Genomic DNA, 63,563 nt, shown 5'->3' with positions numbered 1-63,563 from the left:
CGGGATAATTTTGCGGGAAATTAGCCGTCGCAAAATTTCGCGGGGAAATTAGCCGCCGGAAAACCGCCGGAAAGCCGCCAGAATGCCGCCGAAAATTTTAAGCCGTCAAAAACCGCCGGAACGCCGCCGGAAAGCCGCCGGAAATTTGACCGCCGGAAAGCCGCCGGAAAATTCCGCCGGTAATAAGTGATTTTCCTGTAGTGAACGAAATGAGTTTCTCAATCTTCAATAATAAATCTGTCTCTTCTTGGGCTTTAAAATTTTTGACCTCAAAATAGGATTAGTAAAATCTTCAAGTGTTGGGGATTTCCTATTTTCCTTGAGATCTTTCACTTTTAACTTAAGAAATGTGTTCACATCATCTAACACATTAATATCATATTTCAGATAGTGCTTTCTTTTCTCAGATTCATCCTTCAAATTTTTAAATATTTTTCCAATTCAGTGTAGAGTGATTTTAAAAGATCATTCTTATTATTCAAATTATCGAATTCATCAAGTAAGCTCATGTGGTTGTTATCTATCAGTGCGTGATCTTTCCTAAGGATCTCATGCACTTTTTGCAACTCTTACAATTCTAGGTTCATTCTAGCATGCATTTTCTTAAGTTTTCATTATGCATCATGTATTCTTTTAGAAACTTCTAGCAATTCATCATAAGTTAAGTTGCATACCTCTTCTTGATCTGACTGATTAAAATTATTGGCCATTAAACATAGGTTGGTGACTTCTTCCTCCTTTTCTATTTTTGACAAATTTGAAGTCGAGTCACCTAAAAGGATCTTTGAAATCTCTTCTTTCCCTTCTTCACATTTGCTTTCTCCTCTACCTTCTCCTTTCTAGGAGTGGCTTTTAGATTTGGGCTGTCTGATTTTATATGTCAAGGTTTACTGCATTTGTAGCAAATCACAACATTATAAACCTTTACATTTTTGTTGAACTTACCTTTGTTTCATTGCTGGCGTCTCCTCTATTTCCTTTTAAGAAAACTTCTAAATTGTCTTATCATCAAGGCAATGTCATCCTCATCCTCAGGTAAAGAATGATCACTCTTTGTATCATCTGCCTTCAGTTCTATGTTATTCTCCTTTCTCTGTTCTCATACATCAACCTTCCTTTGACTCACTCCTTGCTTGTAAGCAATTAATGATCCAAGAAGATTATCAATAGAGTAAACATTTAAATTCTTAAACTTTGTAATCATAGTTATTTTAGCATCATAAGAAGCAAGCAAACAATAAAGAATTGTATCAACCATTTTAACATTCGTTAAATCTCTACCTAATACATGCAAAGAAGTGTCTATTTGAGTAAATTTTGTGTACATTTCAAAAATATATTCATTGGGTTTCATACGAAACAATTCATAGTCATGTAACAAGATATTTAATCTAGATTGATTTTCTTTATTAGTCCCTTCATAAGTAATATAAAGCCTATCCCAAATGTTCTTTCCACTTTTACAAGTGGAAACCCGCATGCAATCTTCTAACTTAAGAGCACAAAAGAAACTATTTAAACATTTTGCATTTAATTTTGCTTAATCACATTCTTCTACAATCCAGCCAACAAAAGATGTTTCAACTCAAATGCCATCAACTAATCTTGTTGGCCTAGTATACCCTTCTTGAACTAAAATCCACATGCGTAATTAAGTGATTGTAGAAATATAGACATGCATGTTTTCTAAAAATTGAATAGGATATTGTCAAATAACGAAGGTCTAGTGATCGAATATCCTTCAGGTGTGTTTCAGTTTCCAAAAGTAGTCATTCTCATTTTTCAAAAAGTGGTCTAAACTTATAGTTTTGAAATAAAGCTCTGATACCACTTATTGATTCTATATAGATTGTTAAACCTAAGCTATTGTCCCATGGCTAACCAAGAGGGGGTGAATAGGTAATTTAAAAAACATTCTCTTGGATTTTTAAATAAAAAAGAATTTTTAATCTCGTAGCAAGTTAATTTAAGTTTTAAAATAAACTTTTCAACCACAGTAAATAACTTGTAGTAAATAAATACATAAATTAAAATACACAAAGATTTATAATGGTTCAGTCAAACACAATCTACATCCACTCTCTGAAGACTCTCTCTTCAGGTATTGTAATATTACCAAAGTGACTCTCCTTTTGTCCCATCAGTAAGGTGGAGAAGTCTTTACAAAAACTATTTTCCATCAATCCCAAATGCGACAGAGAACCATCATCCTTTCAGACCCTCCAAGTGTCGGTAGATTACTGTCATCCTTTCACACTATCCAAGTGTTCGCAGAGTACCGTCATCTATTTATACCCTCCCTCCAAGTGTCAGCAGAGTACTATCGTTTGTTCACACCCTCCAAGTGTCGATAGAGTATTATCATCCTTTCACATCCTCTAAGTGTCAGCAGAGTACCATCATATGTTTACACCCTCCAAGTGTCGATAGAGTACCATCGTCTATTCACACCCTCTAAGTGTCGGCAAAGTACCAAATCTTCTTCAAAGATCTTCTCACGAGCAACTAGAAAAATAAAAAGAAGAGTAATCACCAAAAACACAAAGAGATCCTTACCTCTGAGTAACCTTATGAACCTTTAACACTCCACTTATAAGAAATCTCTCTCAAACATTCTCCCACACTCTCTCTTCCACTTTCATTTGAAAATTCATGAAGATAATACTTTTTCACATCAATTTTAAAAGACCTTTTATATCAATGGCACGAAAAACTATCTAGAAAATTAAAATTTTCCATTTTAAGCGTACAAGATTGTACAATACGATCGTATATTCGTACGTATGAACGGTTCAAACACTATTACATAAGAACCATATGTGAATGGGTATGAAATAATTTCATACACGATAATCATCCACTACAAACCCAGTTCATTACGTACAACCCCAATTCATACTATACGAATAGTTAGAAATTTTTTCATATTCTTCGGACGAAGAGGGACCCCACAATTTCGTACCCTTGATGGAATACATACGATGATGACATCATACGGTACGATAAATTACAAAAAATTTTAAGATCATCTGGACAAAATGGGAACTGTCCAATTCGTACCCTAGACGGTGTACATATGATGATGACATCGTACGGTATGAACCATTTAGAAATTTTTTCAAGTCATCTATACAAAATGGGACTCATCTAATTTGTACCCTGGACGGCATACATATGATGATGACATCATACGATATGAACTATTTAGAAAAACTTTGAATTCGTTGGGATGAATAGTGACCCATCCAATTCATGCCCTAGATAACGTAGGTATGAATAGTATATTGTATAGTATGATTCATACTTAGAGAAATTTTCTACTTTCTATTTGTTTGACTGCTAGTAGGGGAAAATAACTGAATAAATCATCCCATACAAAAAGACTTCATATAGTACGATCAATTTAAAAATTATAGATTTTAAACTCTCCCCTCGGTGTATGTGTGTGTGTGAATAGTTACTCAATTATAATCACACTCTCTCAGACTCAATAAACTAAAAATTTAAACTTTATTTACAATAAACCCTAAACTGATCTGATTTGAAGTATTCAATAATTTGTAGTATGATTTCCGTGAAATGTTAGTACACACAAACAAAAAAATAATGCATCTAAAATATGTTAGGAGAAATAATTATCAAAGTAATAATTTTTAGAATCATAAAAAACATACATGTTGCAAGAATATCAACAATCAATAACTAATTTGCAACTATCTCAACATTAGTGATATTCTACAGTTGAGTTATTCTTCACTATAGTTGACACTTGATTTAAAAAATAAGGTTGAATAGACATTGAAATCTTGATAAAGGTTATACAATATCATATTATGTGAATACCATTGTTAAAAGAATTTTTTACATGATTTGTACACCATCAAAATTATACATAATCTCCCTCTTCAAAGAAAATTGATTCTTATCGATTTAGGCAACTATGTGAAATTTTTATGAGATGTTTGAGATTAATACTTATTATAAACATTAATCCTTTACCATGTTAACTAATAAAAAGCTAACCTAGTTCTCATCTTTACACTCTCCAGCATACAAAATAATAAAATTAATGTTTGATTCGCTTGAAATAAAAGGAAAATGGAAAATACTTCATATAAAAAAATGTCTAACATATTCAAATGGATTTAAAAAAAGACCAAACCCTATTCAACCTCTTTGAAGAAGATGAGTAAAAATAAAGTTCTTTAATTTATTAAAAGACTACTACATATATAATTTCCCTTTGGGAAAAAAAAAAATTACAAAAATGGGCAAGTGTAACTCAATCACCAGTCACACTCACCTAATCACTCATGTATCCTATAGAGAAATCGACAAAGAAGGTTTCCAGATTTTAGAACCTCGGGGTGTATGTAACCTTCAAGGAGAGCTTCTATAGGTAATGCTTGATCCCAACCCAATACATCTAACAAAATATTTCATCATTTTATCCATCAATCATGAAGAATGTCCATTTATCCTTAACCACCTTGGCCTTAGCATGTTCCTCAGTGACCTTTGCCTTAGCCTTCTCCTTGGCCTCAAATATTGAGTTATTTTAAGCCCTACCCTAATCAACTTTCCTTGAAGAGACTCACTTTTTCAAGTCAGTTCATTCTCGAGCTCCTTCATCCTAACCAACACCTTTTATAAGTGCTACTCCTCTAAATACTTTTGGATCACCAAGTGAGCCTTCTCCAAATTATGAATCTTCATAAGTGCATGGTGATGAAAGTGATTAAGAAAGAAAGTGCCTTACTAAGCTCACCTCATAACATTTATTATCAAGTAACTCACATTGCCATTGGGATGAATCACCAAGTGGTCTATTGACATCCTTGGATAGATGTTATAACTCTAATCAAAATATCAACATAAGACATAATGAACCTCTGTTCCCTCCTTGAAGTCTTCAAAGTCTCCTTGAAGTTTATACCTAAATGGTTTCACCTCATCATTACTAATCACCTTTTATAGTGCCTCTTTACCTAGCACCTTCCTCTTGTAATTCACCACTATGGTGGCTGCCAAGGGGTTTAACTACAGCTAGGCCCTTCTCTTGGCTACCTTCTTGTTAATCACCACACACCTGGCCATGAGGCAAGGTGATGCCTCTTTTCTTATGGGTGGTGGTTGTTACTCCTTTGTCATCAGTGCATTTATCAAAACCAGTACCTTGGGGTAAGTGGCTCCACAATTTTAATTTGCACTTTCTTTTGAGGAAACCCATTTCTCCTTCATGGTAGACTCAATGGGCTTCTCAATGAGCACAACTTTCATCTTTTCTACCCCCCTCTCCAGGGACTCAATCACACATTTAACGACCTTAATATTTTTTAGGAACCTGTATCCCTTAGTTTCATATGCATACACAGAGAAAAGCACATTAGAGTAAGTTGGAAACTTAGCAAAAAAAGAACTAAAGCAATTCATTCCATTAAAATTCTTGAATATGGTTATGTAGCTAAGATGGTGGAGGGTGATCAATGGCTAACCACTAATCAGTCAGTGTTTCCTCCTACTCGGTGATTTCTAGCAAATTCTACATGCTCTTAGTGAATTTGATCATCATAATGGTGAATGACACAATAGATGCAATGGAGTTGAACAACACATATGTGGGGATGACTCCATAAAAGTTTAAAATCTCTAAAAACTCCTTGAAGAAGTGGAAGAACAACTCGACATCATAAAAGGTATTGAACTAATCATTTTTTAGTAGGCACTCATACACTAAAGTCACTGATTGTGAAGCAATAGCCAAATAATGAAGGATCAGCATAATCAGCAGTCATGTGTGACTAAGGAAGATCAACTGTTTGAGAAAATGTGGTACCGCATTTATGTAGATCAACCATGAAGGAAATGGATGCAGTTTTAAAAATAAATAAGGGTAAAGGAGAAAGGATCATGACATGAGGGACCTACCCAAAATATTTATAGACATTACAATTGCAATAAATATCAAGGTACCACTCACATCGTTATTAAATGCACTCGATGTCATTCTCTCTCCATTATTTTTGAGAGATTTATAGGTCTCCCACACTCGCTTACTGAAAAGCTTCTAATAAAATATGTCACGCATAGTCACCCATCACTTGCCAAAATTTTATCTTCATACCAATCTTGATAAATCATCTATCCTAAGCTCATCAAGTAACTCACAACACACCCGAAAATCCTTGATCACTTTCATGAGGAAAATTTCAAAAATCAACTCAATAAGCAAGCACTACTACTCACTGCTTTGATCAAACTCAAGTACTCACAAGGCACTCCACTCATCGCACATACAGCACTCATCACAATAGAAATGAAATAGTACATAAAGAATATAAAAACTATTCAAAAAAATTATATATTACATAAGAGTATGCATGAGCAAAATACATACAAAAATAATATAATAAAAGTGGCGTGTGCGTACTCACTTCCATATAAATACCTACACATGGGTTTGTTTATCATCGCTGGCATCACCCCCTACTTCTTCAAAATAATCAAACAAAATACTATTGTCTAATATGAAGCTGGTTGACTTCTCCTTGTGAAGAGTCACCCTCATCTCATCCCTCAGAGAGATGACCAAATTCTTCACCATGACGAACTATGACTTCACTATAACAAACTCCTTTTTTTAGCAGAATGACCTTGTCCACTATCACCACCTCTCACGAGCTACTAGGCTTACCCACTCGCTGGGTTCAGCATTTGCCACACAATAGCAACTTGCATGGAAACTTTCTCCAGTGAGATAGTTCCTTGGGGATGGATAACATCCTCAAAGAACCCACATGATAATGAGCGTATGGGTTTCTTTGTGTAAGCCACAAAAACATGCTCCTTCATCATAATCTTTATTTTTTTTAATTGCATCATTCATATCCTGATCACCGTTGCCAAAGTATTTAGTTGTTCTCGAAGGCCAAACCTTTTGAAATCCCTCCAATGGTAGTGCCTCTATCATCATCAATGTAAGCTCATCAAAGGACATATATAAGATACATATAGATATAGCCAGGAGCAAATCATATTGGATAGTTCCCCTTGAGTACTAGAAGGCCTCCCACTATTCTAAAGCCTTCATATCCTACTCTCTTAGCAAGTACCTTAGTAGCACACTCTAGGAAATGCAAATTATGGGCTCCCTCACAGCAGTTATCTTCTTTCTTGATGATGTAATTTTGAAATTCTTATACACATCTATTTTTTATGTGTCTCTCAAGTTAAGTTCATTGAGAGCTCTCCCCTACCTTAGTAGAGGTGACCTTCCCCACATTCTCTATTGCTAGTCGTCACGATATGACCTGCCTCTTCAATGAGTCTAAAGTCACATCCTCATCAACCAGGTCGATAGCACCACCAATAGTGGCAAGTTCAATAAGAAGAGTTTCCACTAACATTGTAACAAATATCTTGTTCATCATCCCAGGGTTAATTCTACTTTTTTTTTGCAGGATGGGCAACGAATAGTTCATGAGTTGCCTTAACTGGTCGTGCACCATTGAGCAAATCTTTATCTGGAAAAAACAAAGTCACCACAAACTTAGCTCATCCCTAGTGAAAGTCAACCTTATTAGGGACCTTCAAGGAGGAGCTAGTGATATTGATGGGGTTCATCCTCTAAGAACTCACAAGACTTACATAGGTCATGTAAACAAAAGAGTAAATCTCTCTCAATGTAGAGTCCCTTTTTATAGAGAAATATGTGGAGGATGGTGTAACATCAACATCATCATCATCATCATCATCATTAATGAGGGTCAATTCAGTCACCAAGACAACAGTGAAAATAGGGCAGTAAATTTTGCATTTACTTTCCTACTTCATGTTTGGTAATTGCATTCAATACTTCATTTACTCATCCTTTTTTACACTAGCCTATCAAAGGTCCTAGTGAATCATAGAACTAAATTTATTCTTATAAATACCTCCGTAGGTAATAGTTGGGAGTAATGGAAAGGAACTCACCCTCAAAAGGAGGACCACTTTAGGAATTCTCCTAATGATCCAAGGAATCACTCACAAGGAACTCACCTAGGATGATCAACATATATTACTCATATGTGCCTACCTTGACTCTGTGGGGCTAATTAGGTATTCCTCAACAAGTTAGCAACTTGTAATACCTGGAAAACAAACTCAATCACTCACTCTTCCTCAGAGTAAGCTTAAGCATTCAACCTCTCCTACAACAAGCATTTTTACTATATAAAGCTACAAGAAAGTACCAACTCACATGACCCTTGGTTTACCTTGCCATGACCATCAAACTCGGAGCTCTCCATTCCCACAACATCAGCTCACTTGACTCTCTCTTCTCAGGCAATCCAAGCTCTCCCATACAAGTTGTCTGCAAAGTCAACAAGCATGCCAACAACTAGTCCCTTTAATCTCAGTATTCGCTAACATACTCACTAAAGGACACTCGCCGTCATCTACTTTAAACTATTGAACTCTACTGGAACAACCTCGGCAAAGCCTTCCAACCTCGCTCTCCTTCAACCAATTAAGAGAAGATATTTTTCTAGGATAGTGTGTAGTATTACATAAATATTATGTATAGCATTGTATTTTTTTTTTCCCTCTGAATAGCATTTTATATATCTCGAATAATCCAATGAATAAGGAGTGATGAGGAACAATATGAGGACTTTTTTCAACTAATAGTGGATACTCAACTAGTTCGGGTTCTCTAGTTTCTTCAGCACTCTTATCTCTCTTTTCTTTATTCTCCCCATCCTTTCCATTCACATAGGTTCAACACGTCATGTCACAAGGTAAGCTATTTAGTAAGGTCAAGTATTATCCACAAACAAATTTCAATCGAAGAAATAAAGTTCAATGTAATTTGACCTCTTTTGACCACTAATGAACATTGTTTGATCCTCTATCTTCATTGACTTCAATATTCATCTTATAATAAAAATTTTATCAACTTCAATTTTCACATATATATTCGTCCAAATAACTAATATGTCATATGAATTACCAGACTATTCACTTCAATATGCTCATAGCTTCATCATCTACATGTTAGAGTATTTACCCGTAGGTATCCAAATCTAATAATAGTAGTTCAGCCGATTTTTTTTTTTTGGGAATTTTGGGGCCAAAGGCCCATCTATTGATTAAAAATAAGAAATTACAAGTAAAAGAAATAAAAAACCCACCCTAAGAACAAAAGCGGGGGGAAAAGTTACAAAAAAATAAATGTAAAAAGACTATACCACCCAAAACAACCCAAAAGGTATCAAAATGTGGTATACAAACCTGATCAGGACTCAGAAATTGGCTGTAGCGGATCTCAAACGGGACGTGTAAATGAAAATTGGTCATCAATAGCCCCTGGTTGCCAGATTTGACCATCCAAGGAGCAGAGCTATAGCGGTCATCATTGTCCTGCAAAATTTGTCTGAAATGAAAATAAAACCAGTTACCCTGGTTGCCGTTAGACCCTCCAGGATAACACCAGGTCGAGTGACAGCTCCCAGCAAGTCCTTCCAGCACAAAAAACAGTTGGCAGCAGAACAAAAAACCATCCCCAGACACCAAGCACAACAGCCAATGAACCAGATATGAATCCAGGCATCAGAAAACAGAGAAAAAAATTCAGCACAGAAGATGTTTGAGATTAAACCCATTTTTCTAGTTCTCTAGCTTTGCACCGACAGCCTTTTTAATTTTTCTACCCACAGTAGTATGGCATTCAATGTTGTTGCCAAAGATCCTATCATTTCGAGCCCTCCAAATGCAGTAAATAGAAGTGTTTATCAGAAGACAGAAGAAATTTAACATCTCCTTAGTATCAGAAATATCCTCAATGAAATAAAAAATCTGATAAAGGTTAGGACGTAAAAGAAGCGTTTGAGACTGAGGAATCAGAAGATTCAGAATCCCAAAGGAGAAATCACACTCAAAGAAGAGATGAGTATGAGAATCTCTACAATCCTGACAAAAGGTGCAGTAAGGGTTCACCAAAATACCACGTTTAAGCAAATTGTCCACAGTTTTTAAACCGTTCTTAATAGCCAACCAACCATAAGAGGAAAATCTGATAGAGGAGTGCTTATACCACACAAAACGGTGCCAACTTACATTCGGAAGGTGAGCAAAAAATTCTTTGCTAAAAAGTTTGTTAAAAACATTTTTAGTGTTGCGCCACAAACAGCAACCCACACCATTCCATATAGGTACAGAGTCAATCAACCATTTAAGGTTAAGGGGCCAATCTTCCAGCACTTGCCAACTGCCATTGCGCATAATAAAAGAAGTGAATTCCTGATTAATAGAAGCCATCCAGCTACAGTCCGCATTTAGATCCACAATCTCCATAATAGATTTTCCAAAGCACCAATGGTCCCAGAGGACGGAGAAATTGCAGTTAAGACTAATCCTAAGCTGCAGACAGTGTTTTTGTTGATGAGCAATAAGGCTTAGGTGTTTCCAGAAAGGGGAACACAGATTAGGAATCGGAGACCATAGAGAGGTATATTTCCATCGTCACCAGCTAAACAGAGGGCAATTTATAGTGAGAAATCTCCAAATCAAGGAGCAGCTGAAATTAAAGGATAGAACATCAAGAGAAGGCAAGCCCAGACCTCCCTTAGCTTTTGGGAGGCAAGTGTCTTTCCAGGCAATCAGCTGGATTTTTCTAACAGTGATGTCACGCCCAAACAAAAATCTAGAGCACAGTTTGTTTAAGGTCTTTAAATAGTATTTGGGTAGAATAGAACCTCTAATCCAGTAGGCTATAGAGTTAAAAATAGTGTATCTCAGATATTGGATTCTACCGCCAAAGGATAGCATTTTTGCCTTCCAACCCTCCAAAGCTTTAGTAATTTTCAAAATGAGAGGTTGATAATCAACCTGAGAGAGCTTCTTCACAAAAATAGGAATACCCAGATATCTTAAAGGTCTTAAGGTCTGTTGGATATTAAGGAATTCACAGATATCTTCACTTAAATGGCAATTTTTTGAGAACAGAATCGAACTTTTGGAGGGGTTGATATTCAGACCAGAGGAAGCAGCAAAGCGCCCAAGGATAGTCTTAAGGCAGGAGGCCTCGTCAAGGTTAGCCTTAGAGAACACAAGCAAATCGTCAGCATATAGAAGATGGGTAATAGCAGAATTACCCATAGAAATCCCAGAGAATAACTGATTGTTCTTAGCTTCCTCAAAACACTCAGAGAGACCATCCATGACAATAGTGAAAAGATAGGGGGATAAGGGACATCCCTATCTAAGACCATTGGTAGAGTTGAAATACCCTTCAAGAGATCCATTAATGGCCACAGAAAAATGAACATCAGAGATACAAGATTTAATCCAGGAGATGAAAACAGTGGGGAAGCCTTTAGCCTTCATATGGTCCAGAAGAAAATGTCTGGAAACAGAATCAAACGCTTTGCGAATGTCAAATTTTGCACAGAAGAACTTCTCTTTAGGCTTTGAGTTGAAAGTGCCAAGGATTTCCTTGGCAAGAATGATGTTGTCAGTGATAATCCTGTGCTTAATGAAACCAGCTTGGGAAGGATGGATAATAAAAGGCATGACAGTTTTCAATCTGTTAGCAAGCAATTTAGCAATAATTTTGTAAAAAGAGTTACATAAGGAAATGGGTCTGTAGTCATTCACAGAGGAGGCATGGGGGTGCTTAGGAATAAGCGCAATAGCAGTGTTCTTAGCTTGTTTAGGTAAAAAGGAAGTGGAGAAAAAGGAAAGCATAGCATTACAAATTTTTGTACCTAAGGTGTTCCAAGAGGCCTTATAAAATTCAAAGGTGTAACCATCCGGCCCCGGGGCTGCATGAGAAGGCGCAGAGAAAATCACATTCTTAATCTCCTCAGTCGAAAAAGGAGCAGTCAGACCAGCAATAAGATCGGTAGGCAGAGAATTTCCAGTCGGAAGGGGAGCAAAGCTGAGAGGAGTAGGCCCGTTAAAAAGGCTTTGGAAGTGACTTGTGAAGGCTGAGGAAATCTCAGCTTGGGAGTTATACATAATGCCATTCACAGAAATCCCTCTAATTTGATTAGAGTTATGCTTGACGTTGATAGTGGAATACAAAAACTTCAAATCATCTTCTCCAGCCTTGAGCCAATTAGCCTTACTTCTCTGAGAAACCCACTCAACCATTCTATCTTTCAGAGCAAACAACTCAGAAGAAATAAAGTTGAGGTTAGAATTCAAAGTGTGATTTAAAGGGTCTTGTTGAAGTCTGGAAACAGCATCGGTTTGGGCAAGAGACATATTTTCAAGATCATCCCGCAGAGAGTTGGAAGAGAACCAGTTCTGATGTTTTAGAAAGTTTTTTAACTCTCTAAGCTTATGATAATGATCACAGATGGGACTGCCGGAAGGAGGGGCAGAGAACACATCCAAAACACCTTCCCAGAAAGCAGGAATAGTACTCCAATAATTCTTGAACATGAACCGATGATTTTTGTTGGGAAGCAGATCCAAATGAAGGATTATAGGGCAGTGGTCAGAGATATCAGGATCACTAACAATGTAGTAAGAATTGGTGAAGGTAGACAGCCAGGTGTCATTCACCAAAACTCTATCTAGCTTAATATGAATTGGATAATCAGGTCTCTGATTATACCAAGTATAATAGTGCCCAACCGAAGCTAAATCAGAAACTCCCGTATTAAAGACAAAGTTGTTAAGTTCTCCCAGCTTACTTTGAGTGAGAGGAAGACCCCCAGCTTTCTCATTAGGGACCCTGCAGCAGTTAAAGTCACCTAAAATGGCCCAAGGCAGAGGAGAAGAGCTAGGAAGATTAGAAACATCATTCCAAAGGAGTTGTCTTTCAGCAATAGAATTTGAAGCATAGATAACAGAAACACAGCAAACATCCTGAGTCCCCTGTTTAATAATCCCATGAATAACCTGGCTAGAAGTAAACAGAGGAATGAAGGAAACCTTTTGAGCATTCCACTTTATCCAAATACGACCAGGTGAGGAGAATGAAAAATTGTCATAAGAACCTTCAACCAGAAAGATTGAATGAGCAAAATTAAACCAGTCATCAGTGACTGAAGCGGCTAAAACCTTAGCTTCCAGAATAAACAACATATCTAAATTAAATTTAGTAACCAAAGACTTGCAGGACATAACTTTGGAGGCATTGTTGAACCCCCTAATATTCCAAGACGCCATACGTGGGAGGGTCATTTATGTTTATTTTTTGGAATTACCCGCCTTTTTGGCTTGCTTGCTTCTGGTGTTTTTTGGGCTAGGGATATTTTTTGCTGAGCCAGAACTGAAGTTGGAGCTCTGGGATGGGCTATTATCGGTAGAAGACAGTGGAGAGGATTGGGAATTAGAGTTGTTCTGGATCAACAAAGGGGGCTGTTCATTAGAAGTGATTTTTGAGGGGGGTGAGGTGGGAGGAGGTTGAAAAGGTGGGTTGGTGGAAATATTATCAGGGTCCATTTGGTCAGACAGGAGATCGAACTTGTTGTTCACCAGAAGAGTGGCTGGAGGAGGAAGGGTCGGGATTGTGGGTGTCAAAGAAGAAGAGGGGATATCCACAGGAGCGACATCACTGGGAGGTGAGTTAAGATTTGGGATTGTGGTTGCATTAGGAGGGCCTGAGTTAGGAAGCGCAGGAGGGTCTGAGGGGAATGTAACCGGATGAGGTGGAGGCTTTTTGAAGGTAGCAATCGGTGGAGGTTGGCTCTTTCGTGGATTACGGCTGGAGCTTCTTCCCCTAGTATTATGAGGCTGGGTAGGGGGAGGTTGGGGGTTAGGATTTTTTGGGCATTGAGCAGGAGCGTGATAGATAGAGCTACAAAAGGTGCAAGGGGAAGGCTTCCAGTCGTAAAGAACTGTGAGAGGAGTGATCTTACCATCGACTGAAATAAAAATTTCATCAGGCAGAGGGTTAGAGCACGAAACCTGCACACAGACCCTAGCAAAGGTCAGTCTGGTTTTTGCCGCTGTGAGGGCGTCAACAGCAAGCGGAACTCCAACGCAGCTCGCGATTTTGGATATCCCTTCCGGCGTCTAGCAAGAGAGTGGAAGGTTTTTTATCTTTATCCATAGAGGGATCGACGCAAAATCTTCACGCTTCGGGATAAAATCAGGCGACCATTTTTGTAGGATAAATGGTTTTCCGAAGAAGAACCATGGCCCTCCCGACCAGGCCATGTCGTAATCTTCAGGGGATGAAAACTTTAGCAGAAAAAAACCGTCGTCTAAGGTGAGGAGGGAGAGTTCCCCCTTCAGCTTCCAGGTACGCTTGATCACAGACAAAAGGGCTTCATAAAATGGCCTTCTTTCTATGGAGTAACCGACTAAGGAAAGCGACCATTCAGGAGCACCAGCGACAAACTGCGATTGGGTGAAATGGGCCGTGAAGTTTTTTGTGGGATGGTGGGCAAGAGAGCTAGAGAAATCGTGGGAAACAGGGGTCTTGGAAGAGAGAAGGAGCTTACAGTGAAGAAGCTCGTCGGAGAAGGGGGCCATGGTGGCGGAGGCAGATGGCAGCGGGGGGAAGGCGGCGGAGGAGGACATCCGGAAAGACGGTGTCCTCCTCGAGGCGGCGGGGAAAGAAAAAAGCGCGCGAGAAAAAAAAAAAGGATGCCCTAGCAGAGCGGCAAAAATATTTCTGTTCCAGAACATCTAGTTCAGCCGATTCAAGTACACTATCAAGATCTTACCTGCTAAAATAAGAAATCTCATTACAAAGAAAGAAAGAAATCAACAGTGATAATACGAGTAACTATAATGATATGCAAGAGAAATCTTTGAACAAACTTCGAGTGAAATATAATTCAACGAGATATATCAAAAGTAATTTTCAAACAAAAAACGCACCTTCAACAATATTTGTCAAAATAAATATATAATGAGAATATTAAATAAAAATAATGTATTATTAATCATATAAGATCAAACATTCAATGTGAACATCAAATTTAATTATGATAGTTTTAGCTTTTGCAACAGCAACGCTCACAACGGATTTAGCACTCATCAAAAAGCTGCGCTGCACTTAACTAATGTACAAAGGTGCTCAATTAACGAGAAACTTTATGTTATTATATCCTAATTAAAATTTAATTAGAATTTACTTTAAATAAATGCAATATCAAAATTAAATGATTATTAATTACATAATATAATTATCTCAAACAATCTAGCAATTCATCAAAAAAAGTCATTTTTCTATGATTTGACCGAATATCAAAAGGGAAGCCATCCACAATATTAAAAAAACAATAATAAATCTGTTTCTGATTGGCCAACTTAGGATTGATTCACATTAACCAAGAAACCTTCCCTAACAATTTTTGTTTAGGATTTTTTTAATCGGAATATAGAATATATTTTAGATTGCACAATAACGCACTACTCACATGAATCGCAGCCAGTATTTTATATGTACTTTAATTTATAAACTGCAATAACCTGCAAAATTACAAAAATATATGCTCAATTTATGAAAAAAATATAGAGTAATCAATGGCGGATCCAGCCCTTTTTTTTAGGATGGGCAAACTTAATATATAATAGATATATTTCAATAGCAAAATTCAAAGCAAAGCATTATATTACATCATAACTTTTAAAAAGAAAATTACAAACTTTGCATTCTACTTTGCATTTTTTGATAATGTTGCATAATAATGGTTGCATCATAAAATTTTTTTATTACTTTTTTATATATGCTTAGATATGTATTTAATTTCATTAAAAATAGATTTCCATCTATACTTTTTTATGTTAATATTCGTTCCATTTCACCGAGCTCAATTCTCATATAATTTGTAAAATCTAAATGGGATTGTTATTTGATTTTTTATCTGTTTTTCATTTCATAGAATCACACATCAATTAAAATCAAATGGAACAATCACGAATCTAATATGTGAAACTAGAATATTTATAAACCTAATTCTATTTCTTATCCCATTTTTTTTAATTCTATCATAAATGTTGAAATTCATAACAAAACTCTAATAGATGCAATCTAAAATTCTGAAGAAAAACTTTTTAAAATTATCTGTAACTGGAGATAAGAACAAGGGAAGGTGCAACCAACACAACAAATTTTGATAAAACAAAATACCATCATATATAAAACAATTTCAAGAAAAACCTATTGTAGACAACTAAACACCATGTGTAGATAAGGAAAAATGGAAGATAAAGAAAAAACTACTGTAAAAAAATTTTTTCAAGATGCAAATAAAAAAAATGGAAGCAAGAAATAGAACTTACCTTCAAAACGATGAAGGCGGCTGAAAAATGAAAAGAGAGGGCTGGGTAGAGTGGTTGCGGGCTGCGACTGTGAGAGACGGGAGGCGATTGTGAGAGACGGGAGGCGAAAGAAGCTTTCTTATGGAAGCAAGAAATATAACTTACCTTCACGAAGAAGCTCATATGAGAAGATGAAGGCGGTTGCGGGATGCGACTGTGAGAGACGGGAGGCGAAAGAAGCTAAGACGGGCGAATAGAGAGCTCCGCCGAAAGAAACTGCGAACAAGAGCGGGCTGCAATGCCAAAATTTAGGGCAAATACTTTTTTTGAGGGGGGGCATATTTCCTAAAGTACCCCTCCACTGCTGTTTTTTTTTTTAGGGTGGGCATTTGCCCACCCTTAGCTGGGCGTGGATCTGCCCTTGGGAGTAATATAAACTAAGCGAAAGCCCAAGGCAATCACCAGATGGCAAATAAAAGGAAAGAATCATTTCTCTTCAGCTATTGTGGCTTAAAAAAAGGGCATTTCAAGCTCGACAATCGATACCCATTAAAATGCAGAGAAAACAGAATCAACATAAAACTTGGACAAAACCAAAATCTTATGTTAACAAATAGATAGTAAAACATCGGCCACATGAAAATAATCTAAAGAACAATAAGATAAGCTTAATTCCAGAATCTGCTAGTTCATTCAACGTCTAAATCGGCGAATAAAAATAATTTAGAAGACTCTGTAAGGCTTTCCCATCGTGCTCTTCAGATACAAGCACCTCACCTGTAGAAGAAAAATATTCGAGTATCTCAATAAAAAATTTCAATCAACATATGAAAGTTATAAAATGAGAAGGCAATTAACTGTTGTCTAAGGTGAGAAATAGGTGCAAAAATGGCAAAAAAAAAAGTTTTTTGAAAAAATAGCAATAAGTTAAAGGATCCTATAAATAACCACAAAGGATGATGTTGCCAATCTGTAGTTTAAATAAAATCGGCAAGTATTGATCAAGCTCGTTTATTGCAACACAGCATATATTAACAAAACTTGGACTGAGGAATCTCTCTAAATGAAACATTAAAATTATTGCTTGTACGTGCCCAAATTAAAAATCATAAGTACGTAAGGATTCAGACTATGATCTAATTCATTCTATAAAAATATCAATAGCATAGGTTTGAAAATCAGGTTTCAGAAAAAAAAAATTCTGGCAAATCAAGCTTACTAGTTTTGCACTATTTCCACACACAAAAAAAAAAAAAAACAACTGACTTGTCCGGTCATTCTACGTTAACCTTATAAAAAGAGGAATGAAGTTTGAGAACTTACATTTTGCCAGTTTTTCTTCAGAAGAGAAACAAGGAAATTCACACTGAGCTGAACATTTTGAAATATCTGCTTCTCCTCCATTCCGCAATTACCCACTGCAACGCCCATACAGAGGACTTTCTTTAGTTGGAATTTAACCATAGCTTTAGTTTCATTAACTTTTGATTCCAAGGATTCCTGATGACTAACAAGTGTAGGAAACTTCCCTGCATTGCCGAAGAATAGTAGAAATCAGACACTATTCAAGAGTTTTAATTTGTAACTGTAATATAGAAATTAGACAAATTAAATATGCCAAAAATATATATTAAATAGCCAAATCATATGAAAAAGTTAGGGTTTGCAAAACTGAAAATGTGAAAATAACTATGCTAAGATGCATGTATGATAAAATCAGAAAAGATAAACTGATGAATGATTAAATTAAAGGGACAATAGAAGTAGCATCTATTGAAGATAAAATAATAATAATTTGACAATATATGATTTTATATGTCCATTGAAAAATAGAAATGAATAGGTCTATAAAACTAGGATTGATGGATTATGAAGAATAAGGAACAACTTAAGGTAAGCATGAATAGAAGTTTTAAAAAATTTATGCAAAATATATTTAAAAAAAACAATAACATCAACCATTTACCCACTACGTGGTTTCAGCTACATAAATATTTTTTCTCCATTGTGTCATGTTAAAAGTCAAATTCTTATTTAAATCTATAAAAAAAAGATCATTTTTAATACTTTCTAACCATGCATTTTTAGGTCTACATCTACCTTTATTAACATAGGTCAGATCTAATATATCTACTCTCGTAATAGTGTCATCGAAAGGCCAAAGTTTATGTGACCAAATTCAACCACCTAAGCATCATCAACTTTGCAATACTTAATTTTATGCTTTTTTTTTAATGGCCAACACTTTGTGCCATAAACCATTATAGATCTCACAACCATCTTATAAAATTTTTTATTAACTTTGAGAGGTACTTTTCTATCACACAACAGGCTTGATACATTCCTCAACTTCAACCATCCAAATTGAACTTTACTGATAATATTCACATCTATTTCACCATTGCTTTGAATAATATACATGATATATCTAAAATGTGCGCTCTTTTTAATGACTTGATCATCCAATGTCGCAATCTTATCATTATATCTAATTAATATTAAAATTACACTCTATATATTTGGTTTTAGATCTACTCAAACGAAAGCCTTTAGACTCTAAGGTTGACCTCCATAATTCAAGTTTTTCACCAACTCTCTCTCTAGTCTCATCAACAAGAAGAATATCATCAGCAAAAACATATACCAATGTACATCCTCTTGCAAATGTATAGTAAGAATATCCATGACTAAAACAAAAGATATGCCTTAAAGCTTATCCTTGATGTAATCAAACTAAAATAGGAAAATACTAGTGAAAAATCATGTGTTTGAATACAACAGCTATTGTATATATATCCTTAATGACTTAAATATAAGTATTATTAACTCTTTTCTTTTCTTGAACTCTCTAGAGCACTTCTTTTGAAACTTTATCGTATACTTTCAATAAATCAATAAATATCATATGTAGATCCTTCTTATTCTCTCTATAATTCTACATCAAACCTCTAAACAAATGTATATCTTCCATAGTAGTCTACCCGGCATGAATCCAAACTAATTTTGAGAAACATTAATATCACATCTTAACCAATGCTTAATTACTCTCACATAATTTTAATGTATGATATTTAATATAATTCCTATATAATTTACACACTCTTGTGCGTCACCTTTATTTTTAAAAATAAGAATCAACACACTCCACTCATCTAGCATCATTTTAGTCTTGAAAACAATTTGATGTGAAACATAATAGGAATTGAAGGAATTTAATAAAAGTTATTAAGCTTGCTAATTGTAATAGTAATTGAAGGAATTTAATAAAAGTTATTAAGCTTGCTAATTGTAATAGGAATTGAAGGAATTTAATAAAAGTTATTAAGCTTGCTAATTGTAAAATTAATGTTTTACAAGAATTAGATTTTATGAGTTCTTAGTTGTAGTTGTGCTTTGGCATGCGGTTAAAAGAAAGAATAAAAGGACAATTTAAAATAACAACTTATAGTAAAGCTAAGGGCATAAACAATAGAAATTTATTGTTTAACAAATAAAAATTTCACCTTGAGTTCTCCTTACTTTCACTCTTAAGGTGGTTTTAACAGAAGAATAATTTTAACAAATTTAGAGATGCTACCAAAAGACATAAAACACTTGCAGTATTGCCCAACGAAAAGTTAGCCGGAGGGGAAAAAGTTGGCGGATGTCCGATAATTCGCCATTGTCTGGAGATTTGGTGTTCCTCGATGGCAAACGTCCAAGTGAAAAGGATTCGGTCGACGTAGTCGTCGACAATGTCATCGATCTCATGTTGAGGTTGAAAAAGGGAGACCGGAGGATATTTACTCTTCCTTGAAGATCATATACAAATCCATGATCGTGCTCAGGATCTGCCATTAATGGGGGAGAGATGTCTCTTCAACTCCGAGACAGGCCAAAGTGGTCGGCAGTTTGATGGAGAAGAAGAGGGGTCGGCCGGCTTGGAGAGAACCTTGGGGTTAGGGATTTAAGTAGTAAGAATCAAGAGGAGAGAAGGGGGGGGTTAATTCCTTGATTAATTAACCTTGAGTAGAAATTAATATTCGAGTTAATTTGAGAGGTAAGGAGGGAGAATTTCAAATTCTCTAATTGGTGGAGGAATTATGGGGGGAATTGGGTTTTAATTGGGAAATAATTTTAGTGGAGGAGAGAGCGAGGGGAGGGGATGGCGACAAGAAAGGGAGAGAGAGGGGAGGGGGCTGGCAGCTTATGTGGGGATTAATGGGATTAATTAAGAGGGGGGAGTTAATTGGAGAGAGAAAAGGGTATAGGGGGGACCCATCCAAGAGATGGGGGTGGAAGTGTCCACATACAATGTATGTGGCCCCTAGTATTAAATGTTGATTGGAAAATCAAATCTGAATTTTAATTTCATATTTAGGGGTGATTGGGAAGTTTCCTAACATGGGCTTGTGCTAATTTGGAAAGTATTTGAAATTCAAATTAATTTGAATTTGAATTAAGGGGTCTACCAAATTAGGAAAACACTAATGAGGAGATTGGAAAAAAGAATCATGGGGATTGGGGTTAGCATGGTCGGTAGCTAGGGTTGACTAGGAGAGGCAGACAGCTAGGGAGGGATCGGTTTGTGGTGATTTGGGTGGAGGGGCAGATAGTGGAGGAATTTGGGGAATAGTGGGCCAACGGGTGGGGTTGGGAAAGGGTTTAGGTGGAGGGAGGTAGTCTTGGCCGGAATTTGGGAAGGGGGATTGAGGGTTGCTGGCGTTATAGGGTGGAGGAAGGGGAAAAAAGAAAAAAAGAATATGAACCGCAAGCCCGAATTTAAATATAATCTTGGAACTGAAGTGGCCCACTCCAACAAAGGAATCTTCATTTCAAAGAAAAAATATATTAATGATCTTCTTAACGAAACAGGTAAACTAGCTTGTAAACTGGAACCAACACCAGTTGAATCAAATCTCAAATTGGGGTAAGTTAAAATAGATCCAAATGTAAATAAAGGAGCTTACCAGAGACTTGTGAGGAAATTGATCTATCTTTCCCACATCATACCAGATATAGCTTTGTTGTAACCATGATCAGCCAATTCATGCAAAATCCAAAGCAGACCTATGGACATAATACTACACTATCTTAAGAGGAACCTAGGTAAAGGGATTCTCTTCATAAGAAATTGTATAATAACCCAGAAGCATATAATGAAGCAGATTACGCGAGATCACCTATAGATAGACGATCTACCTCAGGATACTACATTCCGTGGAGAAAACCTTATTACATGGAGAAGCAAGAAGTAGAATGAGGTGGCAAGATCTAGTGCATAAACAGAATCCAGAATAATGGTTTTAGAAACATGTGAGCTATTGTGGATCAAACTAATTAGAGAAGACCTAAGTAATCAAGTAGGAAGGACTCCTGAAGTTACACTGTGACAATTTAACAATCAGCATAGCTCACAATCTAGTTCATCATGATAGGAGCAAGCATATGGAAATGGATAGATATTTCATAAAGAAGAAATTAGACATTGGTCTCATATGTATCGACCATGTCTCATCAAAAGAGCAGCTTAAAGATATTTTTACCAAGGGACTCGATAGCTCTACTTTATGGGATTAATTACCAAGTTGAAAATGACGGATCTATATTCACCACCTTGAGGGGGAGTGTTAAATCCCAACCATACCTTGGCATTTTGATCCCACGGCTAGGATGGGAATCCGTGAGAGGCTCACCTATTAAATCCTAGCCATCCCTTGGCATTTTGATCCCATGGCTAAGATGGGAATCCATGGGAGGCTCGCCTAAATTACGCTAATCTCCTTCCGTGTTTAGATGGCTGATTAGGAAGGATTATATTAGAGCAATTATGCATTATTCTGTAATTATTTGTTTCTTTATTAAGATATCATGTATAGATCTATAAATAGTGAAAAAGTTTGTGCAATAAAATTAAGCATTTTTCCTCTCTAATTCTCTGAATTTAACAGATACATCTTCACATCAAGGCGCTTATACTTTATATGAACCAAATAACTCGTTATTAACCTTGAGCCCAAAAAATGTAAATAAAAACTATTAAAAAGCAAACAAAAAAAACTAACAAAATGGTGCACACTATGTGCATTATCAGTGCACAAAGCATGGAAAAATTTACATTTTTGTTTCTTGCTATGCCAATAACATAGGAGGTGTACCTTGTTACGCTATGGTTCAAAGAATGCTACTAACAAGTGTGATTGAACCATATGCCTTAATTTCTTTCCCATATATATTTATTATTTTTGTTTTAAAAAAATGTTTATTTGTTCATGTAGAGGAAGAATTAAACAAGTATGTAGCTAATTAGATGGCAAGCTGATGAAGGAAAGTGCTATCTCTATTTTCATGCGTAGAAAATATTTACTTAATTGCTCTCTAGAAAGTTTTTTTCCTCTTGTTATGCTTCTCTCTTTACTCTATCTTCGGCTTTTCCAAAAGTAGATTTTATATAACTTCCACCTGCTAATGTTACACCAAAGGCGTAGAAGGGCCTCAAAAGCGATCATACAACGGTAACTTTTCATTTATATAAACGCATACTTTAAAACATAGCTTGTTATACAAAATATTAAACTATAGAATCAAACAAACTTCTGGCCTTCTATCATGCTTTAAAAAACTGTTCCAGGTTCATATCTCGAATTAAGGCTCACAAGAAACGCTCAAGGTTAAGCCTCACTAACGCAAGTGAAGCATAAGTATTTTTTAAATGAGGCATTTTAAGGAGACGCCTCCTTTGGCTAATTTTTTTTAAATTTTTATAAGCATTTATTATTATTATTATAATTATCTTACCTAATAAACTCTAAGACATTGCACACTAGCACATGCGAGGGCTACGAATGGGGATAAACAAAGATAGGCAGCGGGCAAGCAGATTAAGTGACTAAGAGACCAGGCATGTGCATCCTTGGTCTTGCGATGTTTCCCTTTGCTCTGGTTTCTCTGGGGGCCGCCGGCCTTCCCGGAATCTTTTGGCAGCTAATCTCCAGGTTCTTCTGGTTTTTCTTCTTTTGCTGAGTTCTTTTTTTGGTTTTGTCTGTCCTTCTTGCGATCATGGCGGTTAATCGTGTGAAGGATCCTGATTTCCATGGTAGTAAATCCTCTTCGCGGTCTTTTCTTGAAGGGCTTTATGCTAGTTTGCCCTCGCCTTCTTTTCCTGACCTTAAAGCCGTCACTCACCGTGGCTTACCGTCTCTTTGGATTTCTGAGGAGGAAGTGCTGGCTTTGGCGACGCCATTCAAGTTTTCCTTAGTTTGATTTTTCTCGGATCGCCGTCCTTCCATTGACGCTATTCGTAATTTTTTTTTTTTAATCTCAAATTGAATGGTAGTAGTGCTAAGCATGTTTTGATCAAGTTGAGAAATGATTTAGATTACAGCAGGGTATTTGTTCATCGTTCCTATTGTGTTTAGCTAATATATGAAGCTTACAAAATGGTCTCCTTGTTTTGATGTAAACATTGAATCTCTTGTTATTCCTATCTGGGTCTGTTTTCCTAATTTGCACCCCCATTTCTTCTCTTCCTGCATTCTCCATGGCTTGGGGTCTTTGTTCGGTAAACCACTCAAAACGGACTTTGCTACTGTTGTTGGCTCCCGTCCGTCTGTGGCACGTGTGCTTGTGGAGATTGACATTACCAAATGTTATCCAGACCGCATCTGGCTTGGCTCGGATAAGCTTGGTTAAGTTCAGTTAGTTGAAATGGAGGATTTTCCCAAATATTGTGGTAATTGTAAATCTATTGGTCACACCAATTCGGAATGTGGTGCTCTGCTTCCTAAGCGTAACGACAAGTTTCCTCTCATTTCCAATACTTGTACCACTTTTGCTCATGGTGGGGATCCTGTGGCGGTTGCCTTACCTGTTGAGCAAAAACTGTCAAATTCTGATGCTAATGAGGGTGCTGGGGTTAACCCCTATAATGGGGGTATTCCGTCTGCTTATGTTCCTCCTGTTAATCCGCTATCCCCTTCTTTAATTTGTTTGGATAATGTTTGTATGGTGGCTCCAGTTGCCTCTCTATTGTCCCTATCTGCTGTGAATTTACATGTTGATCCTTTGCCTTCCCCTTCCTTACATGTTGCTATTGTTACGGGTAGTCTTAATGTTGCTAGGGTTGATCCGTCATTTGCTGTTGATAGTCTAGTTCCTATCTTGGCTGCTAAACAAAATTGTCAGGTGTTGGCAGACATAGAGTTAGCTGCTTGTGATGTTAATAATAGTGGTAATGATTTTTCTAAAGGCAATTCTTGTGCGGATGTTGAGGCTAATTCAGGTTTTAGGTCTGAGGTTGGTAGCCTTTCTAGTGTGGATGTGGCTGTCTCGGGTTTGCCAGGCTCGACTCGTACTGTGAATTGTGTGGACATTCCTATTATTGTTATGTCTAATGCTGAATTAAAAGCTCATCTAGATTGATCCTCAAATAAATCGATTTTGGTTCAAAATGATTGGCTGGACATGGATGAGGAAATCTCCACTTCATGTGAGGTTGTTGCGGATGATATGGGTGACAACGTAGATGATGAATTTATTCTCTTTGGTGGTGGTAAAAAACGTAAAAGTAAATCTAAGAAGAAATAGCTTTTGGGTTGCCATCTTCGTTTCGTTTCCCGTGAGCTTTCATGCGCTTTGGACTATAATGAGGCAGCTCTCTGCTTATCACCTTGTTGACCATGGCTTGCTGGCAACCTTGGTGGTAAGCCTTTGCTTGGTGGTTGTCTTGGTTGCTGTTCTTCTATGTTTGTCACCAATGGATGGCCCGTGCATGGTTGCAGGGTCGTTGCGGGGAGCTGCTAACCTGAGTCCGCTTTTGAATCGCCTTTGCATCCTTATCTATCTTTTCTTATTCTTCTTTTGATTTTTAGGTCTTATCGGATGTACGTTTATTTTCAGAGATTCTTGTACAACTTTTTACCTTTTATAGAATAAATTTTTATTTGAAAAAAAGTGCATCTTAATCTCCATGTGTGTTGATCATCTTCTTCTCCATGCATCACGATGTGTGTCATCGACAAGCCGAGTCCCTTCATCTATACACACGCACACCAAGACTCTTTGCTTGCTTGGTGTGGGCTTCAAAAATTTGCGTCCCGACCTCTCCTCTTCTTTTGAGGGAGTTTTAACGGATCAAGTTCCAGGGTAAATTTTAGGAAGGCATATTAGGTTTGAAGTAAGACACTACCTAGAGATTTCGCACTCATTTTGTGAGGACTTTATGATCTGAGTTTTGGTTTCCTTTAGGCATAAGCCAATATAGTTAATTAACCCTCCCGATAACGAGAGAGAACTTTCGATTAAGGCTGGTCATCAATCAGAAACATTATATCCATAGATAAATAGTATCGGACGTATAGTAGCAGCATGGATTTAAGTATTGAGAGTTTGATATTTAAAATTTAGAAATTTCACCCATCTTTCACTTAAAGCAGATGGTAGAGGAATGGATGATGGACCCGATCAAGATCTCATGGTTCTGTCGTCCATGACCATCATGACCCCTGGTCCACTTAGTCAGAGGAGGTAGTCGACCCAACCTGATAGAAGGATCCTTGTCGCCAGCAATGGGTTGCTTCGTCCAAGGGTACCTTGTAGACCTAGGATGAGTATTTATTTAAGGGGACAAATTTGAATCTATCTTAGCTAACATAGAGCTTTATGACTTATCGATTATATCCTATTGATTCATATCTTAAGGATTTAATGACATTGGAGAGCATACAGGCTCTAGCAATGACCGTAATTTAGTGGTGTCATTTGATGGAAAACCATTTGGTTCAGAGGGCCCCGGTCATAATCGTTTACATATGGTGCCATTTGGCTGCAAAACCGCAATTTAGAGGACGTGTGCTAAGTCCTTGCGGGCAAGAGATTGTATGAGAATGGATCCTAATGATATTCTTTGTGAGCTGAAGTATATTTTCAAATTTGTCCACCTTGACAAACTGTTGCGGAGGATATATTTGTTTTTTCTTTAAGTTATTAATGGTTAATTTCAATTTTAAATATTTTTTAATTTTGGGATTTTAAATTTTTGGACTTTGTGGGAATTTGGGTGATATTTTGAATATTGGAATTAACACCTCCAATTGAGATATACGTTCAACACGGACATCATTGGGGTATTAACGGACAATTGCATTTGTGGGCTAAACCTTGTCGACTCTATCAGTTTACCGACAAAGGATCGGGTTTATTAACGGCTATATCCATTTATTTAATGAATTTTTCTTCTTATAGAATTTAAAGGCCTAATATGAATGTTTAAAACAAATATCTCGGTCAACAACGTAACTGTATATTTGTCTAAAAGTTTGAGCCGTGTCGACTTCTACTGACCCAAATAGAAGGATCGAGTGTTCAAACTTGACTTCATTTACCGACCCGCACATCATCCCTAGACGTCACGTGTATCTGTAATACGCTCGTCGGAGCCCACGCGGGTGTATGATTGCCCATGCATTTCTTTGTGTTTGTGTGTATACAAATCATAGTGCATTTGTGGGGGCATTTTTATGAAAATTTTGACACTGCTCAGTTATGCGGATAACTGTCAGTTGAATGTATGTGGTGCTCTACGTAGAAGACCATAAACGCCTTATGTTCGCTCGTATGAATGTTGCAGATCTGGTGGTGTGGCATCTTACCATGATCATTTGTTTGTTGCATACAAGTAGACTGTCGTGCACTACTTGTTGCTTTATGCAAGTAGATTATTGTGCACTATTGAATCTCCTGCTATCTCTTGTTGACGACTGTATTTGCCATGGTCTTGATGCTTCTTTTTGCAGGCAGGTTGCTTTGCATGCAAATTTTCTAGCGTTACCCATGGGCATTTGTATTTGTTATCGTTCCTCTACACTTTGCTCGTAGGCATCATCAAGTATGTACGGAGGATCTTTTTGCAAGTAGATTATTGTGCACTATTGAATCTCCTGCTATCTCTTGTTGACGACTGTATTCGCCAAGTGCTTGATGCTTCTTTTTGCATGTAGGTTGCTTTGCATGCAAATTTTCTAACGTTACCCATGGGCATTGGTATTTGCTATCGTTCCTCTACACTTTGCTCGTAGGCATCATCAAGTATGTACGGAGGATCTTCTGCAGCAAATTGTGAGCACTTACATGAACTATATTTCTTTCACATTTGCCAATATATGACAGATTGAATGTATAACGGGTTTCCTCCAACAGCTCGTAGGCAATTACGTTCGTTATAGTCATATGGAATTATGTTCGTAGATGACATTTTGTGTGGACTCGTATGCGTTTCAAATATGCTGCATTGTATATGTTTGTAAGAGACTGTTGTATTGGTTGCATATAAGCTGATGTTGATTGCTTAGGCAAGTTGCATTCAATGTTAATTTCATCACATACATTGTCGACAACTTATTACACCCACTATATGTTGATAGTAAGTGTTCAGGCAGTTACTACGTTAGCAGCAAATTTTTCATCACTACTAGTGAGTATTTGCATTTTGTTATGCTCTTCTATCCTTGCTTGTATGCAAATCAGTGTGCTCACTTGTACCTTGATGTTGACAATGAGGATGTTGTAATATCCTTGCTACAAGAGCTCACGGGTGCTTGCATTTATTGCATCTTAGTCACCATTATTTGTAAGGATTAATATATTTCATCTAACATTGAGTTGCTATGGACCGCACAAACGTCCTTGCCTTTGCTGCATATTGTATTTGTATGTTTGTAGGGAATATCACCATTTGCCTATAGTTTGTGTTCATATGCATGTCAATATCTATTTTCAGATGGGATATTCTCATCGTTAGTTTTCTTATGCATGTTGCTTGGAAGCCTTGCTTCGTTGATTACAAGCATGTGGTTACGTCTTCATCTGATCATTGCTTATGAGCAAATGATGTTAAGGATCACAAACCCTTCATTGTCCTTAAAAGCAGCTTGTAGTTCGTATTTCCAATTAAAGTGATAATCCCTTAATATTCCATTAGAAATTTTGCATCATTATTCAAATTAAACTCTTTATTGATTACTCACTTTAGTTAAGTTCAATTTCAAGTTGAGTTTGTTGTAATCTGAATCAAAGTCAACCTTCATTGTTTCATTCATCTATCATATGTCAAGTTCAAATTCATTTAAGTTTTGCTCATTGTAAGTTCTAGTTGTTATGAATTTAGCTCTTTATAGTCCATTCAAGTTCAAATTCTCTACGATCCAGCTCGAGTTCGAGTCTAATTCAGTGTACAAGCTCAAGTCTTTTGCAGTTCACGTAGGTCCCTTGTCATTATTCACTTGAATTCAAATTTAAGCTCATTGTAATTTGGTTGAGTTTGAGTTTCATACCGTTCAATTTTAAGTTTTCTATATTAATTCAAGTCAAGTATAGTCGTCTGCATTTAGTTCAAATTTAGGTCCTCTGTTCAGTGCAAATTTTAACAGCCTCCCGACGCCTCCCCTGTATAGGGGGAAATTTCAGAAGACTGGGTCATCCCACCACACTACAAGAGAGTGTATGGTAGGTGTCGGGAGACACCGCGGCCCGTATATCTTTGATCCCACCACACTGCGAGAGTTTATATGGGGTTTCAAGGTACCTATTTGAAATATATAATCGGATTTCCGCTCCATTCTACAAGAGCATATACAGGTATTTAGGGATGTCCCCGCCACGCTATAACAGTGTGTACAATGTCTACCCGCCTCGTCGTATACGTCGCACTGGGTTTCCTCCCACTTTGCTACAAGAGCATGTATAGGGGATTTACCGGTTCGACCAAAACATCAAAAACGGGTTTTTTTAGTCTTAGAAGTTATACCTGCGTGAGGGCCGGTGTCGATGGCGATGAAGATGCACTTGAAATTCTTTCATCTCTTTTTTCTCTTCTTTTTTTTCGAATTTTTCTCTTCCTTTTTTTTTGGAAACTCTTCTTTTTTTTCTTTTCTTTTACTTTTTTTTTCCTCACACACAGATATATATATATACATCAGGAAGAGGGTCGCCAAAGTAGGTCGATCGGGTTTGGTCTTGCATCTGCTGGAGGAAGAATGAGAAGGGGATTCGGTCGTGGCTTCTATATGGATCTTGAGTTGGAGTCGGACCAGTGAAGGGATAAAGGCATCGTGAGCTTCATTCGGGCCTGGGGTAGGTCAAATCTAGTCCAGTGGGTAGAGGGCAAGCAATAATAGAGAACAATGGGTTTGGAGGTTGGATTGGTTCGGCTTCAGCTAGGTGGAGGTCGGACAAGGCTAGTGCAAACGGACAAGATCGGGAAGAGATCGGCATTGAAAGGGTTGCGGGTATGGGCTTTTGGTCGAAGGTTTGGTGGGAGTTGAGGGCTTGCGAGCTATGGAGGTAGGTTCGACAGAGTATAGGAGGAAGAAGGGTTGCAAGATGAGGACTGGAGGCCGGTTGGAGTTCGATGGTACAGCGAGAGGTGAGGTGAAGTCGTGGGAAGAAGCCCAGAAGAAGCATTCCTTCTCACCATTTAACGAGAAGGGTTGAGGCGATCTACGCACACGAGAAAGGACATTTTGGCGCCGTTTGAATAGGGTATGGGCCACCGACTACAAAAAGATTTGAGCAGGTTTTAACATTTTTTATTCCTTTTTTTTTTTTGTCTGCTATAGAGTTCAACACTTGGCAATTCCTCAATTTTGAGGTATAAAGCATCCTTTTGTTTTCTAATTTATCATGAGTTCTATACTTTCTCCTTGTCAATAGTTTAATTGAAAATTTGTCTTAGAAGCTTTGAAAAATTGATTTTATTCACATAAATTTATTTCAAGTGTTAGCAAGGTTTAGTACAACATGATTTACTATCTTTTTACATCTTTATTAAAATTGGGGATGTTGTACAAAAAATATGTAAAGTTGTACCTAAGAATAGTTAAATTGATGGTTACCTTGCACAAGATATTTAAAATTGTTTAAAGTTGTAAGGTTAGTAGATTTGATGATGTTAAAAGTTCTTTTTAGTAGGATCATTATTTGAGTCTTTTACTATTAATTTCATTATTGTTTCATTACATGATAGTATTATTGATTATTTTATTTATTAGAATGGTCGATAGCACTAAAACAAAAGATTCTACTTGAAAATATGACACCATAGTTGAAGTATTATGAGAAGATGCACAGGAGTATGTTTACTTGAAATATAACTCCCAAGTAATTCTTCCTCCAACTTCTATAAAAGTACACATAAAATAGAGTATATTTAGGTATTGCAAGATGTTCTTATGAGAATAGCTTTTCATTGAATGCGGCTAGGAATCTTCACGGATCAACATGCTTTGATCTATTGTGAATTATAGTTAAGTAGTAGATCTTCTTAGTATGCATGAGTTGTAAACTTTGATATTATATAATAAAATTAGAATAATGACAAAGATGGTTAATGAGCAAAGAAGCATGAGTTTAGATAGGAGTTATAATCATGGTAGATGATTGGTCAAGCATCAGATAAAAGAGCATTATAAATTTCTTAATAAACAAAATTTATGGGACTAGATTTCTAAAACTAGTTAATGCATCAATCTTTGTAAGAAATGTGCAACTGCTATTTAAAATGCTTGATAAGGTTCTTGGGGAAATAGGAAAGCTTAGTTGTTCAAATTGTTACATATAATGCAAGTGTCTGTAAGACTACAAGGTGGATGTTAATACAAAAATAATAATAATAATAATAAAGGCATCTTTGTTGGACTCCATATCATTGCTTTGTTTTAATGCTTGAAAATTTTGTACAATTGCCACAACAAAAATCTGTTATATTGAAAGTAAAATTAATTAGCAACTTTATTTACAATCATTCTTGGGTGTTGAGTTTGATGAAAAATTCATAAATAAAGAAACCAACCGACCTACAGTTACTAGATTTATCATGATTTATTTGACTCTGTAAAGATTTAAGGATTTATGATAATCTTTAAGGGTCCAAATTTACTTCTGAAGGATGAGATAAAAATTTTTTGAACAAAAAAATTAAAAGACAAGCAAATAAAGGAAATCACTATGAAATATTACTCTTTTTAGTGTTATGTTAATTATGTTATAAAGACCACAAAACTTTTAGTGAAGGTATTATGATTGGTTGATGGTGAGAAGCTATGTTGCACTGATACGGATACGGCGACACAGATACGACACAATATGGATACGGGACTCGTCAATTCTTAAAAATACAGGATACGGGCACGGCGCGGACACGACATTATAATTTATAAATCATACATAAAAATTAAGAAAGCAATCAAAGTATAATATTTGAAATTACAAAAAAATGAAAGTAATATCATTTGTATCCTTGTAGCTTATAATATCAAAATAAAAGTAAGCATTAAATGTCTAGTACAACAACAAAAGCATAAACATAAATTATCTAGCACATGAAGTTTCAACTATTCAATAGAAGGAATGATATGATTAGCTTCCAATGATTTGTCTTTGAACTTCTATATATCTTCAATAAATATCATAGCTTCCAATTCAGGCTCAACAAGTGAAAGATTAGCAATTCCTAATTTTCCATATCATCAAGAGACACAAATCCATCTCGGAGATGAGAGAACCTCGCTCGCAGCCGCGGAAGTAAAAACGATGGGTCTTTTTTTGAATTTTTTTTGTTTTTCAACGGACACGTGTATCGGATACGCGTGTCCTTTTGAAATTAAATAGTATTTTAATTTGATATGGCAAAGCCGTATACGACACGTATCGATGCCATATCGGAGGCGTATCCATGTATCAGTGTATCGAATACACGCCTTCATAAATAGGTGTATCGGTGCAACATAAGTGAGAAGGCTCCAATTAAGACATTTATCTATAAAGTAATGAACAAAGTGAGAAGATATGGCAAGAGATATAGAAGGACAAGAAGCAAATCATAAAAAAAATATGATAGCTTATAAATGAGAAATGGGAATAACAATTACATCAATAATTGCATGTTATTCATATTATTTGAACTCAAAATTCATTATGATAAGGAATTTTATATGGATAAGAAGGTTAAGACTAATTTATATGCATGCATGAACAGGATGTCTTGTGGCAAATAATGAACTTGAAGTTTTTTATTTAAAATATTCCATATAATTAATGATATTTATATGATTTATTGATTTAGAAAAAGCATATGATAAAGTTCCAAGAGAAGTGCTATGGAGAGTTCTTGATAAGAAAGGAGTCAATAATGCTTATATTCAAATCATTAAAGATATGTATGCATAAGCTATTACTTGTGTTCAAACACAAGGTGGTTTGACCAAGTATTTCCCTCTTTCGGTGGGGTTACATCAAGGATCAGCCTTAAGCCTATATCTTTTTGCTTTAGTCATAAATGTTCTCACTAGACATTTGCAAGAGGATGTACCTTGGTGTATGCTTTTTGCTGATGATATTTTTCTTGTTGATAAGACTAGAGAGGGAGTTGAAGGTAAACTTGAATTATGGAGGTCAACCTTAGAGTCTAAAGGTTTTCGCTTGAGTAGATCTAAAACGGAATTATGGAGTGTAATTTTAATAGTAATAGACCTAGTGAGAGGATTATGACTTTGGGAGATCATGTCATTAATAAGAGTACACGTTTTAGATTTCTTGGATCTATTGTTCAAAGTGGTGGTAAAATAGATGGGGATATTATCAGCAGAATTTAAGTTGGATGGTTGAAGTGGAGGAATTCATCGGGCTTGTTGTGTGATTGAAAAGTACCCCTCAAACTTAAGGGAAAATTCTATAAGATGGTGGTGAGGCCTGCAATGCTTTATGGTGCCGAATGTTGGCCATTAAAAGAGAAGCATAATACTAAATTAAGTGTAGCAGAGATGAGGATGCTCAGGTGGATGAGTGGCTTTACCCTTAGAGATAGGATACGAAATGAGCATATATGTGAAAAGGTTGGAGTAGCTCCAGTAGAAGATAAAATTAGAGAGAGTCGCCTTAGATGGTTTGGTCACATAAAACGGCGACCTCCCAATGACCCGATTAAGAGAGTAGAGGTATTAGATTTAACTTATGTTAAGAAAGGTAGAGGCAAACCTAAAAAGACTTGGTTAGAAAATATTAGGAATGACTCTTCTTTATTCGATTTAAACGAGAATTTTGACTTTTAATAGGACACGATAAAGAAAAATGATTCATGTAGCTGACCCCACGTAGTGAGATAAAGGCTTAATGTTGTTGTTGTTGTTGTCCTGTTAAAAGTCAAGATACCCTTCTGATAAATTTACATTTATTTATAATTTCAAATCTAGGAATTTATGTTTATGTTCTCTACTATCATATATAGTAATCATTTTTTTCATTGTATTTTAGAATATTCGTAGGCACAATTTGTAGAAGTGATGCCTAAACTTAAAGCAATTACAATAAATTTTTAGCCTTACTTGTTCAGCTTCTACATGTGAGCATAATTAGAGCACATTCAACCAAGTTTATACAAAGAGAAGGAACAAACTGGCTACAAGACGAATGAATAAGTTAGTTTATGTTATTTAATAAAAATTTTGAAAAATAAGCATCTCACATTCCAGACAAAGAGCTTGCATTGAAAAAATTGATGCTTTAATTGTTGATGATATATCATCTAATGATGAATGAATAACACAAAAAATAACAAAAGATTTAAAGCTAAAGATGAAAAAATGATATGATGAGGAGATTTAAGATATCAATGTTATATTAAACAAGGCTGCTAAGTGTCTCTTTGAGCAACTTTTCTATCACACAACAAGACTGATGCATTCCTCCACTTCAGTCATCCAACTTGAATTCTACTAATAATATCCTTATCTATTTTACCATCACTTTGAACAATAGACTCAAGATTTCTAAAATGTGTACTCTTATTAATGATTTGATCACTCAAAGTCACAATCATCCCACAAAAACTATTATTATTAAAATTACACTCCGTATATTCAGTTTTAGATCTACTCAAACGAAAGCCCTTTGACTCTAATAATTTAAGTTTACCTTCAACTCCCTTTCTAGACTTATTAACAAGAAGAATATCATTAGCAAAAGCATACATCAGGGTACATCCTCTTGCAAATGTCTAGTGAAACCATCCATGACTAAAGCAAAAAGATAAGGGCTTAAGGCTTTCTATATATATCCTTAATGACTTGAATATAAGCATTATTAACCCCTTTCTTTTATAGAACTCTCCATAACACTTCTCTTGGAACTTTATCATATGGTTTCTCTATATCAAAAAATATCATATATAGATCCTCCTTATTCTCTCTATACTTCTCCATTAAATCTCTCAATAAATGTATAGCTTCAATACTAGATATACGGCATGAATCCAAATTGATTTTGAGAAACATTAGTATCACATTGCAACCTATGCTTCATAACCCTCTCCTATAGTATTAAAGCCTAACACATTAACTTAATTACTCCATAAATCGCACAATCTTATGTATCACATTTATTCTTAAAAATAGGAATCAACACACTCCTTTTCCACTTATCTAGCATTTTTTTAATCTTCAAAATGATATTAAAATGTTTAGTAAGCCAAAAAATTCCTTCATCTTCTATGCATTTCCACGGCTTTATTACAATAGCATCAGGTCCAACATATTTTCCACACTTCATTTTCTTTAAAGTCTCTCTAACTTCAATTTTATTAATACGCCGATAAAAATAAAAATCTTTATTTTTATTTAGGGTGCTAAGGTCACTAAAGTCAATCGCATTCTCATAATCTTCATCGAAGAGTTCATAAAAATATCTCACTCACCTTTTGTTGAATATCTTCTAATAAAAGCATTTTTTATCTTTATCCTGAATTTACTTCACTTGAACTAAATCCTTACTATTCTTATCTCTCTATTTGGCAAACTTAAATATATATTTCTTTTGCCCTCCTTAATATCTAATTTATTATATAAATTTTTAAAGGCTAAAACATTTGCATCACATAATGCTTTATTAGACTTCTTACAGGTTTCTTTACATTTTTCCAATTATCAAAACTTTTACATTTGAACCAAATTTTTATAACAAATCTTCTTATTTTTTATCTTTTCTTATATATTTTGATTCCACGTCCAACTATTTTCACTATTAAGAGCTTTTCATTTTAATATTACAAGCACATCTTTTACAATATTTTTAATATTGCTAGCTACTTTTCTCAATATAATATTAGCTTTCTCATGCACAAACACAAATTTAAAATCTAATATCTAATCTCAAAAAAAATGTTAATATTCTTTAAATACTCCTATCTAATAATAGAATATCTTACTTTATTTTTTATTTTCTGCCTCATTCATCTCAAAATCTAAAACTAATAAGCGATGTTAGATATATAAACTTTTACTTTGAATAACTTTATAATCTTTGCAATATAAATGATCTATGTTTCTTACAAGAAAATAATCAATGTGGGATTTACTATATCCATTCTTATAAGTGATGAGATGCTCATCTTTTTTCTTAAATAAGATATTAGCAATTACAAAATCATAAGCTAAAGAAAAATCAAACATGATCTTATCGTCTTCATTAGTCACTCCAAACTCATAGTCACTATAAATACTTTTAAAATAATATACCTCTCTATCAACATGTTCATTTAAATCTCCTCCAATAAAAAAAATTTCATCAAAAGGTATATTTTATATTATATCTTCTAAGTTATTCCAAATTTTTAATTTTGAATTTATATCAAACCTACTTGAGGAGCATAAAAAGTTATAATATTAATAATTTTAACATCAAGAACAATCTTTAAATCTATAATTATATTTTTAATTCTATTAATTTTTATAATATTATCCTTTAAACTCTTATTTCTCAAAATCAATTTGGATTCATGTCGGGTAGATCAACAATGGAAGCCATACATTTATTAAGATGGTTGATGGAAAAATATAGAGAAAATAAGGAGGATCTACATATGATATTTATTGATTTAGAAAAAGCATATGATAAAGTTCCAAGAGAAGTGCTTTGGAGAGTTCTTGAAAAGAAATGAGTTAATAACGCTTATAATCAAATCATTAAAGATATGTATGCAGGAGATATTACTTGTGTTCAAACACAAGGTGGTTTGACCAAGTATTTTCCTATTTCAATTGGGTTACATCAAGGATCAGCCTTAAGCCCATATCTTTTTGCTTTAGTCATGGATGTTCTCACTAGACATTTGCAAAATGATGTACCTTGGTGTATGCTTATTGCTGATGATATTCTTCTTGTTGATAAGACTAGAGAGGGAGTTGAAGGTAAACTTGAATTATGGAGGTCAGCCTTAGAGTCTAAAGGTTTTCACTCGAGTAGATCTAAAACGAAATATATGGAGTATAATTTTAGTAGTAGTAAACCTAGTGAGGGGATTGTGACTTTGGGCGATCCAGTCATTAATAAGAGTATGTTTTAGATATCTTGGATCAATTGTTCAGAGTGATGGTGAAATAGACGGGGATATTATCAGCAGAATTCAAGTTGGATGGTTGAAGTGGAGGAATGCATCGGGCTTGTTGTGTGATAGAAAAGTACCCCTTAAAGTTAAGGGAAAAATCTATAAGATGGTGGTGAGGCCAGCAATGTTTTATGGTGCCGAATGTTGACCATTAAAAAAGAAGCATAATTCTAAGTTAATTGTGGAAGAGATGAGGATGTTCGGATGGATGAGTGGCTTTACCCTTAGAGATAGGATACCAAATGAGCATATACGTGAAAAGGTTGGAGTAGCCCTAGTAGAAGATAAGATTAGAGAGAGTCGCCTTAGATGGTTTGGTCACATAAAACGGCGGCCTTCCCATGACCCGGTTAGGACAGTAGAGGTATTAAATTTGACTTATGTTAAGAAAGATAGAGGGAGACCTGAAAAGACTTGGTTAGAAAATATTAGGAATGACCTTTCTTTATTAGATTTAAACGAGAATTTAACTTTTAATAAGACAAAATAGAGAAAAAGGAATCATGTAGCCGACCCCACGTAGTGGGATAACAGCTTGATGTTGTCGTTGTTGTATCCTTTAAACTCTTATCTATATCACTCTTACATCATTTCTAGTACGACCTTATCAGGATACCGTACATTAAATCCTAAACTATCAATCTCCTTAACCTTCTCTTCAAACCATTCAATTTCCTGAATGCATAGAATATTTATTTTTCTATGAATCATAATGCCTATTAATTCCATTAATTTGCCTGTAAATATACCTATATTCTAAGTTCGTATCCTAATTTTAATTTCATGGACGAGTTTTTTTGTCCATATCTGTCCATGATGTGGGAACCCTTACCTATTTAACACTGCACCCGGGCACCGGCGCAGCAGACCATTCACACTTGTTGTATTCAGGCCATACATCGCGTCGCTTCCAAGGAACGCCTAACATTAACACAATATATTAAAAGATTCATGTCATGATTATTCGACAAATTTTACGCTGGTTGTCAACTATCTAACACAACCCTCCACTTTTCTCATTAAGAACTTGGGATCTAGCAACGGTGGTGTCAATACTAACTCATACATAAAGAGAAAAAAATATCATAATTGTTAAATATTATAAAGATAATAATGAGATAAAATCTGAAAGGACTCTTCTGAAGAATAAGATGCAAATGCGTGTAATAACTAAAAAGAGATTAAGACTTACCAGCTTTGTTGAGACCCGGGCCAAGAAGACGAGGAATTTGCTTGATTATAGCCTCAGAAGCCAAGAAGGCATGATACTTCTTAGCCAATTTTTTAACAAGCTTCTTATTTTTATTCATTTTCTTCAATGCTTCAACATCCATCCAATCCAACCCAATTTTCTCAGCCTGCAATTAAATATAAATGTTTTCTAATGAATAAAATTATTTTCTAGCAATAAAAAGTGATCAAGTATCATAATAAAGCATGTACATAAATATTACTGAATTTATTTTCAATAGTAAGGCATGAAAAAAATGTATGGTGAAAACAAAAACGGCTTGCAAATAAATATTTGAAAAATTCAATTACATCTTATTACCTCTTCAACATGTTGGGCATCACCAAGCATACAAACCTTCATTTTGGGCCTAGGAATATGAGGAAGCTTCACAGAACCACTGAAACGCTTGTCCTTCTGAGGATCATAGTTTTTCAGCCCAATCTGCAGCTCAATGGTTTCCGTGAAGTTACGCTTCTTCTCACGAGAATCATTGGAAAGCTGAGTGATGGCTTCTCTCAAAACGTCACTTTGCAACTTACTATACACCAAAAAAATAAAAAGCCTAAGCGATAAACCAATGCTTTCCTCACGCTAAAAATCAATTAATTGAAAGGAATTACAGCTACTAAACAAGTATATAAGTTGACCATTATCAAATTATTTAATATTAAAGGGGCTTTGCTGTAATGCATCCACTGCATCCAGGTCGTAAGCTGATGCTACACACATGTTAATGCAAAAGACTGCATAACTCAGTATTCAAAACAATTTATAATGCTTCAATCAGTCCACAGGATCAACGTCCAAGGCACCTCAATAGATACATCAATAAGAGAATGAAAGTGAAGCGTTCTGAAGATATAGAAGCAGGCAAAAGACTGGAGATACCTCATTCTTCCAGCTGTTCCTCTCCTCTAGAGTTCTTCTGCTGCCCCTTTAGCATCACAAGTCAAAATTAGTGAAGCTAACCGAAACAAGAGGTTTCACTTGATGGAAATTGAGAAAAACAGAACAAAAATGTAAGGGGTTGTAGGATACAGGATTTATGCAGGATTTGAGCAGGATTCCTAAATCCTGCCAAATGGGATTTGGGAAAATATTCAATCTCACTACGAGTTAAATCCTCCGTCTACCTCTTTATGTCATAAATCCCAGAGTTCGGCGGATTTACGGGATTTGACCAAAGAAGCGCGCAAAACGAGAACGATGGTTACCTTCGCAGCGAGCGAAGACTACCGATCCGACGTCGACGAAGGAGGCGAAGAAACTTCTTTACCGGCTCTATCAAAAAACGCTACTTCGGCAACACTTCGAAGCCGAAGCAGTTGGTTGCCAACAGGAAAAGCAAACCCTAATAAGTGAAGAGTTTACATTAATATAATTTAAAATATATAATTAGTTGGACAATTAATTAAAAAAATAATAATTAAATAATTAATTAAAAATAAAATAATTTAATAATTAATTAAATAATCATTAGTATAATTAATAATTTTTTTTTAAAATAGTACTTAAATAAATAATTAATTAATTAGTAGCATCAGTTTTATTTAAATAATTAGTTATTTAAGTAATAATTAAACAATTAATTTGAAAATTACCAAAACAAGTAATAATTAAATTCTCATTAAAATAACATCTAAATAAATTATTAGGTAATTAGTATTGTAATTAGTAATTATATTATTAGTTAAGTTATTTGATAATTAAAATAGGATTTAACATAAATTAAAATTTTGAATTAATAAGAAACTCGTATCCTGGAATAATGCTTTCACTAGTAACTTAACGAATCAACTACCTTAAATTTGGAATTATAATTCTAAACAATTTCGTAGGATTTTACAACTATCTTGTAAAAGAGTTTTCAGAATTTAACTTTAGTGGGAATTATAGGATTTACAAAAATCCTATTAAAAGTTAAATACTACTTGTATCCAAAGAGCTCCTAACTAATAATTAAAGATTTTATATGATAGAATGAGAGCAATTACGTTGGGACGAGTGCAAGATCTAGAATCTGGAAAAGAGCAAACTCATTGAAGCCTCAGAGAGATGGCAAAGAGCGGCTGGATAAACAAAATGCACTGAAGTTGATCGTACTAAGATTTTTATATTAGGAGAAAATGCGGGCAAGGTTGGGTTTCATCGGGAATGGGGAGGACTACGATCAAAAACTCCCAAGTACTTGCTGGAAATATATAACACTTCAGAAAAATTCTAAAGGGATCTAATCTAAAAATTTCAATTTTTGATCAATCTATTTAGCAAATTGGTTTTTCGAATATATTTTTTTCAATTGATTTTAATATAGAGTTGGTTGGGGTCATGTCAAAAATTATACATCAACATGTCTTTTTTCCTACTTCGTTCTGCTCCTGAGACACGTCGTCTTACCATCACAAGCTTGTCGCCTCAGAAGACATCTTAGCACTCTGACCAATAGCTCATAGGTCAGTCTACGACTCTTCCAATCCTGAGCAGCTCTACTCCAAGCCTCCTTTAGGCATTAGCATCATAGATCAGTAAATGATGGATAAAAGATTAAAACCTAAAGCTTTCATATTTATTTTTTGAGATTATGGCCAATAGCTTGCTAATATGAGCTTTCATGTAAATTTTTAAGGTGTTGTGAATTACCTAATGTTCACCACATGTTTCGACAATTATTATGATTTTTTACTTATGATTTGTGAACAAGATTTTTTTTTCTTTTGGGAGGTTTGTGTAGTTTAAGTTGTAGCAAGCTAATAATGATATCTTTATGATTTTTTAGGGACAGTTTTGATATTTTTATGCATGTAAAAGTGAAACCCTAATAGATAGGATTTTGTAACCCTAGGGGATGTGAAACCCAAATGGATGAAAGGTGTTGAGGCTTCATTCTCGAATATTTTTTATGGCTTATGTCTTTTATTTTTCATTGTAAAGCTAGCTCACTTAATTGAATATGAGCACTTATTTAGTGAATGGTACAATAATTTTTCACCTTTGGCATCCTATTAAAACCATCAGATACTCCACACTCCTCTAATTTTCAAATGGAGCAGAATTTGATTCTCCTGTTGAAGTATGTAAGTCACTATAAGAGCCAAGATCTTATTAAAGGAACATTGTACCTGTAAATTCTTATGCATTTTGTGGAATGGTGTTAGTACTTCTATGCATGTGAAAGGGTACCTTTTTCCAATATATTATATAAGATGTTCCAATTCTTTTCTTAAGAAATACCCTTGCATATTTGCTTTTAAATGTGTTTAATTTCTTGACAAGATGGATGATTCCAATACTATTATTGAAAGTACTTCTTAGGATTTAGGGTTGGCTGCCTTTTTCTTACCCAATTGGATGGTGGGTACAATTTTTTGTGGGCGATGATGTCTGAATTGCTCTTATCCCCTTGGATGGCAACTTATTGATCCTCACTCCAGTGACAACTAATATTATCGTTGCAACTAGGGGAAATTTTTCCTTCAGCAATTTCTTTTACTGAGCCCATCTAACCCCGGGTTAGATTGTTCTTTCTCTCTTTTGAGTTTTTATGTTTTATGTAGCCTCTCTTCATTGCTATTATTTGTATTTTGGTTTCACTTTCCTTTTACACATATAGCTACTTGATGTTTAATGGAAAGGGCTCTGCCCATATTTTACCCAAAAAAAGTACTTTTGATCAAACTGAGCAAATTGGCAGTGGTGATAAAGATGAATATAATTATATTGATATTTATGAAATGGTTGGGATAAGAGTTCTTAAGAGGAGAATAAGGATGACTAAACTATGCATTAACACTTTTCAATGATGGAAAACAAAGATGTAAATGTAGAAAATGTAGTACAATATAACAATGTGACAACAATAATGTCTATGGCAATTTAAGATGCCAACTACAAAATTGAAAGAAAAGATATACTCACGATATAGGGTAGCTAATTTTACAAACCAACTCCATCTCATCCATTTTAATATTTGACAGTATGTTTTACCAACAAGAGTTTCATGATTTATTTACTACTTGCATTATTATGTATGATCTGCTCTTTCAATGTGTTGAATGAGTTAGTGTTTCAGTATTTCTAATTTATTTATGTTAGGACCTCCAATTAGTTTCTAGAAATATTGTAATAAATTATTCATCAAAATGAAATGGCATATTCAATCATTACTATCAAAATCTTATGGTAGAATTTGCTTGACATCTGAGCTAAGTATTTCTATCAAAGCTGATGGGTTTATTTGCTTAATTGTACACTTCCATTATAATAATTGGCATTTTCAAAAGAAGATGATTAATGTTGGATTTATGCCACCCTCACAAAATGGAATAGCTTTCTTTAAAAATCAACAATCTTTTTTTATTGATTGGAAAATTAAAAGTTAGCTTTTATAGGATCCATAATAATAGCTATTGCCATGATGACTCAGAAATCTTATCAGTATTTTACAAATTTGGAAAGCATGCTTGTTGCCTTTTTTCATGTAGTAATGTCCACTTAATATTTCGTACCTTAGTGTTGCATAAGCAGCATAGATTTGCAATTTCATATTTTATACCAAAGAATGAACAAGTTATCTCATAAAAAAAGATACAAAATTACAAATATTCCCAATTGTGTCCCATTTAATGTTGCTAGGACCAAGGGCGGATCCACGCCCAGCTAAGGGTGGGCAAATGCCCACCCTAAAAAAAAAACAGCAGCAGAGGGGTACTTTAGGAAATATGCCCCCCTCAAAAAAAGTATTTGCCCTAAATTTTGGCATCGCAGCCCGCTCTTGTTCGCAGTTTCTTTCGGCGGAGCTCTCTATTTTCCCGTCTAAGCTTCTTTCGCCTCCTGTCTCTCACAGTCGCATCCCGCAACCGCCTTCATCTTCTCATATGAGCTTCTTCGTGAAGGTAAGTTATATTTCTTGCTTCCATAAGAAAGCTTCTTTCGCCTCCCGTCTCTCACAATCGCCTCCCGTCTCTCACAGTCGCAGCCCGCAACCACTCTACCCAGCCCTCTCTTTTCATTTTTCAGCCGCCTTCATCGTTTTGAAGGTAAGTTCTATTTCTTGCTTCCATTTTTTTTATTTGCATCTTGAAAAAATCTTTTTACAGTAGTTTTTTCTTTATCTTCCATTTTTCCTTATCTACACATGGTGTTTAGTTGTTTACAATAGGTTTTTCTTGAAATTGTTTTATATATGATGGTATTTTGTTTTATCAAAATTTGTTGTGTTGGTTGCACCTTCCCTTGTTCTTATCTCCACTTACAGATAATTTTAAAAAGTTTTTCTTCAGAATTTTAGATTGCATCTATTAGAGTTTTGTTATGAATTTCAACATTTATGATAGAATTAAAAAAAATGGGATAAGAAATAGAATTAGGTTTATAAATATTCTAGTTTCACATATTAGATTTGTGATTGTTCCATTTGATTTTAATTGATGTGTGATTCTATGAAATGAAAAATAGATAACAAATCAAATAACAATCCCATTTAGATTTTACAAATTATCTGAGAATTGAGCTCGGTGAAATGGAACGAATATTAACATAAAAAAGTATAGATGGAAATCTATTTTTAATGAAATTAAATACATATCTAAGCATATATAAAAAAGTAATAAAAAAATTTTATGATGCAACCATTATTATGCAACATTATCAAAAAATGCAAAGTAGAATGCAAAATTTGTAATTTTCTTTTTAAAAGTTATGATGTAATACAATGCTTTGCTTTGAATTTTGCTATTGAAATATATCTATTATATATTAAGTTTGCCCACCCTAAAAAAAGGGCTGGATTCGCCACTGGCTAGGACAATGCTTGTAGTTAGAATCACCTAACTCTAAATTCAGAAAAGCATGTATTTAATAAATAGCACTGTTGAACATGATAAAATTTGAGTTCCATCTTGTTGGAACTTCTTACCTCAATTCTCTTTTTGAATTAAGATAAATTTGTTTGATGTAGTAAAAAAAATTGTTTTCTTGCCTGGTAACCTTTTACATACTTTATATTCTTTATGAATAGAATAATCAATCTCCTTCACACCCTTTTGCATAAGGTTTACAATATATGCACAACAGTGCATATGAAAAATATTAATCATCATATAGTAATCCACCTCATAAATTCAATTGACTTCTTAAGAAATCAAAATAAATATGGTTAGTAGAAGCATTATCCAACAAATTTACCTTCATTGAATGGTGTTGCAATGAATTATATGGTGGTGATTATGTTATTTAAACTAAAAAGGGTTATTTTCATTATTTGCAAGTTACTGAAATGCTGGAAAGCATGGTTCATAGAGACAGTTATTAGTAGTAAAATGAAGTTTGCAACGTGATATTTCAAAGAGACTTTCTTCTATAATTATTAAACCATAATTTTTATACATACTTCTATTTAAATCAGTGTAATTATATGTTTATGCATTGTTTAATTTTTAAAACTCTCTTTTTCCTAACTTTTCAAACATACTTTGAACTTCGTAAATAGGATTTTGATTTTTTTAGGAGGAAATTACAATGCCTAGGAACTCAAAACTTAAACTATATCTTGACAAATCTCAACTTGATAGAAAAGTTGAATTTGTTATTTCATATTTCTGGAAAGGTAATTAGTGCATTTTTTCATGAGTCCTAGCTATAGCTCATGATGTTTTGTGCATTCCAATTCCGTAGTAGCTTCTGAAAGTGCATTAAGTTGGTAGAATTCTTAAGCAATTTTGATGTTCTTTGAAACATGTTATTATCAAAGCATTAGTTTGTGCAAAAGATTGGTTTTATGGAAATAGGATAAGACATCAATTAACTTGGAATGCCATTTTCATTTAAGTATCATATAAACTTAATTGAAGTTTCTCTTTTTTTTTTCTTTTTTTTTTTTTTGTAGTTATAAATGATCCTGAACTTGATATTGTAATAGAGAATATCATGAACTTATATATTGACTAAAATGCAAGTGAAGATGGTGATAATTCAATCAACAGAGAAGTGTAGTTGGTGAGGAATTTCTTATGCAATTATTTTGGAACATACATTTGTTGGCTATTTGTGGAACTTTTAATTGTTGAATCTTAGTAGTAGGCATTTGAATTTCTTATTTATTTATAATTTAGGGATTATATTTATGAATTGTGATATATCTATGCTTACTTCATCTCTTTTTATTTGATGATTTAACTATTTGAGCAATTTCATTTAGGAGCATGAAGTCAATGGAAGTTGCCAATCATATAAACTTTTCAATTCATTTTGTTTTGTTCATATACTTGCATTCAACATATAACATCTCCTCTATTAATTTATGAAGGATTAACTTTTTGCAAATCATATGAGTTGGGATCTTGAGAACTTTCATAAATAGCCTTCTAAATATATGGAGAGCATGACATTTCTTGTGCAAATTATATGAAGGCTAAGGTCACTTTTTTATCAAGATTAAAATTCATTACCAATTACTCTTTGAATGATATGAAATAGATGTTTTTAGCTAAAACAAGACATTTTCAATGCAATGAAAAATATAAAATAAGTGATTTTCTATTTTTACCACACTCAAGTGGTTATTATATGTCAATGATGTGAATAACATGAATGATTTCGATGAGCTCTCTTTTGCTTATGGTAGATAATTATATTACTCCACCTAGTTTTACTTTTGCTTCATATTGCATAGTTGTAGACTTACAATTAAATCAATTGGAAGACAAATTCCTATTGTATTCTTGGAATGGATCAAAGAATATTTTACTAAGAGATATGGGGGAGGAAAGGTTACAACTTCTACTGAAGTTTTGAATAGTATATTTGTAATATTTAAAAGTAGCTCCAATTGAATCTGTTGAAGATTTCAATTTAACATTCAATTTATCTTAAAGTTTTCTATGTTTCAAAATATTCATAAATTATATTTGTGAATTGTATCATTTTTTTAAAAGTAATAAAATTTGTTTTGTAAATGGCTGTTAAATAAAAAATTGCAAAGTAGAACTTTCAATCCAAATTTTATCTTTGTATCTAATCTAAATGAGTTAGCGGGACATGTTAGGTCAGGTCCAGTAAGGTTGGAGCAAGTCAGGTTTGGTTTTTGAAGTTTAACTTGTTTGCTAAGTGGGTCGTGTTTGAGTCGGGCAGGTTGAAATGGGTCAATTTTGGGCTGGATTCAATTCGACCCAAAAATCCATTTTGGCACCGCCTAACAAATACTAAATTCAGATTAATGACTTGGATGTAACTAGCTAAGCATGAAACAGGGTCATTGGAGTGGGATGTTATTTATTGATTGATATTCCATATTTAAAGGTTATTTGAAATTGATTCAAATTAGAATTATTTGATATGATTCTAAATTATTTCTTATATGGGTCATAATAACTCAACATTGAACATGTCTAATTTGAATCCAAGTTGTTAAACCCATTTATTATACGGATCATACAATTTTTTAAATCAACACGATCCAATTGATTCAAATTCATCTCTTTTAACTTGAATCCATATAATTTTAAATAATACCCTAATCATTATCTAGTCAAATTTTAGTTTTTAAGTCAATCAAAATCCAATACATATTTTAATTGAGCTATAATTTTAAAATACTCAACTAGAAATTTGATCTAGTCAACTCAAACCAAAAGTTTTTGAGTATTGTCCATATTATGTTGTTGTGTAAGGTAGTTTTTATAAACACCCAAGTGCAGGTCCCACATATAAAGCTAGGATAAATCTAGTTTATTACTCAAGGTAGGGTTACAACAAGTATGGATTCAAATCAAATTGATTTATAATTGATATTTGGATTAATTATCTTCAATTTCATCATTTTTAGAATTGAAGCTTGCATAGATTATTCAAGAACTAAGCCAAAATCTAAAAATATTTTATAGATTGATTTTGAACTTATTGTGTGTTAAAATTTTTGTGGTGGTAAAAAAATTGCTATATGTCATAGCTTTGCATGATGATCTCATGCACATATAGATAGAAAAAATTTACAAGAGGTGTTGGAGTTTACACATGAAGACCCTAAAAGGGAAAAATCATGAAACTTGCATATATGAAATGATCCAATATATAAGTAGACATTACAAAAGTTGCTCTTCTTGTAATAAAAAGTGAAAAGAAAAAAAATATTTAGGGATTATTTAGTTTGCTGAAAAAGGAATGCATAATAAAAAGAATGCAATGTATTTTAAATATTTAAAGCTGTTTGAATAAGTGTAAAATGAATGTAGGAGGATTTTTGGCTTGAAGTAAAATTAATGAAATGTAAAGCCAAATGATGAGATAACCAATAGTTAGAGTGGTGAATGGTGGTGGTCGGCGGCAACAACACAATTAGTTTGTGGTAAAAAGAGAATTCAGCCAAAGCTAGGTGAATTTACAATACAACAAAAAAGAACTTGGGAGTGACAAAAGAAATTCACTGAAATTTTATATTGTATTTCTTTATCAGCAAACCAAACACAAAAAAAAATTGAATTCTCCTATATTTGGAATACTTTGCATTCTTGTTTTAGTAAACTTAACAGCATCTCAATATAATAGCTAGATCTTCTATAATTGTACTTGATGATGTTAGAAGATTAATAAAGGGTGATGAATCCTATCATATGATGACATATGATAGGGTGATAATAGTGGAATGATGATGAATGGGCGATGGAGGTTGGACATCGATTGTTGAATGATGAATGATAGGCAGTGGTAGTCTGGCGATAACATAAGAGTGAGGATAATTGTTAATGGTTATCATTGGCATCGAACATCAGGCAGAGCTTTAGATTTTCTTAGATCTCCAAGCCTTCTCCAAACTTAGGTAATGGTTTCTTATGTGTGTAGAATGGAATTCTATTATTATGTTTAATATTATCATTTTAATAATTTTAACTGAAAACCTTAAACACTTCTTCTTGGGCTAGTCAATTCATGACGTCAATCTGCTTATTTTGATTGTAAACATGCAATATTTGGACAACATTTGGTCCTCCAATTAGTTTCATCAAATGTCTGACCATGCATCGACTACTTGATTTGGGATCAATTGAGCTTGAATTGGAAAACTTTTGGTGTCATTAGGTTTGCCTCATTAAAACATTCAATTCTACTATAAGTTCATGAAGAGAATGGCAAAACCCAATATAGAGAGTGAATTGATGTGTTATTTTTCCATTGTTTGAGAGTAATAGAGAAACCCTATACTCTTTCTGCTCCAAGCAAGAAGGCCGCTATTCTAAATAACAAGCTAGTAAATAAATAAATAAAAAAACTCCTCTCTTTCCTTTCCTTAAGATTTTCCAACCTCTCTCATTATTTAGGCTTAAAATAAAGTATTTTATCTAGTGCACTCAAAAATAAAATTTAAAATAGGATGAGGGCAAAATACAAGTATAATGTATTAATATAGACAACATACAATACAACCAGCACAAACTAATTAATATTATCAATATCAAAATTTGAACAATCGTATAGTTTGATATTCATCATATAATATAAGCAATTGAACCTAATACGTATTATTTCATCCATTAATGCTTTCTTCATAATTCAAAATAAATTTGAAACTAAATCATATAATATTATACAAATCATATAATATGAATAATCCAAAATTTTAATTAATATATTTAAGTCAAAATTTATATGATGCTTACAATTTTGAATTTGGACTTTATTGTATAATACGATATACATCATATAATATGACTAGTTCACAAATATTATTTTTAAAAATACCTTAATGAATACATATTGATTTGATTGGATTATTCAAAATTAAATTATCTTGTACAGTATGCTATGTTGTTCAATTTCTATAAATAAAAAATTAAAGTAAAATTTTTATTGAATTCACTCGTGTGTGTGCGCGTGATAGTTATATCACCAATTTCTTTACTTGAAACACAAATAATTGACTCAAGCAATATGAAAGTACAACTCCAAATTTAATTCATACAACCCATAATTTGAATTGCTTCTAGTTGGTCAAGTAACATTGACTTTAGTGAACTTCGAACTTTGCATTTTTTTTCCTTGACCTACCACCTTGTCTTGAGTCTTGTATATTCTAGAATTATACATTACAACTAAATATTAATTATTTGAGTGCATACATGTACTTGTTATTACTAAGCCCTTTACAAAAGAGTCATCCAAAATCATCTCAGTTAAGTTATATTTGTTAGTATTAAAACTCTATAATTCAGCTTTAGGCTCTCGAGGTTCTCTTAAGTGATGTGAACATAACAAAGATATTAAATAAAATAGTACTAAAAGATTTTTTTTGTTATATATATAGAAAATTTTGAGTATTCTAATCACTAGAAATTAATTCAAAGAAAATGTTCTTACTAATAATCTAAACTTCAAAATATTGCAATTTCCTAATTAGGATTCAATATTTGTTATGGTAGCAACCTAGCTTTGTAATTTTGTACCCGTTTGAAAAACTAATTCTTCTAAAAAAAGCTTCTTTGACTTAGGTTGGATGTTTGAGTTAAATCCAGGGGGATAACTAGGCCTTAGGTTAGCAAAATTTCTAGGTGGGTGATTCTTGTTTTTTAATTTATTTAGTTGGTGTGAATTCTAATTAATTATTATTTCAAATGAAATTGGGATGATTTATCCAATTAGGATTACAAGTATTTGAGTAGGGGTATTAGTTCTATTATTATTACATTTATTGATTCTACCCCTAAAATATTATGATCACTAGAGGCTCCACAATTATTCTCTTTTACGATAATAGGTGAATTAATTCAAAGGTTGTCTAATTTTCTAGAAATGGTAGCTACTTGAGTAGTTAAAATTGATAAGACATTAGATTCATAAGCATTATCAACCTTTGTAGGATTAATTCTTTTGAATGGATATATAAATTTTTCGGTAGCCAGCTCCTCAATCAAAGCATACGTCTCATCAAAGGGTTTTGACATCACAGAACCACTAGCAGTGACTTCAATGAGTGTTCTAAGGGTAGGGATCTTATAAGGCCATTATATAAGAAGTTAATGATTAACCAATTAAGAAGCACATGATGATATATTTTCTAAGAAGTTCCTTAATTATTTCCTATGATTCATAAATATATTTTCCATCTAACTGGATAAAAGATGTGATGTCATTTCCCAACATAATAGTTTTAGATGTTGAAAAATATTTAGCGAAGGATTTATGGAAAAGTTCATTCAAAGTTGTTATTGAGCCTAGGGGTATTGAATTTAACCATATTATGTCTTTATACATAAGAGAAAAAAAAAGTCTAATAACATCATCACTAACACCATTATATTTAAAAGTTGCACAAATCTCATGGAAACTAGCTATATAGAAATTAGGGTCTTCTAAAGATGATCCTCCATACTAAGAGTTTTACACCATTTGGATTATGGTAGGTTTTAATTCAAAATTATTAGCCTAAATGTCAGGTCTATTTATACTTTGATGAATATCTTCAACTATTGGATTAACATATTCCTTAAGCGCTTTAGGTTGATCATTTTCAAGAATTTATTTTTCCATTTTTACTTATTTTTAAAATTTTAAGTTTTTCTAATTTTTCATAAGTATTCCTTTTGTACTGAATAAGGTGGAGAAGCCCATCTCTGTTCTCAAGTGGAGAATGACCTTCATAAAGCTCTTCCTCCTAAAAAGCCTAAACCCTCCTTCGGTTTCCAACGATGGTAAAGATGCTGCTCCCCTAGACTCCTTGGCTAGTAACAAGTCTTTCTACCAAAGGTTTATTCCATAGAGCTCATCTCTAAAGCTCCAAAACCATAACTCAAAGGACCAAAGGTGTAGGCTAATGAGGACAATCGCGTGACTCCCCACACACCCCTTGACTCCCTTAAGGATAACCTCTCAATGCCACCTTCTCTCTCTCCCAAGTGGATTGGAAACTCTTATAAGCAAGGAGACACCACTCCCTATCCAAAGCTCTTTCTCATGGAAAGAAATGCATCTAGCTACTCACTTGCATCACCTCTTATATTATGAAAAGAACTATGCATGGTTATTTAAATCAAGCCCTAAATTTTTATTTATATTATTCTGATTGCACAATAAGCTATATATGGTACTCTTTGATTAGTTAAACATTCATTTATTAATTGTATAGTATCAATTGTATAAAAATTAATCATATTGTATGATCAACTATATCAAATCAAGGATCATCCAAGATTGTGCAAAAATAGTTTTTTATGCTTAAAGTCCATATAGATTTGGGGTGTTCTTATTCTTGTGATCCAAATACAACATTGCGAATAAAATACTATCTTAAAATATATAGAAATTCTTCTATAATGGATTCAAATACAAAAATAGAGGTAAAAATCATTCACTTTCATAATTAAATATAATTAGATGAATAATGTATCATCTTTCCACAATAGTATTTAAAGATAAAATTAATATTTTGAAAAATCTCCAATTTGTTATCAAATATCACAATGGTAGTATCATTTCGCCTTGAGAGGTGAAAATGATATTATATAATGTAATTACAATATAAAAATGGGTTTTATAAAAAAAAATTACATTACCAGAGATTTTTCTTCTATTATATGAAAATAAAATAGGGTTTATTTTAATATGTACTTATTAGTTCACCATAAAGATAAGCCTTTATGGTTAATCACATCCTTGGAGAATTAAATCTTTTAAGAATACTATTGATTAAAGTAGTGACAAATATTTTCATAGATTTCAATGATTAAGACAAGGATAAGGGGTGGGATTTTCAAAGGGGATTGGATCAATTCAGAACAATTATTTCTAAAAGCCAAAGGATTGAAGAAAAGGAAATACTTTAAGATTATGGGTTCTCCCATAAGCACTCCAACCTATCCTATATTGGGCTTTAGTGTTTTAGAGAGAAAATTGTTATATTTGAATTGGAGTTTATTAAAAATTTGGGATTGTATTCCAAAGAGGGTAGGGACTTCTAATTTGTTGTCCACTTCAAAACCTAAATCAAAGTTGAACACTAAAAATTAGTAACCTGAACTTATTATAAGTGTAGTTTATGAATTTTTAGACTAACATCTGCCTAAAGTGGAAAGCCAGCTAAACCATTTATTCATTTCAAAATCATGTTATCTAGTTTTTTATGAAAGATTGGTAGTATGTTGTTTACATTTTTAAAATTTAGAGCTAATATCTAAAAAAAATCTTAAGTGGCCCTATACTTATAAATGATAATTATGCTTCTAGAACTAATGAATTAAAAATTTTATTTTATTTTGTTTCTAATATGATTTATGCTAGTTGAAGTGCAAAAAATCATGAATGCCTTAAGTTTTTTAAAAAGGCTAATATATATATATAAAGATTAAGGTTCCTTAGGTTTAACACCTCATTCTCATAGGTCAGATTATCTGAACTCTATCCTCGGGCGAGGATGTGTCTAAAATAAGGATAGAAATAAGAAAATATGCATGTCACATCAAATGGTCTTTGGTTTACTTTTTTAGAATGATTATCTTTCTATGTTATTTATTAAGAAAATTTATTTTTAAATTACGAGTAAAAAAATTTTAATTCCTAAGATCCTAATCAAAATCTAGTCACAAACACATGTAAGAAAGGAATATAGGGAAGAAATATATAATTTCTTTTGAGTAAATAATGTAAACACATCAATTTAAAATAGTATAAACATCAAAAGTCCATGTGGAAATTGCCACTTAATATGTAACCCAAGGTCTACTAAAAGTAAAGGTGGTCAGGCTCCACTAATAATAAGCTGGATTCTATTCCTAGGATATGATGCAAGTCATTATAAAATAAGATATTTTTATCTTCAATTCTTCTTGGTTCTTGTCTTTGGGCTTCTTCTATTTATCCAATTTGAGTTTCTAAATGAAAATAACTCTCCATTAAAGGATATTTATTTCTTCTTTGTATCTAAAATATTTTGGAAAATGCCTTATTTTACAAGCTTTCACAACTCTTATCATTTACAAATTTATATTTTTAAAGCTGAAAGAGTTAGAACTCTTGGATGTTAGTAAAGCATACATGAAGATCATAAATATAAATCACATCATAATAATCATTTGCTCATTTTTTAGCAACTTGTAGGCTTGGCCATGCTTTTAATAATTAGGGAACTAAGAAAAAAACATCTACATAAAACTTGATTAGTATTAAATCATGATTAATTTTATCCTTCTTTTTAATAGCCTTGCATAAGGACAACCACTTGGAGAAAGATTTGATTAGTGATAAACATCCAAATCGCTCCTAACATATAAAAATTTTAATTCCCATCATAGATCACATCATAAGCGACATGGCTTAAACATCTCAACATAAGCATCATAAAAATTCATCCCATAAAATAAAAACAACCGACCCTCATTCACATACACATAATTTTCACAACACAAAAAAACACTTGAAAGGAATAATGGAATAGCCTAAAACTAGAGTTTGTTACCCTAACAGGCCATCTATAATGTGTGTAATAGGTTATGTAGTTTGGATATGTCCTTGGATTGATTGTTGCTTGAAATTTTCTAAAGGTTGAATTTAATTTGTTGAAAGCTAAAGGAATTATAGTTTAAATTTAAGTTTCAATAAATTTGATGTTTTGAAATTTATTTTTTGATAGTTTTTAATTTTTTAAGTTAATTGTTGATTGGTTATTTAAGGTATTTTGATTTGCCATTTAAAGCTTTTCACATCACATAAAAAATTAAATGCCCATCATAGATCACATCATAAGTGAAATGGAATAAACATCACAACATAAGCATCATAAAATTCATCCCATCAAACCATAAGAACCAACACTTATTCACATACACATCATTTTCACATCACATAAAAGCACTTGAAAGGAACAATGGCCTAGCCTAAAATTAAAGTTTATTATCCTAACAAGCCATCTATAATGTGTGTAATATATTTTTGAGGTTTGGATATGTCCTTGGATTTACTATTGTTTGAAATTTTCTAAAGGTTGAATTTGGTTTGTTGAAAGATAAGTGAATTATAATTTACATTTAAGTTTTATTATTTTTAATGATTTGAAATTTATTTATGGATAGATTTTAATTATAGAAGTTGATTGTCGATTGGTTATTTAAGGTATTTTGATTAGCCATTTAAAGCTTTCAATCAATACATAGTTGCCTTCCTAAAATGAGTCAAGTAAAATGCATGAAAGCCTTAAACATCTAAGATTTTATTGTTGAATTCAATTATTATTTAAGTTGGACAACAATTATCATTGTTAAGAAAGGGCCATGAGTTTTATTTTACCCTTCTTAAGGTAATTAGTTAATAGCCATATAAGCTTGGGTTATCCAGTAATTACCTATTTATTTAGGTTTGATAGTTATTTTGTGATTTTTATTTAATTTATTTTATAGATTATTGGTTTGGGTTTATAATTTAACAGCTACATTCTATCAACTCATTCATGGCATTGTTACAATAGACATGAGGACCAAGTCCTCCTTGGGAAATGTAGCCTCATAGCTTGAGGAAGTCTAGCCTAAAAAATTTATTGACAGAGTGTGAAGTGACATTATTATTCATCTAATTTAATTCATTGAGTTAATGATTTGTTTGAAATTTTGATGATTCATTGAAATTTTATATTTATTGAATTATTTAATTAGTTAAGTTTTACCATATTTTAATTTACTTTAAGTTTAGAAAATTTCTTATTTTGTATAAATACTAGACCCAATTATGAGTTCAATACCTTTGAGTTTGTGTTATTTATATTTATTTACAATTAATTAATATTTTTACAAGTTTAGTACATTTTAAAGAATTAATTTTGACCAAATGTTGACTTTCTAATTTACTTTGAATTTTAGAGATTTTATATTTTTTCATAATTACTAGGCCCAGAGATGAGTCCAATGTCTTTGAGTTGGAGTGATTTGTATTTTTCTATAAATAGTTATAAATTTTACAAGTTTAACTTTCATAAATTTTTTTTTTATATTCAACTTTCATAAATGAATTATTTAATTGTGGTAAATAAGAGATATTTTTTTAAGCTCTAAATCAACTATAAACCTCTTGAAATCTTCATTTGATTTTTTCTTTTCACTAGATCAGGGATCATTTTGATTTTTATTTGTTTTTATTATTCTGATTGTTTATTGCCCCTCCTCTTTTTGATAATGTCAAAGGGGGAGAACGTACTATTCTCTTTGTATATATATATATATATATATAAACAACAAAAAAATCAAGACCTAGTTTTAAGCGGGTGGAGACTTATTAATTTTTAATGTTTTGGGTCAAAATGTGACCTGGAACTTTTAAAACTTAATTCACCAAAATCTAAATAGCATCAAGGGTTGTAAAACTAATGGCATTTTAATCAAATTTTCCTATTGACAATCATTATGACACATTTTTTAATGATTGAGAAGGTGGTGATAGCTTTAATACACATGTCGTCATAGGGATAGCCACTTAACTATGTCATATTTGATAGGAGCTATCTAATCAAGTGCGATTCAAATGTGAAATGCTAATCAAGCCATATTACCCCATGATATACTTCAAGTGACCTACATTTGAGCCATAGAGAAGGCATTACACGATACAATGGCTTTTAGGTCATATGATTGTGATACGCGTACGATCAGATGACTATGATCAAGCTAGGGAGATTCAGTTCAATTTGAACTAAATATTTAAATGATCATAATTTTCTATCTACTTGTACAAATTTATGAAAATTTGAAATATTACTTCTTAGTCCCCTAATCTTCCAATCCATGCAATTTGGGGGTCTATGCATTGGAATATTAAAGTAATTTTAAATTGAAGTTTAGAGCTTCAAATTAGAAAATACCTCTTGATGCATCTTTTCAAATTTAGGCTATATGAAAACCTAGATATGTCCTCTACAACTTCCTTGAAGACTCCAAGCTTTGATTTCCATCAGATCAAATGTTATTTGAGTTTGAAGGCATTCTCTTACTATTCTCTCTCCTCTAAAATGGGGACTTCAAGAGCTAGAAAATGGCTGGGTAAGGTTATGGGCAAGCTTGCGGAGTTATTTAAAGATCAGAGGAAGAACAATTAGGGCTTGGGAGGCAATAGATTGGGAATATTTTTTCTATGAACTTTTTTTTTATCTCTTATTCTTAATTTAAGCCATAGAGCTTATGGATGCAAATGAATCTAGCAATCAACAAGTTGCTCATGGCTTACCTTAATAAAATCTTATTCATATAAATTTGATAAGATAAATGAATAATCTTGAACACTTTTTATAAATACTTGATAGCTAAATAAATGAGCTTGAATAGCATTGTATTCGGTTCGTTTATGTTCACGAAAAATATAGTTTTAAGCTTGTGAATAAGATTATTAAAAAGCTCAATTGGAGCATGATTAAGAAGCTCAATTGGAAATATATTGGAGTTTTTAAAATAATAATAATTAAATTTAATAATTTAATAAATATTCTTACTAATCCTACCTAAAATCATTTAATAATTTATTTTTACTTCCCACTTCCACCTAAAATCACTAATAGGCAGCTCTAACTCTCACTCTCCACTTTTACTCATGTAATAGAAAGAAAAAAAATGAAAAATAAATTTATTTTCTCACTCCCGCTCCTTCTTAAGCAATAGTCCCGCATCACTTAGGTGAAATGGATTTTGCTTTATAGCGGAAGAAAGAATGGTAACATGTTCCCACCTTATTGATTTTTGTTTTGTTTAAGCTGGCTGAAACTGCTTATTAGCGAGTAGCTAAAATATCTTGTTAACGAGTAGCTTGTTAAAAGTTAAACAAGTAGCTCCTAAAGAGTTAAACAAGTCGGCTCGATAAGCTTAAATAATCGAGCTTGAGTAGTGGTTATGTAAGCAAGCTCAAGATAAAAAAAAAATAGAAAAAGCTTGTATCTAAATGAGCTAAGCTCGAACATGGTTTTAGAAGATGTGCTTGAGCTCAAGCTTGCTGAAGATTGGTTCTATTCAATTTGTTTACATCCCTAATTGAGCCTTCTTCAACACCTGAGATTTGTTAAGAATCTTCCCCTGATGTTGCCACAAGGGTCGAGTTATTAGGGGATAGCCCTTTTAAGCAAGTGAAGGATAATGGAAGGCCAAGTGATATGGAAAGAAAAATTTTGGTGTTTTGAGCACTTGGAGCCAAATTGAAATATTTGAAATAGATAAAAAGGTGCTTCTAAAACTTATTTGAAATATTTGAAGATACTAGAATTCATTACTTGAAACATTCAAGTATAATGGTGTTAGTAATTATACTATTAGGCTTCAATTATTTCCAACTTCATTACGGGATAAAGGTAAGTTTTGGTTGAAATCCTTAGCCCAAGGCTCTAAAAGTTCATTAGAGATGTTAAGCCCTATGAACTGGCCCAAGACTAACCAAGAGGGGGAGGGGGGGGGGGGGGGGGGAATTGGGGGGGGTGTGAATTGGTATTTTAAAAATTCTTACAATCAAAACACAAAACACAAACCAAGATTCACCACAACATAAATCAAAGTGCGAAAAATTAAATGCGAAAGCAGTAAAAAAAGAACACAAGGATTTATAGTGGTTCGGTCAACTCGACCTATGTCCACTCGACGGAGGCGCTCTCCGAGTATTGCACTACAAAAGTTACTCTCCTTTTGCTACCACAGCAACGCGGAGAAGCCCCCACAAAAACTCCTTTCTGCCAACCCCAGCGAGGCAGAGAACCCAACTCCTTTTGCTTCCTCCGGAAGCAGGAAGAGAACCTTGATCAATTGCTGAAGCTCACCTCTCTCAACCCTTCCAAGAACAAGAGACTCTAATGGAAGAAGAAGAGGAAAAATGCTTGGATCAACCCTTGTGAATCCCCCTCATAAGCTCCCCTTCATAAAATCTTCTCTTTCTCTCCCTCTCTATCCCTCTCCTCTAGGCTTTCTCAGGTCAAGGCAACAACAAAAGATCTCCTCTAAGCTAGAGCAAGAGATCTTAAATAGAAGAGCTTCAGAACAGCTCTTATTTTATACAAATCAACTTTATCGTCCAGGCCGATAGGGGTATCGGTTCGGCCGATCAGCGTAAATTTTGCTCAATCATCCCAGTCAGTTTGGGACGATTAGAGTAATTTTGGTCACATTATCCAGGCCGATAGGATATCATCCTGGCCGATTAGTTCAAATTTGAGCCAAATCGTCTTGGACATCGCCCTGAATTGAATTAGGCCGATGTCAAACGTCCATGCCATCATCCCGGCCGATGTGATCATGCAATCAACCTTAATTGTTTTCCTTAATTATTAGATTAATTTAGGCATAATTGTGTTGTATCGTCCAGGCCAATAGGATATTGTCCTGGCCAATGTCCTAAAATAAAGAATACCTAAATAGATCATGGCTATTGATTCTTTCTGATTTGAGCCTATCATCCGGGCCGATATAATATCATCTAGGCTGATATAATATCGTCCAGGCCGATCGGCTTAATGAAGGTTGCCTTAATCATGATGCCCTAATTAGGGTTTCTATTTTTGAACCGATCATCCCTGCCGATGTGAGCAAAATCAGAAAACTCTAAATTTAGAAAAAAAATCACTCAAGTGTGTGTGTAGGGTTACTTAGCATCAGACACCTCAAAGATTACAATTGACTCAAGAAAGGGAAAAAGTATATTACAAATTGATGCATACATAATCTATCCAATCTTGAGCTGGTTCCGATTGCCCTCTGATCTTGTGGTCCTTAAATGTCAGTAGGCAAGGCAGTTGAAGTAAAATAGAAGTGTTTGCAATCATCAAAATTCTATTTTTGAAAAATAGATATGCAACAGGCTCTAAACTAATTGGAATGAGTTGGCACACAAATTCCTATGTATTTTTCATCTTTTAAAACTATCAAACTTAGGAATGATATCACATCCTTTTCCCAGTTTGAAGGAGAGTTGATCTATTAAAGTTGGGAGAGATTTTAGGAGATGCTTAGAAAATATCAGCACCATGTTTTACCTGATTACTTTATTATTCTTTTTTTTTTTGAAGAAATTCAATTTGTTTAATGATCATTAAAAAAACTATTGGAACCTAAAACTGAAAGAATCTGCTAGGCATTCCTTTCATAACATATGAAAGGAAGCCTTATTGAAAAAAAAAAAGAGCATAAGAAAAATATTCATAAAATAGAAAATATTATAACAAAAATAAAATCCACTACTCCTCACTTTAAATCAATTGGGGTGTTGGGGATACCAAATAGGTTGATTAGTATCCTAGAGTTCTCAATCAGGTAAAATTGAAAAATAAAAAGAGTCTAAAATTCTATTACTCAAATTTCATATTGCAAATAAGAAATTATGCTAACAACCATACTAAAAGAAACATAAAAACACTCTAAATAGATAAGTATGACTTGTAAATAGAATTCCACAGCCATTTTAGAATTCACAGCTTCAAAAACTCTAGTACCCACAATCTCCACTTCCTTCAGGCCTACAACAAACAAGCCTTGAACTTCTGAAAACAAACCATTAACCTTTATAGCATTTGAAAGACTATCTTTTGTGTAAGATCCAATGACAACCATCCAAAAAACAACATAAATTGCGGCATCCATAACACAATTCGCTTGAAATAAAACATCTTCTTCAACTATTAGCTTATATGTAACATAATTTCATTTCATATCCTCATCAGAACAACTAGGAAGACCCAAAATATCTTCCATGGACTCAACAAACAAACACACCCAAAAAATTGCAACAACACCGACAATCAATAATGAAACCACAAGAAACAAAACCTCTACTACCTCAAATTTAGATGAATACATCCTTCAAACAACTGAGGAAACAATGACACAACTTTGCCAAGTGGTAACAACACAATCTCCAAGACTCTTTAAGAAATCATGCTAAATACTCCAAATTCCAAAAAGAACATTTAGGATTAAGCTAACATCATGAATTCCATTCCTCAAATTATGAATATCATTCCTCAAATGAATACTGAAGATCAACACCAGATCTACAAAATAGTTAAAATAACCTCTAATAAAACCAAATACCTATCCACCAACACCTTCTTAAACATGAAAAGATCATACACCACTGAAATAATCAAACCAAATTCAAAACCAATAAAAATAATAAAACTTCATAACTCCAAATACCAATTACCACTTATAAGAACAAATCATAACAAAGTCAAAAATCATTCCAAGAATTGTTGAAGGCCACATCTGGCCAGCAAAGAATATCCTCCAAAATCCCCTTTCTATTTGTAGTTCTACCTAGATCATTCATAATTAAAACAGATCTTTCCCTAACTGAATATCCATACCAATAACAAACAATATCCACACCAAGCTGGCAGAGAACCTTCATCATGCAAAGCTCCATCCAAATTGCCCTCGGGAATGTTGATATGCCAAAATCATCTTCATCCAAAAACAAATCAGATCATAACAAAATAGAGCCAAGAATATCCATCAACCAATCTAGGTTGACATAGAACCTCTAAACACCAAAGATATACCAAAATTACATTCTGATTCATTGTACTACCAAAAGTCTTCAGCAAAAAGCAAAACAAATCTTGATACAGAAGAAAGTCCCCATTAAGGACCTCTGTTGGCCACATCGGGCTGACAGAGAACCTCTGACTGCCAAAGCTTTACCAAAATCTCCCAAATCACCTTCTCCGCCCAAATCGCCTTCTCCTCAAAAGTTAGTTGATTATTAAGACTTTCTATAATAGATTGGTAGAATCCCTCATGTTAATAATTGATGTAGTAGCCAAAAGATCTTTAACGTCTAAGACTTTTGATAAATACTATCCATTCATTGAGAAAATTGCTACAAATAATTTCTAGTGGCTTTTTGATAAGTTGAATCTTAAGAGAGTAGTTAGAGTGCATGAGTTAGATGCCTGATCTATTTTGACTACTCAAGCTACTGTTATATATAAAAAGTTGGATAGTTTTGGAGTTAGTGTATGATCATTATCACCTATGTAATTACAAGACCATGATTTGAATTTTGTTGGAGAGAGTAGTGTTTAAGGGATTAAGAAGTTAAATTTGATTGGAAGATAAAATAATCCATATTCTAATAATTATAATCTAGTTAAGGGAACCACTTATTTTTTGTTGATCTAATAACAATGTTGGTGAGAATAATTAGTAGAATAATGGTCAATATAATCAAGGAGGAAATTGAAATAATCCTCAACAACCTATAGTAAATACTACACAGTTTAGAACTGCAGCGCCCAACACCATAGTGTCGTAGCATTTTCCCTTACATATAAGAAGAATAATTTACCTACAAATAGGAAGCTACCCTTGGAAGAGGTTGTAATTCATATGAGAGTTAAACTTTGGAGTCATGTTATTGCCTTAAAAATATAGAACACCAAGTAGGATAACTTGTTAGTTTGATTAATAATAAATCATATCAAGAATAGTCTACCTTAGAAGATAAGAAATTTGAAGAGTAATGTAATAATATTCAACTCAGGAGTGGAAGAGATTTGGGATATCCTTATAAGGATAAAAATTAACTTCAAAAGGATAGTGGGATATAAAAACCTTTAGAATATGAGGCACCTACCTAATAATTTGAACCAAACAAAGAAATTGAGAGACTCATTAAAAAATTTATAAAGAGACTACCATCACCTTTTCCCCAGAGGCTGATTAAACTAAATTTGGATATGTAATTCTCTAGGTTCCTAGAAGTGTGTAAAAAGCTAACAATTAATATACCCTTCTCTAAAGCCTTAGAAAATATGCCCACTTATTCTATGTTCATGAAGAAATTTTGGAATAAGAAGAGGAAGTTAGAAGAATTTAAGACTATAGCATTAACTAAGGAGTGTAGTGCTATCATTCATAAGAAACTCCTTGAAAAGTTGAAAGATCCTGGTTATTTCACCATTCCCACAACTATAGGAGACAAATTTTATGGAAGAGCTTTATGTGATTTAGGATACAATAATAATTTGATTCCTCTTTCCATCTTCAAAAGATTAGATGTAGGAGAGCTTTAACCTACCACTATCACCTTTCAGTTTATTGATCATTTACTTATCCTAAGGGGGAGTTAAAGGATATTCTTATGAAGTTTTATAAGGCTTTTTTTTTTGAATTCATTATTTCATACATGGAGGAGTATATGGAGATACCTATTATCTTAGGGAAACCTTTCATAGCAACAAAATTTTTATATATTAGACAGTTTGGTAACACACTCTTATCTTAGGGAAACCTTTCATACCATAGTTAAATTTTACTTTTTGGGTATTGATTTAACTTTGCCTATCAAAATCTTAGTAAGCTTGGAAAAGGAATTGAATGGAAAGTTGATTAGGATTTTAGGAAATTATAAGAAAGATTTTGGGTGGTCTATAGTAGATATCAAAGGAATTAGCTCCTCACTTTATATGCATAGGATCCTAATGGAAGAAAATATTATACCCAAAGCTCATCCTCACAGAAGACTAAATCCCTCTATGAAAGAAGTTGTTAAAAAAAATTCTTAAATGGTTAGATACAATTGTTTTCTATCCCATTTTAGATAGAACTTGGGTGAGTCCTATTCATTGTGTTCTTAAGAAGAGTGATTTGATTGTAATATCCAATTAACAAAATGAGCTTAGTCCTACTAAGACTATAATTAGTTGGAAAATTTGTATAGACTATAGGAAGCTAAACAAACCTACTAAAAAAGATCAATTCCCTTTTACTTTGCTTGACCATTTGTTAGAAAGTTTGGTAGGACATTCTTTTTACTATTTTCTATATGATATTCAGGATACCACCAAATTCCTATGGCATCTGAGAACCAAGACAAAACTGAAAGTGCTCAGAAGGCACTTGAAAGTTCGTTAAGGATGTTAAGCCCTATGAACTGGCCCAAGGCTAAATAAAAGAGAGGTGAATTGGATAACTTTAAAACCAAAGATAAAACTAAATCCAAAATCACCACGGAAAAACAAAGTGCGGAAGAAAATAATGCGGAAGCAATAATAAGAAAAGAACACACCAGATTTATAGTAGTTCGGTCAAACCTTGACCTACGTCCACTCCTTGGAGGCACCCTCCAAGTATTGCACTAAAATGTGACTCTCCTTTAGCCCCCACAGCTAGGCGGAGTAGCCCTTACAAAATCACTTACACCTTCCTCAGTGCGGCGGAGTCGCCGGGGTCTTTTTGACACCAAAGAGATCTTCTTCTTTGGTGAGCTTCCCTCGAGACGAGCCTTGAATCCGACGGTATTAAGATGCAAGCCTGCCGGAGCAACCGTGTGGAATCCCCTCCACACTCCCTTGAGTCCCCGCTCACAGGATCTTCTCCCGCCCAGACTTCACCCGTTCCTCACTCCCTTTCAAGCTCTCTCTTCAAGTATCCCCCACAAGAACGAAGCTCCAATGGCTGCCAAAGACACTTACAAAGTGCCTTGTCATAGCTTAAATAAAAGAGCAAAAAATGAGCTCATTAATACAAGTTGCCGACATTATCGTCCAGGACGATATATATATTGTCCTGGCTGATTAGTTCAAATATGAGGAAAATCGTCCTGAATATCGCCCTAAAATGAAGCTGGATGATGTCTAATCGGCCCGGACGATCTTGAGATCATCCAGGACGATTTGACCATGTAATTGCTTTCCTTAAATTCCAAAGAAATTTTGGAAAAATTGACCTGGATCGTCCTGGACGATATTTTATAGTCCTGGACGATCCTCTGGACGAT

At 33.8% G+C, this 63,563-nt stretch overlaps 1 protein-coding gene across 2 annotated transcripts; it reads right to left on the bottom strand.

Annotated features, from left to right (window-relative positions):
* Nucleotides 1-16,736: 16,736 nt before the first annotated feature.
* Nucleotides 16,737-39,206, bottom strand: LOC110107893 (60S ribosomal protein L10a-like). Of its 2 annotated transcripts, none has more exons than XM_020838331.2 (6): nt 39,071-39,206; nt 38,745-38,790; nt 38,175-38,394; nt 37,815-37,980; nt 17,536-17,741; nt 16,737-16,989 (listed from the first exon to the last, which is right to left on the bottom strand). In XM_020838331.2, exons 2-6 carry the CDS (start codon nt 38,747-38,749, stop codon nt 16,936-16,938), a joined length of 651 nt encoding a protein of 216 aa, XP_020693990.1. In that variant the 5' UTR covers nt 38,750-38,790; nt 39,071-39,206; the 3' UTR covers nt 16,737-16,935. The 2 variants fall into 2 exon arrangements, with proteins under 2 accessions (XP_020693990.1, XP_020693991.1); XM_020838332.2 differs by having other exon boundaries at nt 38,990-39,183.
* Nucleotides 39,207-63,563: the final 24,357 nt, after the last annotated feature.

The sequence above is a fragment of the Dendrobium catenatum genome, unplaced genomic scaffold (assembly GCF_001605985.2).
Source record: "Dendrobium catenatum unplaced genomic scaffold, ASM160598v2 fragScaff_scaffold_1502, whole genome shotgun sequence".
Lineage (NCBI taxonomy): Eukaryota > Viridiplantae > Streptophyta > Magnoliopsida > Asparagales > Orchidaceae > Dendrobium > Dendrobium catenatum.
Note: the sequence above shows the minus strand (reverse complement) of the source record. Positions and strands in the feature narration are given on the sequence as shown.

Coding starts and splice junctions, on each gene's coding strand:
- LOC110107893 (XM_020838331.2), bottom strand. Junction 17,742..37,814: donor CCCGGGTCTCAACAAAGCTG/GTAAGTCTTAAT, acceptor TCGGCAATGCAG/GGAAGTTTCCTACACTTGTT. Junction 16,990..17,535: donor TGAAGAAAAACTGGCAAAAT/GTAAGTTCTCAA, acceptor TTTCTTCTACAG/GTGAGGTGCTTGTATCTGAA.